This window comes from Populus trichocarpa, chromosome 11, assembly GCF_000002775.5.
Source record: "Populus trichocarpa isolate Nisqually-1 chromosome 11, P.trichocarpa_v4.1, whole genome shotgun sequence".
NCBI lineage: Eukaryota > Viridiplantae > Streptophyta > Magnoliopsida > Malpighiales > Salicaceae > Populus > Populus trichocarpa.
In genome coordinates, this window is record NC_037295.2 from 14,725,192 (window position 1) to 14,797,280 (window position 72,089).

The 72,089-nt window shown below is 31.9% G+C and overlaps 6 protein-coding genes and 1 non-coding gene across 9 annotated transcripts; 4 read left to right on the forward strand and 3 right to left on the reverse strand.

The window, feature by feature from the left end:
* The first annotated feature begins 16,697 nt into the window (after nucleotides 1–16,697).
* LOC7462317 (protein RICE SALT SENSITIVE 3) lies at nucleotides 16,698–19,515 on the forward strand. The gene is made up of 7 exons (XM_024580883.2): nucleotides 16,698–16,973; nucleotides 17,107–17,157; nucleotides 17,578–17,706; nucleotides 17,862–17,967; nucleotides 18,143–18,184; nucleotides 18,303–18,359; nucleotides 18,549–19,515. The coding sequence occupies exons 1-7, from the start codon at nucleotides 16,843–16,845 to the stop codon at nucleotides 19,284–19,286; spliced, it is 1,254 nt and encodes a 417-aa protein (XP_024436651.2). The 5' UTR covers nucleotides 16,698–16,842; the 3' UTR covers nucleotides 19,287–19,515.
* Nucleotides 19,516–23,558: 4,043 nt separating this feature from the next.
* On the forward strand, nucleotides 23,559–24,475 carry LOC7460809 (uncharacterized). The gene is made up of 2 exons (XM_024611815.2): nucleotides 23,559–23,766; nucleotides 24,332–24,475. The coding sequence occupies exons 1-2, from the start codon at nucleotides 23,572–23,574 to the stop codon at nucleotides 24,440–24,442; spliced, it is 306 nt and encodes a 101-aa protein (XP_024467583.1). The 5' UTR covers nucleotides 23,559–23,571; the 3' UTR covers nucleotides 24,443–24,475.
* Nucleotides 24,476–28,258: 3,783 nt separating this feature from the next.
* LOC7460810 (uncharacterized) lies at nucleotides 28,259–29,290 on the reverse strand. Its single transcript, XM_002317449.4, has one exon. It carries the CDS (start codon nucleotides 29,138–29,140, stop codon nucleotides 28,391–28,393), a length of 750 nt encoding a protein of 249 aa, XP_002317485.3. The 5' UTR covers nucleotides 29,141–29,290; the 3' UTR covers nucleotides 28,259–28,390.
* Nucleotides 29,291–37,973: 8,683 nt separating this feature from the next.
* LOC7462318 (probable protein phosphatase 2C 39) lies at nucleotides 37,974–40,784 on the forward strand. 3 transcript variants are annotated; one of them, XM_024611773.2, is made up of 5 exons: nucleotides 37,974–38,223; nucleotides 38,769–38,852; nucleotides 39,298–39,574; nucleotides 40,107–40,261; nucleotides 40,393–40,784. In XM_024611773.2, the coding sequence occupies exons 1-5, from the start codon at nucleotides 38,191–38,193 to the stop codon at nucleotides 40,528–40,530; spliced, it is 687 nt and encodes a 228-aa protein (XP_024467541.1). In that variant the 5' UTR covers nucleotides 37,974–38,190; the 3' UTR covers nucleotides 40,531–40,784. The 3 variants fall into 3 exon arrangements, with proteins under 3 accessions (XP_024467541.1, XP_052301129.1, XP_002316888.1); XM_052445169.1 differs by having other exon boundaries at nucleotides 38,769–39,014; nucleotides 40,107–40,279; nucleotides 40,393–40,533; XM_002316852.4 differs by having other exon boundaries at nucleotides 37,976–38,223; nucleotides 38,769–39,014.
* Nucleotides 40,785–41,195: 411 nt separating this feature from the next.
* Nucleotides 41,196–43,608, reverse strand: LOC7460811 (squamosa promoter-binding-like protein 4). The gene is made up of 2 exons (XM_002317450.3): nucleotides 42,742–43,608; nucleotides 41,196–41,712 (listed from the first exon to the last, which is right to left on the reverse strand). Exons 1-2 carry the CDS (start codon nucleotides 43,230–43,232, stop codon nucleotides 41,475–41,477), a joined length of 729 nt encoding a protein of 242 aa, XP_002317486.3. The 5' UTR covers nucleotides 43,233–43,608; the 3' UTR covers nucleotides 41,196–41,474.
* An 8,887-nt stretch (nucleotides 43,609–52,495) lies between these two features.
* On the forward strand, nucleotides 52,496–52,568 carry TRNAF-GAA (transfer RNA phenylalanine (anticodon GAA)). Its single transcript has one exon. It is a non-coding gene; the product is annotated as a tRNA-Phe (tRNA).
* Nucleotides 52,569–60,732: 8,164 nt separating this feature from the next.
* On the reverse strand, nucleotides 60,733–64,586 carry LOC7462319 (phytosulfokine receptor 2). Its single transcript, XM_002317451.4, is given in 2 exon segments — nucleotides 60,733–61,063; nucleotides 61,066–64,586. Coding segments are annotated over 2 exon segments (3,150 nt in total). The 5' UTR covers nucleotides 64,187–64,586; the 3' UTR covers nucleotides 60,733–61,034.
* Nucleotides 64,587–72,089: the final 7,503 nt, after the last annotated feature.

Consider the following 72,089-nt stretch of genomic DNA (forward strand, 5'->3'; position numbering starts at 1 on the left):
AATCAAACAAACAAAAAATTGGTTGAAAAAAATCAAAGAAAAAAAAGTAAAGCAAAGCATTATTCCAATTAATAGTACTTTGTGAGGTGGGGTACAGTAAAACTCCCTCCTCTTTTAGTTTATAGTTAACCAGACCTTCTTGTTTATTTTTTTGAAATGGTCAGCACATGCAGTTTTCTAGAAGAAGAGAAGGGAAAGGAGGGAGGGAAAACCCCCCGGCCAAAGCTCATCCACTTGTCGCCTCGGCACACGCGCCTTGCCACTGTGCTTGGGGTGGCGAGGTGCATTGAATGCCGCCTAAAAATTACCGTCCGGTGCCGTTTTAGCGCCGCACACGCCACCTGATTGGCGCTGGTGGATTTGTATACATAAAAATACTCAATTACCCCTGACTCCACATGATATCTACAAGAAAACTATATTAATATGATGAAAACACCCCTCTATGCAGCCTTATCTTTTTTTGAAATCCAAGGGTAATATCGTATTTTCACTATTTTAAAAAAAATAAAAGGACTGAGAAGCCCCTCAATACATGTGTATTTTTTTCCCTCCCAAGGACATAGCTGTTACTTCACTGTTTAATTTTTTTTTTAATTTACAGTAATATGTGTCTTAATAAAGAGTAAAAAACTGAGTCCTTCTAGGTTTTTTTAATTTTATTTTTGTAATGTGGCATTCAATTCACTATTTTTACTTTCCTCCAACCACTGACGACCTCCAGGTTTGGCTAGGATTCCACTGGGCCAGAGAACCTCAATCCCTCATAATACAAAAATCATAAACCCATTGGGCTGGGCTTGTAACTACGTACTTGTGTCTCATCTGACTGCCAGCTTAGGTTGTCAGCAAACCGATATCTCAGTTCTACCTTTCCAAGCTGATAATTGATGAACTTTTGTAGGACATGCCACCGAAACTGAAGATAAATCCATTTGATTCACAAATATTTAGTTAACATCATCCACTTTTGTTTAAATCACCAGCCAGCTACTTTTATCACCTATTCATCGAAAAGCTTTTATTATTGACATTTTCATCTCCATTCCTTGCTTCTAGCTATATCGATTAGTAATGGGAATTATTTGTACATTTTAGGATATAGAAACCTCAACGGATCAGCCTGCGTTGAGCTTGGGCCAACAGTGTGGAAGTAATCATGTGATCTCTATCATTTGGTTATTATGCGTTTTCGGCACTCCTAGCTCGCTGGTATTCGCCTCCCTGCGTAGCGTAGCGTCCCGGGTTCCAACAAAATAATTTTATTTAGAATATTAAAAACAAATCAGAATAATTTTTGAATTGTATTATGTATGCATGAAACGAAGTGAGAATATAGGATGGAAGAAGAGAGTGTGAGCTTTATATATATATATATATATATATATATATATCAATGAGTTCTTCCTCTTATTTGGTGGTTCAAGAATTTATATATCCTCAAGTGACATACCATGCATGTGAAGATAATCTATTATAGTATTTTATAAGACAATCCAAGGGCCACCTTATCAAAGGCTTAGAGTTGTGTTCTTCTACCTTGTCAAAAATCACTCCTTGAATGAGAGTTTAAACTTTAAAGGCTTATTTTAATTTGCATTGTTAATACTATTTATCTATGGTTTTCATCTAATGAACATGATGCCCCGAGTAGCGTCAAATAGTGGGGGGAATTTGCATTATAAGGAAAGTATTCTCGGTTCATGCAAGAGCCTTTAGAGCCCTAGTGTGTTTTGTCAAGTACGTAAAACCCTTTATTTAACATAAGAATGTGATACAAATAGTAATTTTAAATATAGGAGAGAGATCCTCCCTCAATGTGAGCGGAGGCCAGTTGATTTATAAATATATGGATACTTGAATTGTCACCTATTATACCTGCAAGAGGGCATTCGTACAGTGTGATTATTTTCAGTTCCATTTAATTTTTATCTATAAAAAATAACTAAATCAAAATTTTATAAAATATATATATAAAAATAAAATCGAACCACAACCAGTTCAAACTGACCGGTTTCAGTTTAATTTCAGTTTGGTTTGGTTATTTTATATTAAAAAAAAATTATATTGTTTTTTTGGACTTTTCTAATAGGTTTGGTTCAGTTTTTTCCGGTTTGATTTATTTTTCCGGTTCGGTTTTTCAGTTTCAAGTTTACGAAACCGAAACCGAACCGAACCGAATATTTTTTAAAATATTCTAATTAGTTTTTTTTTATGGTTCGGTTTTCTCAATTATTTTTTTTATTTAATCGGTTTTTTAATTTTTTTATTTATTTTTATTTCATATATATGTTTTGTATCGGGATCAAGTGTAGGAGTGGCATAAGTGTCCTCTATCTCTAGGAGGTGAGCCCAATTAGTTGGGGCAATATTTTTAAAAAAATGTTAGTTGTGCCTTTTTTCAACATGATTATGCTCGTGTATGAGCCATTATTAGGACTTGCAAATTAGGTATTTAATGCATGCATGAGGGGCATATCATGTATGTATGTATGTGGCTGTGGCTTGAAGAAATTACTTGATTTTGTTGGAAGGTAGACAACTTTTAGATAGATAGAAGTCAATCGTTAGATTTTTACTTAATAAGAAACTTTAGTTGCTTCGATTTAGAGAACCACAAAACATATCTGCAGCCTGCAGTTGGGTTTTTGCTTAAAGTGTGTTTGATAATATAGTGTATTGTTTTTTAATTGAAAATATAATAGATTATTATTTTTTACGTTTTTATATTAGCACCATAGAAATCTTAAAGAAACACTTAAAAACATTAGATTAATGTTTTTTTAAATAATAAATAATTAAAAAACATTTTATAAAACATATTGTATTGAATCACAAAACAAGCACTGTTGTAGTTGTTTTGTGTTGTGCTGGTTTTTCAAGGTGGATTTTCTATTTGTTTTTACGTTTTAAAAGCATTTTAAAAAAAATTAAAATTTTTTTTTCTTTAAATTAATATTTTTTTAGTGTTTTCATATTATTTTGATGTGCTGATATCAAAAATAATTTTTAAAAAATAAAAAAATATCATTTTAATGCATTTATAAGTGAAAAGCACTTTAAAAAAGCAATCGTAACCACACTCCCAAAAAACAACGCGAGGAAAGATCAACTTCCTAATCAGCTTACAAATTGTCTAGTGAAATGGCAAGAAATGAAAATCCTTTCATCATAATTCACAGAAGGAATTCTGAAGTACTGAATATATATATATATATATATATATATATATATATATATATATATATATATATATAATCATGTTAATTATTCATAGTTCAAATTTCATAGAGATCGTTCAAAAATAATTTTTCAAATGCACTAGTACGTTTGGATGTAGATAGCTTGCTTAAACTTGATATCAAATTAGAATTTAATTTTAATGTATTAAAATTAATAAAACTGAAGATAATTTACCGTTAGAATAAAAAAATGGTGTTAACTATATAGTTAAAAAAAAAAAACAATATGCTTGTAAATGTTGCATTTGTCACTCGTTTCCTGCATACATTGTAAAATAATAAATTCAAAAAATCAGTTTATAAAATAACAAATTGATAGAGAATTGTAACTGTAAGAAGAGAAAGAATTCTCACCACAAAGAACATAAATCTCTCTTCTTAAAAGTTTTGATATTCAAGTGATGGAACCATATTGTTACCTTCATGATAAGAACTTTCAGAAATTCGATCCATGAGGTAACTCGCTGCGGATGCTTGCTGTGCAGGCATGCACTGTAAAATATTTTAATTTTTTTATTATTTAGTATTTAAATATAAAATATATAATATTTTTTTTATTTTAAATAAATAAATTTTTTAATAATATATCTTTTTATATTAATTTTAACTTCTTCTATCAACTACTACTAGCTCCGCCTCTCCAGGCATGTCAAATAATCATCTCAACCCAATAGTTTAAATTTTTAGGTGAGGTCTCAGGATATGATTTATATTATTCTCTAACACATCCCCTCAAGTGAAAGCCATTTGAGCTTGAAACTTGCACAGACACACATTACATTGTGCTTAATTTTTATCAAATAAATGGGGATGGTGAGATTCGAACTCGAGACCACTTGGTCATCAAGACTCTGATATCATGTCAAAAAATCATCTCAACCCAATATCTTAAACTTTTAGGTGAAGTCCCAGGATATAATTTATATTATTCTCTAACAAGGCATGGTTGGTTTTGCATGCTATTCCTATTAATAAAATATCTATGAGCTTTAACTTAAAAAAAAATAAAAGAAAGTAAAAGAAAAACACAGTGTGCAAATACATAATTTTATTTATATATTGAGCATAACATGCTATCAATCAAATAAAAAGTAAGGACTGAAAACGATAGCCACCCATGCAATTCAAACGTTCAATCGAGTTGGTAGGCATTCTAGGTCGTTCCTTCTTCGTTCTATCCCATTGTACATCAATTCTACAAGCTAGCATTATTTTGAAAACATCATGCAAGGGTTGGCGAGAGAGGCAAGAACTTCCAGCTCATAATTGTGACGTGTTCACCATGTAATGAGTAATTTCGAAAAAAAAGTATAGCACAAAAGTTTGTTGACTAATAATGCTAGACATGACTTCTCGGCAAACTAACAATAAAAATGTAAAATAAAAGTATTGACTTAGTTTTATAGTTTTTACAAACTATAATCTCGTTCTTAATTTGAATTCTGAGTGTTAGTTATGTAATAAAAAAGATGATAATTATTTTATATATTTTATCTAAAATAAACTATAACAAAAAGTTGGTTAGGGTTTCGGGTATCCCACAACTTGAATATCTGATTAGTACCTCGAACTAGAGGTGAAGGGGCATAGAAGGCTTAGGTGGACTGTAGCTCAGGTAAAAAAATAGATCCTAAAAAAACCCAATAACCCACCTTATAAAAACTTTCCCTTCTATCCTTTACAAAAAAAAATACCATGTTTTGCTAGGTGTTAATAAGCTTTTTAAAATGTAAATTCTTTGACCTAAATTTCTATATGTTGTCATGTATCTTTTATTTTGAATTTAAATGTAAAGGAAAACCTACGATCAATTATGTTATAATCTTTATGCATATAGGGTTGGATGAATTCCTAAAAGAACTTAGAGAATTTACAGAGCTTGTGCTATTTACTGCTGGACTTTAAGGTTTGAACCTTTAATTATTACTTCACTATATATTTGGCTTCTATACTTACTTTATTGGCTATTATCTCTTCCCCATTTATTGATAATTTCTCAGTAAGTTTGATATACAATTTTTGCAGGTTATGCCAACCAAATCACTTGCTAACAAAATAGATACAGAGTCTTTATCTGTTTATCGGCCTTTAACATCTAGCATGCAAGTAGAAGTTATTGTGTTCATATTTTTCTGGTCTTTATCACCTTAATTTCTTTTTTCTTTGAATTTGTAAAGTTGTTCAAAATTTAGGATATGTAATTCCTTAGATAAAAAGGCTCATCACAAAGACAAGTTGAAACTTAAGTTCTTTCACAAAAAAAAAAAAAAAAAAACTCATATTCTGTTGGGTGCCTAGAAAGATTTTTGAAACTTAAGTTTTTTTACCAAAGTTTCTATTTTTAGTCTGATCATGCATGTCTAGTAGTATTCAAGAAGTATAACAAGTTCAATTAACATGATGGTTTACCATTTTATCCTTGTGTAGTATGCATTTCATGAATATCCTATTGTGCCATTAGTATTTCTTCATCTTGCACCTGATTCCCCTAATTCCCTGTACTTGAATAGGTTATAAATTATAATGAAAAATCAAGGAAGCAAGAGAGGAAAAATAATGTTTTCATTCTTTAAACCAAGTAAACAAACATCAACTAGTAAAGGACATTCTCCATCCAATGTTGATGTCTCAAATCGTAATGACCAACTCACTTTCAAATCTCAAAAAGTTGAAATTGATGTTAATACTCTTAAACGAGATCTTGGGATATGAATTCCATTATGGCAACATCTTATTAATCAACAAGATGAAATTAGAAGAGCTTATATCAAAATGGGTCCATATCAACCTAAGTTAACAGAGTATCCGAGGACTGAATCAGAGAGACAGTATCGTCGATTTCAATACACTTGTTTTGATCAGTTTTCTTGGTTAGAGTACTCTCTATCAAAGGATGCAGTATTTTGTTATTCATGCTTTCTCTTTGAAAACAAAATGTCTCGTCATCCCACATTCACCGCCAAAGGTTTTAGAAGTTGGAAGAGGGTTAGTAATAGGGTTAAATGTGCACTTTTGATGCATGTAGAAAGTCCCACTTCACCACATAATAATGTTATGAAATCTGCTGAAGATTTAATTAAAGTAAGTAGACATATTGATAAAGTGTTGAATGCAAAAACTGTTGAAGAAGTTCAAAAAAATTGGTTGTGACTTACGACAACAATTGAAAGTGTTTGATGGCTTAGCTTACAAGCATGTGCATTTAGAGGTCATAATGAATCTTTAGCTTCTAATAATCGAGGCAATTTTATGGAGGTGATAAGACTTATAGGGAGATTGAATGTTAACATTGATGATGTTGTCTTAGGAAAAGCTCTGAAAAATGTAAAGTATACCTCACCTACCATTCAAAAAGAGATTTTGCATATTCTCGCGAACAAAGTGAGGAAAAACATTTATGAAGAAGTTAGAGATGCAAAGTTTTGTCTTATGATTGACGAAGTCAAAGATGCATCAAATAAAGAACAAATGGCTATTATGTTGAGATTTGTTGATATTCAGAGGTTTTTTACGAGAGCGCTTTTTTGGTATTGTGCATGTTTCAGATACTACTTCTTCAACACTCAAAAAAGAAATTTGTGATGTGCTCGCTCGATATAACTTGCATATCCTCAATATGCGAGGTCAAAGGTATGATCGTGGTAGCAATATGTGTGGCGCATGGAACGGACTACAAGCTTTATTTCTTAGAGATTGCCCTTATGTATATCATATACATTGCTTTGCTCACCGACTACAACTGGCATTAGTTGCAGCAGCTGGAAATGAGATTTTTATTTGAAAAAAATTTAAATAAAAAATAAGGGTGGAAACCAAAATAAAAAATAAATTTGAGGGCATTTAAGAATTAAATTGTAGGGTTAAATCGAAGAAAAATAATAGTTAACAAAAAAAAATGAAATCAAGAGAATGACAGCTAAATTGAAAAAATAATAATATAAACTTTGATTGAATGATGAAATTGAATACTAATAAAACTTTAACAAAAGATCTAGGGGTAAAAATAACAAATCAAAAGAATAAAGACTGAATTGGTGAAAACAATATATGACATAAAAAAAAACAAAATTGAAAAAATGACAAACAAGTACTTTAACTTGGAAGAGAGAGAAAAGTAGGAAGAAGAAAGAAGAAATGACTATCGGTGACAAACCGCCGAACCACCACCAACACGCTCCACACCAGGAGGAAGAGCACATGATGGCGCTTCCAGTGACACGATGGAAAGCTTTTTTCAGACAAACGATGGCGTCGCACGCACCGTTGAAAGTGCATAGACGCCATTAACACATTGGCGCGTGAAAAACATGCCCCAACAGCTTTTTTAGAATTTAATATTAAAATAGATGCTAAATGACTAAAAAGCCCCCCCATAACCCTAGAAATAACAAATAAACTAATGTGAAAGTATCAAAACATCCTTACATGCATATAAGCTATTTTGTCTTATCTAAGGGAAAAAAAAGTATTTTACTTATTTTAAAGTTTGTACAAAGTAAAAAAAAAAAACCCTTGGTTAGCGGGTTTAAATTTCAATGATCTTGGGGGTAAAAGAATATTTTTACTGTACAAAATAATCTGAAAAGACAATAATACTCATGTTCAATCTTTTAATGACTAATAGGTCAATGTAAAAAGACCGAAGTACCCAGATATTCTAGCCTTTCAACTTTCTCATTAAGCAGCACAAAGGTAAATTCACTATAGCAATCCACAGTGAATTCACCACGCATTTTAGAATTTTGTTCAATATATAGTTTTAAATAGTAGAAAACTGAATTTATTATTGTAATTAATCATTTTGTCAATCTGCTGAACGAATAGGGCATGCTGATCAAACTTCAAATTAGAATTGATAATTACAATACATGATCTTACTTAATTTATGATTTAAAACTATGGTTATTCATAATAGCTACATGGAAAGAAATAAGTTAATAGACATCAAGATCAATTTGATGGTCAAATAGAAGAGTTTCTTTTATCCTATTCAATTGTCACAATTATTAGTGGATGATTAAGTTAGTAAAGTAGATGAGGGCTAAACGATATATTTTTTATATGGTCTCCAATTCAACTCCTTCTGTTAACTAATATTGATGGTCACGGACCACATAGTGTAAGTCTTGTTTTGCAGGTCTTGTTCAAGATATAAGGATCTAATTTAGTGCGTACAAGTTGACCCATGATACCCTATATATATATATATATATATATATCAAATGTATGTAAGATTTTTCAATTGAATCGGCGGGTATTTAATTGGATCAAAGAAATTCTTAACATAATCTTTGAACACAAAATTAGTTGACAATATATATATCAACACACACGAGCGAAATGATGGCTTGGACGTGGCCACAAAAATAGAAAGTAATGAGACGAGAATCAAATATTTCGTATCTATTTTAATTATTGACAAAAAAAAAGTGTGGCGTTTAAATGAGAGAGATAAAATAGCGCGTGGCATTGTTGAAGATGATGTGATGTCGCAGGTAAATACTCCGCAAATCGTGCGCATCGTTTTCTTAAGGCAAGCGATGCACCGACTCACTGCCATGTCACGTGCGCACTTGACCCCTTAAACGCACTCCTCTTGTTTTTCCCTTCTCTGACTCTCTCAACCTTTAAGCGTTACTACTCTCTCTCTCTCTCTCTCTCTCTCTCTCTCTCTCTCTCTATATATATATATATATATATATATTCTCTCTCTCTCTCTCTCTCTCTCTCTCTCTCTCTCTCTCTCTCTCTCTCTCTCTCTCTATATATATATATATATATATATATATATATATATATACACACACTTATATTTTAAAATGATAGTTCCAATCATAAAAAGATTATAAATAAATAAAATTTAATTTTTTTTCTTCATCTTTGTATATTTGATAATATGATTGAAATTTTTTTTTCATATTTTTTAAAAAATATCAAATTAATACTTTTTTTTAGATATTAAAATCAACTATAAAATCTAAAAAAAATATCAATTTAATATATTTTCAACCATTATTTAAAAACTATATTTTAAAAAACACACAACCTTCAATAAATACAATCACGGAAAAACATGTATACATCATGAACTGGGCAATATTTTTGTTCATTTTAGCTGCATTTATTCTTTGCATAACATGTTACAATAGTTAGAGACAAATTAATTCAATTCACACAAGAAATAGCTTTTACATTATCTAATACATCTAAAAGAGATGGGTCTCTTTAATGTTCATAATAGGTGCCTTTTTTATTTTTTACTTTAAAAAAATAGTTGAAAAAAAAAAAGAAAAAGTTATCATAATTGTCTATCTATATTTATTTGTTTTTTAATTTGTCTTCAAAAAAATTTAAAATTTATTTTCTATGAAATTATCATAATCTCAAATAAATATCATGATATTCCGTTTATACTTAATTTTATAAATATTTATTTTTATTATTGTATAATTAAGTAAAAATATTTTTTAAAAAAACAAAGTTCTTAAACTCTCAGTAGAGTCCATCATCCAAATCGAGAATTTGAGGAGTTAAGCCAGGAAACTTTCAATCCAATATATATATATATATATAAAAGGATATTTTAATTTTTTGAAAAAAATTTAACTGGTCTTTCACATTATTTTTAGATTGGTCAAGTCGATTGAATCATGTCAAGAAAATCCCTACACAAATTAATTTTAAACCTGAGTTAGATAAGGAATCAAATTGAAAAAATTTTAGATTGACATAGTGAACTCAATTTAGTAATAATATAAAATAGTTTTTTATAGTATAAAATTATCATTCAAGACACAATTTAAGAATGTTTGAGAGTTTTTCAAATTATATTTTGTTTAGAAATTTATTAAAATAATATTTTTTATTTTTTTTAATTATTTTTTAATACAAACATACAAAATAATTCAAAAATAATTAAAAAATAATTAAAAAAAAAACTATGGGCGACGTTCTAAATGGGGGGCTCAGTCTGATCGTATAAACTAAGTATTGTTGAGAGCAACATGGGCAGTTGCTCACAGGCCGAAAAGCAATTAACAAAAAGAAAGGTAAAGAAGTGCCCACAAACAATGTATAGTCTTTTAACGCCTCCAGCAGCACCATTTTTATAATGATTACCCCCCGAGTTCGTCCTTTACAAAACTGACATTACAACATTATCATAATCCATTAAAATATTAACCCTAATCTAATCTTCAGAGTGCTTCCTAGTTCCTACCACTTTTGACCATTGAAGCTTCTGTTCAGTGCCAACCGTCATTCTTTTTTCTTTTTCTTTTTTTAACCTGGGGTGTCCGGGCTAGCTTACACGCAACACAACTAATCCTCGGATCCACTGAACATCCTACAAACCCAGTAGGCAGATAAGACACCGCGGGGGTGACAGACGTGCACGCTGAGGCTCGAACCCAAATAACTGAGGCAAAGAAACCTTGCCTCTACCGCTGGGCCACAAGCCTCGGTGCCAACCCTCATACTTAAAAAAGGGTGAAACATTGGGTGGTGTTTGGTATTGTTAATTTAGGGGCTGGAGAGTACGATAATAATTATTTTCTCAAGTATTTTTTTGTTTAAAAATATATTAAAATAATATTTTTTATTTTTAAAAAATTATTTTGATATTAATATATTAAAATAATCTAAAAACATAAAAAAAATTAATTTAAAATAAAAAAAATTAATTTTTTTTAAAATATTTTTAAAATAAACACACTCGTAGAGTTTCTTTTCTGCTACCACCGTCATCCCAAGGAATAGGAGTTGAATATGATATAATCACCGAATTATATGTGTGTGTGCAAACATACATATAAGAGATATTCATGTATTCCAATATTTTTTAGTTTCTTCTCACCACCATAGCAATCCTTCCATCTCCTTCACTCGTAGAGTTTTTATATAGAATTTAGCATAATTAGTAATATTTCCTTGTAAAAAAAAAATTATAACCAAAACACTCATCAAAATCTTGTATACATGAAGCCCTAAAGTAAATTTTTCACACCAAAAAATCAAAATATTTAACTTTCATTTAACATTAACAAAACAAAACACTAAAGAAAATGATGAAATTACTATATTCATATCCACAAAACAATATTCACTCAAATAGTGTTTTGTGTTTTTCTATTTTCACCTTTCATTAACCCAATTTTTTCTATTTAATTTTCTTTTTAATTTTATCTTTCAATATTAGATTGATTGTGCTTTGAAATTTTTTATTATTTTTTTTGTTGGATTATATACCGGTTTCATGAATTTAGTTTTTTTTTCTCAATTTCAACTTTCGACATTAAGATTTGTTGGAAGTGGGGCTTTATTTTATTTTTTATTTTCGATTTATTTTCTATGAATTTATCATGATCCCATAACCAAAGTCATGAGTTCAACAAGTTAACTAAAGTATTTTTTTTACTGTTTTTCAAATTGAATTTTTTATTTCATCCTTTAATATTGGACTGGTTGAAAATTAAGCTTCATAATTTTTTTTGATTTGTTATTTATGAGTTATCGTGATATCATAACAAGGGTTAATCCTGTTCATTTTTTTAGTCCGTTTTGAATTGAATATTTCTTAATTGGGCTTTTTTTATGTGTTTTTTATGAGATTATCTCAATCTCATGATCGAGTTATAAGTATGGAAGGTTGATCCAGTTTGACTTAGTTTCGTTTTTCTTGGTTCTTTTTTTTAATTCATTTTTTTTTTAGTTTCATCATTCAATATTAGGTTGTTTAGGAATTGGTTTTTGTTAATTGTTTATATTTTTATGGAGTTATTCCAGTCTCATGAATTTAGTTCTTTTTTCTCAATTTCAACCTTAAACATTGGATTTATTGGAAATAGAGATTCATAATATTTGTATTTATTTTTTATGAAGTTATTTCGGTCATATGTTTCACATCACGACTTTAACAGGTTAGCTTGAGTTGACTTGAGTTATTTTTTAATTAATTTTTTTCTTCTGATTTCATACATCAACATTAGGTTAGTTGAAAATTGGACTTCATATTTTTTTTTTACTTTTTATAGAGTTATCCCGATCTCATGACTTGATTGGCGAGTTTGGCGGGTTAACCCGAGTTGACTCGAGTAGTTTTTTTTTGTCTTTTTTAATTTAATATTTGTTTTTTTAATTTTATCCTTCAATATTGGATTGATTAGAAATTAATCTTCATAATTTTTTTTGATTTGCTTTCTATAGGGTTATCACGATTTCATGACCCAGGTCGTAAATTTGATAAGTTAATCCAAGTTGATTCAATATGTCATCGTCTTAGTATTTAAAGAAAATATCTTTTAATATATCATCATATTAATATTAATAAAAAACATCATCAAATATGTATTGGATTTTAAGTTCATAATTGATTTTTTTTTTAGAAAACATGTTAACATGAATATTTTTTTACATTAAAAAACTGATACAACTCGCAACACAAGAACCAATGATCTAATTGTTAACTAACTTGGATTGGTGCAAAAATTATAATATTTTTTATCAGGTATTTGATTAACCTATTTATGCCTTTAATTTTTCGTACCAAAAAAAGAAAAGCTCTATCACACATCTATACAATGATCATTAAAACATGTTTGAGAACGCGGTGCAAACCGTATTTTTAAAAAATTCAAATTTTTTTATTAAAATTTAATATGGTTTGTACGTTTTGGATCGTTTTAATGTGCTGATGTCAAAAATAATTTTTTTAAAATAAAAAAATATTATTGACATGCATTTCGACATAAAAAAATTATTTGAAAAGCAACTATTATCACACTGTCAATCACCCATGTTCAGATTGTGAAGATCAAATCTTTGTTACAAGTGGTCACGATTTTCATTAATGATCTTGTAAAGAATACAACGTTTGAATGTGCATAATAATAATAATAATAATAATAATAAATGCCGATGGTCTTTCCTAAACACCTTGTTTAAGTGTACTATTAGACGAATCAAGTTTGACATGAAATTACTTCTGTGTCCCAAATGCAGTCTGTAGCAGTAAGAAATCCAACGATGAATGAGAAGCATATTACTGGAAAAACTAATCAGTCATGATTCATGAAACAAGTGAGGAGTCAATTTATGCAAACTCAGCATCTTTTAAGCAATATGTACTACAATATTATTATTATTAAAAAGTTCAAGTATTATTAATGTATTTTCTAATAAAAAAATCAATTATAAACTCAAAATACAATATATATTTGACATATCTTTCTTACTAATGTATTTTCAATGAATAGTATTTTCAAGATGTGATTACCATAGTTTTAAAACTCGGTCTGGCACAGCGGGTCGATCCGAGACCCGACCGATCCGGGGTTGGAACCGGGTCGGGTTGAAGAAAAAACAGGGAAAGAAAAACCCGGTGTGACCCGACGGGCTGACCCGGCGACCTGGTTAAAAACTTGATTGCAACCCATTGACTTTTTTTTTTTACTAAAATAAGGTTATTTTAATTTTTTTAAAAAAAATTGACCCAAACAATCTGGTCAAAACTCGAAACCCAAATCTTACACCAAACCGGATCTTAAAAACTATGTGATTACATTAATTTAACGGAACTCTTTAATGCTTTGTTAATAATTATGTAGCTGTAGTTGACGGCGAGGAGTTGTTGAAGGGTACTAAAAATTAAATAGCAATTGAGGTACAAAATTAACTTCAAGTCCAACGAAAGAGTACCAATTCAACTCTTTAAGATGCGCATAAAAGATTTGAAAAACTAAAAATTCACACACCAAAAGAGAGATTAAAGAATTTCACAGCAATTTTTTTAAAAAATATTTTTTTATTTAAAAATATATTAAAATAATATTTTTTTATAATTTATTTTTAATATAGTACATAAAAACGATTTGAAATTATAAAAAAATTAATTTTAAATAAAAAAATTTAATTTTTTTAAATATTTTGAAAATAAAGAACTAACATAGCAGCCTTATATTTCAAAAAACAATTTCTGATAAAATTAATCTATGTCAGATTAAATTTTGAGAGGTAATTCAATTAATTAGACCTTAAATTTGGTTTTTAATAATCATGAATTTAAATTCTTTCAAAATTATTAAAAATTAATATAATTATTAATTTTAAAACCTATAAAATTAATTAAAATACACTCAAACCGCTGGAATAGCCAGACTAATCTTAAAAATCTATAAGGGCTGTTTGTGTCTGCGTTTCAAAAGCGCTTTTGATAAAATTTGAAATTTTTTTGTTTTTTTATTAACTTCAAATTAATACGTTTTTAGTGTTTTCAAATCATTTTGATGTGCTGATGTCAAAAATGATTTTTAAAAAATAAAAAAATATCATTAACATGCATTTTAGCACGAAAAACTATTTGAAAAGCAACCGCAACCACATTACCAAACAAACCTATGTCAGATTAGATTCATCACATTGTAAATGTTGTAAACTATGCCTGTGTTGACCTTTTCACCTAAACAAGGCCTTTATGAAAAGCGACACCGACAAGAGCAAATAGTATCCTTGGTACCAAACAGAAAGGATAAAATAGCAATTTCTCCTGTAAAAGAGAAATCAAAACATCTCAGTTCCTTCTCGGTGCTTGGCGAGATACAGAGGAAGAGAAGATAACAGTTGTCCTCCCCGCCCCTTTTTCTCGTGGTCTTAGCCTTGGCATCAGAGGACAACAAATCAGATGAATTCACTGTTTTATAGGTCTTCTCGCAAATACTATATATGCATTGTTTACAATGTTTTTATTGTTTTTTTTTTATTTAGCTCTTATTGAATCAAATTATAGGCTATTTTTTACTAATTTATTAGATGAGGGTGAGATGAAAGTGAAAAAAGTTGAGGGAATGGGAGGCTTGTTCAATTTTTTTTGATGAAATATCTATTTTATCCTAAAGAACAAAACCAAGAAACCATGTTATTGGGGCAATTCAGTAACTTTATAATGGTCCATTTGTCATCTCAGAATTTAAAGGTGGCAAATACATCTTTTTGTTTTTATAATACATAGTTAAATGACCCTTATACCCTCATATTCAAATTTTTAAAAAGCTTATATTTAAGGATGTTTTTATTTTTTTATAAACAATTAAATGACTGGCAAGCCCTTTTTTTTTTTGATTTACGTGGGATGTCCGGGTCAGCTTACGCGCACCACGACTATTCCCCACGGCCCACTGGACATCCTGCAAGCCCAGGAGCAAGTAAGGCACCGCGGGGGTGACAGGCGTGCACATAGAGGGTCGAACCCGGGACGGGGGCGGAACAAGTCACACGATTGACCACAGCAGCTAGACCCTCAAGTGCCATCTGGGTTTTTTTAATAATTATCAAGTTGGTTTAGAAACAATTGTGTAATTTAATTTATAAAAAAATATTAAAAAAGATTGTTGCACATGCCAACACATGGAGAACCCTCGCATCATTGAGGTGACACGTTTGCGATTGTTGGATGGTGAAACACTATATTTTACGACGATGTTTAAATTGTCTTGGCGACGTCTCTTCAGGGATGCGACTTTTATTGCCAAAGGCTGTCAAATTTGACAATGACAACCCCCCCTCTCTTATTCTTCTTTCTCCTCCTCGAAATTTATGCTTGTTATTTAAAATTTTAGGATAGTCCCTTTAGTTGAGGACATTTGAGTATCATTTCTTATTTTTTTTATTTGTAATTTATGTCATTGATTTGTTTTCAATTTCATATTTCAATTTAAATTTTTTATTGTTTTGTTTTTTTTAAAAATTTGTCCTGGTTATTTTTTTTCCTTCAATTTTTTCTTTTATCTTTTGTAAACTTTCAATTGTTTTCAATTTCATCATTTAATAAAAAAATTTAATTTGTTGTTTTTTTTTAAAAATTTGGTTCTCAATTCTTTATTTCTTTTATGGAATTCACTTTTCTTTTTAATTTAGACATTAAAAAGAAGTGGACACATGTTATCGTCATTTTTTAACCCTTTTTTTTATTATTATAATTGGACATTATTTCTTTTTATTTGACATTAATTTTCTCTGTTTCTGAACATTTTTTACTAAAAAATGTTTTTACCCGATATGCAGCAGAGCACCTAGATAGTTACAAGTTACTGCTGCTATGGGGACAAACAAAAAGAAGTGGACACACATATCGAGATAGTAATACGTCAAGACAAACAAAAGGGGTCCGTTCACCTTTGTGGTACAAAAGCTTTTATTGAAGAGAATTTACTAAAGAGAGAGTGTAAGACAAAGAAGAAAAAACAATATACAAATAAGCATGCAAATTGCAAACAAGTTTTCTTAACAAGTTTGTTTTTTTTTTTTTTTTTTTAAATAATTTTTTTTAGTTTAGATTATTTTGATATTAAAAACAAAATTTTATTTTTTAAAAAATATTATTTTAATATATATTTTTTTAAAAAATACTTAAAAAAAATACTACATTCTAAAAAAGTGGTGCCAGAAGTTTCACGTTTCAAGCGAAGATAGACAGAAACAAAAACAGGTTCTGCTCGGAAGGCCAACTGTGAAGTGAAAGAGCTAAAAATAAAGAACAAAAAAGAAAGACATTACACGTCTGTATAGAGATATAGAGAGAGACTTTCAGAGAGGGAGCGAGAGAGAAATGGTGGGCTCAGGAGGAGCAGATAGGAGCAAAGAAGCTGTTGGGATGATGGCCCTTCATGAGGCCCTTAGAAGCGTCTGTCTCAACTCAGACTGGACTTACTCTGTCTTCTGGACGATTCGTCCTCGCCCGTGTGTATCGTACCTTTTCTGCGCTAAAGTTTCAAACTTTCTATCTCTATAGTACTGTTCATTCTGTTTCTCTCTCTATAAATTCCTTGCCTTTGAACTGTTTCCTTAAATGGGTAGTCTTTCTTATTTGCAGAAGAGTTAGAAGTGGTAATGGTTGCAAGGTCGGAGATGACAATGGAAGCTTGTGAGTTTTTCCTTCTTTCCTTCTTTTTGATACTAAAACAACAAAGAAAATGGGGAGGACAGTGCACTGTTACTCTAATGAGTCGTGATTCTTTTGTATTTTTTCAAGTCCATGACAAAGTTCTCTCAAGTTATAGTTTTGTTACTTCATTTCTTATTTTTTTTTCCCAAGGTTTTTTCTTAGTAACCAAACAGACCATTACTCATTTGCTTCTTGAAACAGAGTTAAAGAAACATGCAGCACTTGATTGTTGACTTGTGTATTTAAATATGTTTAGTCGGTTTGTAAATGGTAATTACAAATGGGTTTTAGGCAATTACTGACATATAATAATTACATATTTAATCAACCTGTAAGTTAATTCTTGGTCCTTCAATATGATTTTAATTCTTGACTAATCGACTTGTGAGATTTGTGAAGGATGTTAATGTGGGAAGATGGGTTTTGCCGGGGAAGAGTTGGAGACTGTTTGGAAGAAATTGATGGAGAGGATCCTGTCAGGAAATCATTCGGCAAAATGTCCATTCAGCTATATAATTATGGAGAAGGGTGGGTACTGGGTAGGTGATATTATTTTGGTTTAAATTCTCACTCTCCCTCTCTCTGAATGAAAATCTTCATAACATGGTTAGAGTGCAGAAACTAGGAGATGAAAAACATATGTTGTTCATGCGTTTTGATTGATTTTTATTTCGTTGGAGCAGGTTAATGGGAAAGGTTGCTTCAGATAAGTGTCACAAATGGGTCTTCAAAGAACCTACTGAATGTGAACCAAATATTTCCAACTACTGGCAGAGTTCTTTTGATGCTGTATGCAACAATACCATAAATCTGTTTTTTCCTTCCTTTTTTCCTTAATTAGTACCACTAAGAAGTTTGGACTAAAAGTGGTGTTGGGAATTTAATGTCTCCCATTATTATCTAGTTAGATGACACCATATTTAAGATTGATAGTAACCTTCCCTCTTGAATGTTTCAATTGCAGCTTCCTCCGGAATGGACAGATCAATTTGATTCTGGTATTCAGGTCAGCACCAAAAGAGTTTCATTGTACAGTTATTAGGCTCATATAGGTTTTTTTTTTTTTTCAATTAATTTTTCCCATGTCCAGTACTTAGATTTTGTTCCACATGTATGTTGACCAGACCATTGCTGTCATACAAGCTGGCCATGGCCTTCTGCAACTGGGCTCCAGCAAGATTGTGAGTTCTAAAATTTTTCTATTATTAATACTTGTCATCTAATTTCTTTTTTCTTTTTGACAATTAATTTCGAAAATTAATTTTTCTTAAAAATCTTTCTTGATTGCCCTTTTCACATGTGCACAGTAGCTATTATTTACTTTATGGAAAAGTTTGATCTCATGAGGGCATCATCATTCATATGTTCAGATACCTGAAGACCTTCATTTTGTACTAAGAATGAGGCATGCATTTGAATCTCTGGGCTACCAATCTGGTTCTTACCTCTCCCAGCTCTTTTCACCTACCAGAAACACTTCCTCTTCTTCATTACCTACTAAGCAATCTGCAATTCCAACCCGCCCACCACCGCCACTTTTCAACTGGAGTCAAAGGCCACTTCCATCTGCTGCTTCTTTGCTGTCTTCACCGAATTTTCAAAACCATGCAGCTAGACTTGGATTTCCACAAGCCAAAGATGAACCCCATATGTTTACCCTTCCCCATTCATCCGAAACCCGAGTGGAAGAGATTACGGGAGAGCATGAAAATGACATCAAATGGCCTAATGGGCTGTCTTTCTTCAATGCTCTCACTGGAAGGGCAGACAATGCCAAGCTTTTGTTTAGCCCTGAGAGCTTAGGAAACAAAGGAGACCAAAATCACCACCCTCTTATCCTTGAAGGGAAGAGTCCAAATCCAAATTCAGATGCTTCAAATATGAATAATTCTGATGTTATGAACCCCAATGAGTTCTTGAGTTTGGATAGCCATCCAGATAGTGCAAGGAAAATGGAAAACAAGTACAAAAGGAGCTTCACTTTTCCTGCAAGAATGACTTCGTCATCTTCTTCGACATCTATTGATCATCATCAGCACCAAGCTGTGGATTACCGGAACCCTGAACCTGGGGTGTATTCAGACATCATGGAGACTTTCTTGGAGTGAAATCGACAAGACTTGTATTAGATGGACAAAGGATGAGAACTTGTATCTAGGAAAACAAAAGGGCTTTCATGCTCCTTTAGTACTGGGATTTTAGAGTTTGTTTTATTATGCTCTTTTACTCTCTGTTTCTGCTATTTAATTCTCAGAACTTCCCAATCATTTGGCTTGCCATGTTATGTCAAGGCCTAAAGCAAAGTGTTGAACGAGAGTCTCCATCCTCTTAACTAAATCCTCGGGCAGGTTTGGACTGATCAGCTAGCTTAGTTATCCAACTTTCTGGGGAGAGGAGGGCAAATATTTTTGTTGGGTTTGGGTCCTTGGGACTTTAGGAGGTTGCCTTGTGCGAAAGCTTTAGGATTAATTGAACTTGAAATGTACAATAGCAGCATTAAAAAACGAGATGATTTTTTTTGGTTCGGTTTGGTTTTTATTAAAAAAAATAATTAAATTAATTTTTTTTTGTGAAATCAACATGACTCTTTAAGTGATTGAGAAATCCGATAACCTAAAGTTTTATAACCTAAAGTTTTTTAAGCGTATTTGATATTGTGATAGTTTTTGCAGTTATAATTTAAAAAAACAAGTTAAAAAACCAATAAATTATATTTATTTTTATAATTAATATTATTTTATAAAAAAAATACAATGAGACTTATGCAAAATAATAAAACCAAATATTTTCAAAATTATTATCAAAATAAAATACAGTTTCAACCATAGTTTTGAAACCCGGACCGGCCCGGCGGGTCGACCTGGGACTCGACCGACCCGGGCATGGGACCGGTCCGGGTCTAAGCAAAAACCCGTCTGGGAATTGGCCCGGTGAAACCCGGTTGACCCGGCGGGTCAACCCGGGACCCGGTCGACCCGGGTAAACCCGACTGAGACCCGGCCTCCTTTTTTTTTTTAATATGTATAAAGGTCACACGACGTCGTTTTGGCTAAAAGGCCAAAACAACGAGATGAACGATGCACTGAATCAATTAGATATCATAATTTAGCTAATTCACTTATTTTTAAAGCAAGATGTTCATTCAATTCCAATGGAGACTACATCGTCGTTTGGTTCGACTTCTTCTTCGCCTTCGCTTGTGAATTTGCCTCCGATAAGGGTTCACGTGGAGGATGGTGGTGGGGTTAGAGATCAGAAAGTGGTGGGGATCGAGGATCAACTTGCTCAAATGACTGTTGGTGGTGGCCGTGTCGGGCAGAGGCAGGATAAGGGATTTGCGGCTCTGTCATCGCCGCCGCCGATGCCTGTTTGAATTGCGGTGTCGAGTGTGCCTGTTGGCGGTCAAATGGTTGTTGGTGAGTATCAGAATCGGGTTTTCTCTGATGATGAAAGATCCGACCACGGGGTTCCTGTTTGTTATAGAAAGCCGCCGCAGCCACAGCCACAGCCTCAGACGCAGATGCAGACTTTGACTCCCCAGAATCAACAGAGGTCAGGCAGTGGCGGCGGTGCTGCTATTGATTTACCTTCTTCTGATTCAGTTTCAAGGTACTTAATTTGCTACTCTTTTTTATATTATTTTGAGCTTTATTTAATAAATAAATCTGAATGATCGAGAATGTTTTGCTGGTATTTGTTAGATTGTTAGTTTTCATACTTAGATTGTTAGTTTAAATGGGAAGAAAATATTTGATTTTGAATTGGGTTTTGCTGGTATTTGTTGATCGAAAATGTTTTGCTGGTATTTGTTAGATTGTTAGTTTTCAGACTTAGATTATTAGTTTAAATGGGAAGAAAATATTTGATTTTGAATTGGGTTTTGCTGGTATTTGTTGATCGAGAATGTTTTCATTCTCCAAATGATACGCCTGTATTTTTTTTTGTTGACCCAGGTCAACCCATCTGACCCGTAACCCGGTCACTAGACCGAGTCAATGACCGGGTCGGGTTTCAAAACTATGGTTTCAACCACACTAACAACCCTAAATCTTATTAATTCAATTTAACTTATCAACTTCATTAACTTTGATCATTGATTTAGTGAAAATCTAGTTGGATAAAAATTAAAAATTTGACTTTTCAATTTTTTTTTTATAGTCTAATCCATATGTTTTAGTTGGGAGATTGGGCTTAAATTTATGTAATGGGATTTCTTATTTTATTTTATTTTTAATAGGACTTTGGCTCAATTGCTGATTGCGTAGGGTTTTGCTATTTATATTATGTTACATTAGAATGAACTCATCGATGAATGAAAAAAAACACTTACAGAGTTATAATCCTCCTCCTCCTTTTTCTTCTCTCTCCAGCTCCTTTACTTCTTCTTCCCCTTCTATCCTCCCTTTCTCCCCTCTTTTTCTTTCTTCAAATCTATTCTTGTCCCGCATCACCTGCTCAACTCCAAGCCTGCTACACATAGGAGAGGTAACCATGCTTCTTAATTTGAAATCGAAGCACATTAATTGGAAGCCTCTGCTATTCTAGATCATGGCAAGGGAATATAGTAGGGCCTGCTGTTTGCAATTTTATAAAAAATGTTATTGAAGGAAAAGCTGATGTATCTGAGATTAACCAGACATCCTAGTTTTATTTCCAAAGATGTTGAAACCAGAGTATCTGCACCAGTTTCAGCCTATAGGCCTATGTAATGTCAATTTCAAAATCCTAACAAAAATTTTGGTTAATAGCGTTAAATTTCTGATGCCAAAACTGATCTCTATTAATCAGAGTAGGTTTGTGCCTGGAAGACAGATTACTGATAATATAGTGGTGGCTCAGGAAGGAATCCATTCTATGAGAAATCTTAGAGGGAGAAAATGTTATATTGCTATTATAGTGGACCTGGAAAAGGCTTATGATTGTTTGAGACGAGATCTCATAAGAGATACTTTGATGGATGCTAGTTTTCCTACTTAGTTAGTTGATCTTGTGATGAAGTGTATTGAATCGATTCTATGGAATGGAAGCCCATCTCTGAATTTCACTCCCTCAAGAGCGATTAGACAAGGAGCAGATCCTCTCTCCCCATACATATTTGCGTTGTGTTTAGAGAGACTATCTCAGCTTATCAGTAAGGAGGTTGAAGCTGGTTCCTGGAAACCCTTTAAGATCAGTAGAAGAAGCCCTAATATCCATAAGCTATTGAAGTTCAGATGAATTATGTATTACACTATTTGAACTTATTTTGTGATGCTCCGAGGCAGAAAATGAGTGTGGAAATCTACTAATTAACATGTCATTAGCGGGGAGAATCACGCTATTTACTACTAAAAAAAGTTATTAGCATCAGATTTTACCAATGAATAATTTCATTGTTAAATTCAATAACAGATTTATAACGAATTATATATATATATATATATATAAATATTAGCAACATGTTTGGCAATGAAAAATCCGTTGCTAAAAGCAACATAAAATTTACAATAGACTATCCGTTGTTAATTAAAAAAATAATTATTTAAATTTTAATATAAAATTAAAAATTTACAGACCGTTAGATTAACTTTTACGTTATAAAATCTCAACCGTTTATCTCAATTGGTTAATTAATTCTAAACCTGCACCCCCCTTTAATTCTAAACCTGCACCCCCCCCTTTATTTCCACTAGTTAATTAATTCCAAACCTGCACCCCCTCCAACAGAAACATAAACAGGAGCAAAGAAACAAACAGCCGAAAATTAATTAACTAGCAGTGGATCTCTTCATCTTCTTCGTCCCTAATAACATCCATAACTGTAGAAAAATCACTCTCTCTTTATTGATATGATTTTCCTTTATCCCAAACTTTTTATCTACTTCTCATCCGTCTTCAACATCCCTAACTTTTATCTTCATCTTCTTCTCCTTCATCTTAACAGATTCAATCTTTCTCTATAAACCACCAAAAACATAGACCCATGGCAACATTCCACTAGACCCATCATTATCACCATCGAACATCCTGATTTACCCCCTCTTTTTGTATACGGGTTGGGTTTTGCACTCTTTTCTTCAATAATTCAGGTAACAAATATTTTTATCGATACTTTGAATAATGGTTTTAGGCTATTCATTTGAGAAAATAAGGGTTTATGAAATGTTTTTACCATGATTTATAACCTAATTATGCATGTTTAATTGAAAATTTATCAAAACCCCCAATTTAATTTGTAGGGTTACGATTCATAAATTGTTTGAAAATAACATTTCTGGGCATATGACTGTCTTTTTTCTTTCCTTATTCAATGTGAGTTTGTATAAAAATATTAATTGAATGATTTTCATTAACCTTTGAAACCATTTCTAATAAACTTGAAGTCCAGGTTCGTTCTTTTTCTAGATTCGTGATATGCTGGAGAATGAGGAGAATAATGAAAATGCTGCCTTTGTTTCTTTATGTGGGGATATTGACTTAACAGCCTTCAGTGAGAATCCAAATTTGAAAGACACATGGGCTCCTCAGGTTTGTGATATGCTGGAGAATGAGGAGAATAATGAAAATGCTGAATTCGGAGTGAAGGAGGTTGAGTACATTCAAGCAGAGGTAGGTCCCTTTTAAATTCTTTAAGTTCTTATTTTTTGTACATTCTGTTTATTCATCTTTTGTTCTCTCTGTTTCTTCAATTTATTTTAAGCTTGCTTATATTCAGCTGAGGGTGTGTTTATTTGTGTTTAGCTTGAATATATCTAGTTAGTGATGTTGACTTCAAAATTGTTGAAGCAGTGTTAGTCCATCTACAACTTTACTTCCACCATAAAGGACCTGTAATCTTTGTGGAATATTTCAAGGTTATGTGGTTTGTTTGACAAGTGGGTTGTTTGCTAGACATATGTATTCTGTCATACCTTTAATTCTGATGCAATGGTGGACACTGGAGCAAGCTTTTCAATATATTTTTAAATTTTGTTGACTGTGGATTTATTTATTTTCATTTTCAAATTTCTACATATTTCTTTTATCATTTTTTTATTTGTTTTTTGAAGAAGGTTTTCCTGCTGGAATCTTTGTCTAATAGGTGTACCATAAAAATCTCAATAAAAGATTCCTTAATAAGTGATTCTTGACGATAGATTTAACTTTCTTTTTTGGTTTGAATACATATATACAGGTGAAGATAATAAAGTGTCTAGTGGAAAACATTGTGGTAGATATTTCATTTAACCAACTTGGTGGACTGTTCACCCTTTGTTTCCTTGAAAAGGTTAGTGCTTTATCCTAGAAATTGTCTACTCTTTTTGTCCAAATATTATGATCCTTTTTCCGGACACTTCTGCTTTCCCAAATTATCAGTTTGTTATTAGAACATCACTAATCCTGCCATGCCCTATTCATTAAGCAACCTAAATCAAAACCATCTTCTGGACTTAGCAAATTATTTCTTGAGGCTTGTAGTGCGATATATGCTGTTTTACCTGCTGGACAAGATAATCAAGGGCAACCCTTTTTGTCCAAACACTTCAATGTTATTGATCCTTTGCGTATAAACAACAACCTGGGACACAGTGTCAATAAAGATATACAAATAGAACTCTGCTATGTTGTTTGTCATCAAGTTAAATGTCATTTGAATACCTCTGCTTTTTTACGTTCTAAATTTTATCAAGCAAGGAATACAAGCTGGCAACTATTGTATTCCTGTTTTTTCTAGAATTAACTGGTGGTTGTTTCCAGTAGAGTATTGGAGGTTCTTTTTACATTCCAGCAAGAGTCCCATTCCAGGTAGAAAGATATGATTACTTCATGCTGTTTTTATTTTTATGCTTAGCTTCTATCCATGCCTGCTTCTTCCATGATATATATGTACATGTATCAAGAACAAAGGAAACAATTTTGCATTCCTTATTTGATATAATTGTGGAGTTTGGTTGATTTTATATTTTCTCAACTCAATAATTATTGATGATAATGCATATATTTTTTTTTTTCTGGTTTTTAGCATGCCTCAACGACCATATTAGATTTTAGGAGTGACAGGTCCACTTCATCCAAATCATTTCGAAAGGAGATAAAGAAAAAAGAAGAGGAGATAAAGAAAAAAGATGATTTTATTTTTGAAATGAAACGACAGATGGATTCCATGAAAGAATATCTTATGAACAATCTTGGATATCATGGTGGGACATCAAATATTGACCAAGGTATGTCAGCACCTATAGCCCCATCAATGCCGCCACCTATAGCTCCCTAGATAATGACACCTATGGGTCCCACATCTCCACCAATTTATCGACCTTCACCTCAACCACTATATCCTGATTCATCTTACGTCGATCCACAATATCATGGTTCGTCTTCACAACAAGCACCATGATTGCATCTTTTGATTGTATTTCGATTTATTTGCATTAATGCAAGTTTAACTAAATTTTTATACTATGAATTTTATTTTTATTCCATTTATTATTGGTGATAAAGTCATTTTCCATATTAATTTATGTTGTTTATATATATATATTCTACAACTTTTAAAATATCCATAAATAATTAATTAAAAAAATTAAAAGTCATTTGGATAAAAATAAATAAATAAATTTAATAAAAATAATATAGTCAGCAACGGATTTTCCGTTGCTGATTGTAAATAATTCATCAATCAGCAACGGAAAATCCGTTGCTGATATATGAGCAACGGAAAATCCGTTGCTGATATGCAACGGAAATTCCGTTGCTGAAAAATCAGCAACGATAGATCTGCATTCGATATTTTCCGTTGCTGATTCTGATGCTAAATTGTTTTAGTAACGAATTTTAGTTTTATTTGCAATGGATTAGTTAGTTGCTAATTACTATATTTTTTAGTAGTAAATTATCAATGCTTGCAGTAGTACTTTTATACCCTACATAGTCTTCAATACTTCCATAATCTCTATGCTATGAGATTGAAGAAGGTGAAATGTTCATTTTCTAAAATGCATTTAGTAGTAACATTATGATGCAAGGTAATGAGAGTCTCAACAAAAAGGTTATCAAGATTTAACAATATTTATAAAAACCATAAAAATTAATACCAGAACCAATGAAATAATTATGCTTAAACAAATTAAAATTTCTACTACCAAATTTAAAAGAGTATCTAGTAGTATCAAGTTTAGATAAAGAAACTAATTTTCAAGAAAAAAGGAGGTAGATAAAGAGTTTGAAACAAGTCTAAATGATGTCTAGTGTTTAAAATTCAATGGTTTTTTTCTTCTTTATTTTTTCTAGTTTTTTTTTTTCATTTTTATATTTTTATATTGAGTTTGTTAGGAATTGAACTTTGTTATTTATTTTTTATTTTTTTATACGAGGTTATCATTGTCTCGAAAAAAATCCCGACATTGGATTGGTGTTCAGTTTTATGATTATGTACTTTTTTCTATCATATTATTAAATAAAAATGGTCTATCATATTGTTAAATAAAATATGGTTCCGAAAAAAAAATATAATTATTGTGATTTGGCTTCATGATTTATTTTTATTTACTTTTATGGGGTTATTATGATCTTAGAAAAATATACTGGTATTGGGTTGATGCTTGATTTTTTGGGCATCTATTTTTTTTTATCATATTATTAAATAAAAAATAATTCCAGAAAAAATATAATTATTGAGAATTAGATTTCTTGATTTATTTCGATTTATTTTTTATGGGGTTATTATGGTCTCAAAAAAACATCTTGTTATTAAGTTGGTGATCGGTTTTGCAAGAATCTATTTTTTATCATGTAGTTAAATAAAATATATATTTTTAAAAAAACTATTATACATAATGAAATTCACGACCCAGGTTGCGGGTTTGAAAATTTAATCTAAGTTGATCTCGGTTAATCCAATACGTGTCATCTCAAAATTATCTTTTTTTAAATGTCATTTTAACTTTTTTTTAAAGCAAAATTATTTTTTTACTAGTCATTTGAGTTTTTTTTTTAACTTGTTAAGTCAACCGAATTATGCTATAATAATTTATATATAATTTAATTTCATACTCTGAGTTTGGTAAAAAATATGGTAGAAAGGTTTCAGGTTTTACCTATTATAATTGGTTTAATACCATGTTTTAAAAAAAATAAAATTCAGACATTATTTTTTTACGTGTAAAAATATTTTGTTCCTATTGAAGCATAGCGCGAGGAAATATTAGTGTTGGCTAAACCGCTCAAGAAAGCACACAATAAAATTATTCAAGCAATTGAGTGCACGCGCGCCCACACACTGATTTTCTCTAATTTGTTGGAGTATATGAGAAAAAAGAATTTAATATCCGTTTTTTATTTTAATTTATTTTGCCTGTAAGAGGATCATGTGGACATAGAACATGATGGATGCATCTCATATGTGTAACGTACACAAAACTCTCTCTCTCTCTCTCTCTCTCTCTCTCCATCCATAATCATCAGTGTATATTAAAAATACAATGAAGTTAATAGTCAAAATAAAATATAGAAACATAACAAAAAAAAGAAAAAAGAAAAAATAGATTTAGAGAAACAAATAAAAAAATTAATCTATTATAACAAAAACAAAAAGATTACCTCAGATTTTTTATTACACTATAATTTGACGTCAATAAAAAAATCTTAAGAGATTATTTTCTAAATAAATAAAATTTAAATTCAGAATATATAATCCCATAAAAAATAATGAAAATTAATCAAATAAACTCATAATTATTTCTTAGAAACAATATTATTTTTCAACAATTAAATATTCGAAATAGTACCACCGGAGATTACTCTCCAAACTAACCATTAAAATTTGCCTTTCACAGTTCCGACAACTGCATAAAACTTGCAGAAGACATATACAAAACTTAACCACATGCTTTAAGATACTTGCAATGATTGAAGTGTCCATATCATTATTTTGATTATACCTATCATTCTCTTTTCCACAAAATTAAGATGGTTTGGTGATACTATATTAATTAATCTTCTCTATCCTCTTTTTTTTTTTTTTTTTAAATATCATTAATTATAGAAAATGGGTTTAGAAAATATCATTAATTATAGAAAATGGGTTTAGTGGTACTTATTTCCTTTTTTAAAAAAAAATGGGTTTAGAAAAATAAATTATAGAATATCATTAATTATTACACACAATAAAATTACAAGCAAATCTTATGCTAAATCAATACCCCTCTTAAGGGGGAAAAAAAAAACCACATTCGTATTAAATATATATTATAAATCATAACTTGATATTTCCGTCCAATATGTCATCCTTTGTGGATGGTTCCATGGCATGACATTCTCTACAGGCTACCAAAAATGACCTGAAAAATCTCCTCCAAAACCCAGACCTGTCTCTTTTCCCTTTCTTTATTTGTTTCTTGTTGTTGCTCAACCCTTCTTTCACCAAAATCCGGCCACTTTTTCTTCGTGAATCCGCGCGTTTCAAAGCTGCAGCTGGTACAGGCATGATATGTTGCCACCTTTGAGAAGATCCATATAATTGTGCTATAACAGCTTTACTAGCCAAGGGTGTTTGGCTGCTAGTAATATTATACAATCTTCTCCTCTCTGAATTGTCACTTGAGCTTGTTCTCGCACTGCTAACACTGCTTCTACTACTATTAGTGCTATTACTTCTTGATGACATGAGGGAATCCTTGCTGCTGACACTGCTTGCTCTGCTAGGTGCGCGATAAATGTTATCAATAAATAGCATAGTTGCTGGTTGTTGTTGAAGTACAGGAAAAGAATGTGGCAACAGGCGGCCATTGAAGAAAAGATGATCAGCTGGTGAACTCTTGTTTGGATCGCTAGAGGGAGAATCCGGCGTTAGACAACCGAACTCGAAATCAGAATCTTGATCTAGAGTACTTGGGGTGCTAGGAAAGGAGAAGATGTCTTCTCTAGAGCTGGTTTTTTTGTGGTGGTTTTCTTCCATGGGATTATTTCTTGTGGGAGTTTTGGGTGAGACTGTGCTTATATCCATCCCAAGGCGCTGAATATATAATATAATGTGGAGTTGTATATCTTATTACAAATAATAAGAAAGAGATGGGCATGTGATATGCATCAAACAAGAGAAGATTAATATGATAATTAATTAGGTTGGTGGAGTAAATCATGAGTTGATCACTTGCTAACCCAATCTTAAACTAGCTTATATATAGTGGTGTCCTCATAATTTTGTTTAGTGTGGAGTGTTTCATAGACATGTGTGTTAAATGATTGGGATATATAAAATTGAGAGGCTCCTTTCGATATAACACTCACCAAATTCACATCAAAGGTGGTTTATCATAACAATTACCACTAATCCAAATGATTAAAGACTAAATATGAGAACATTACTTGTATATAATAAATTAAAGAGAAGGAACCTAGTTTAGTTTTTCTTCAAGGAGCACGGCTTCCCAAATATACTCTTTGCATATATAAAGCAAAGAGATGTAGAAAAAGAGTGGCTGGTCAAGCAACACAAGCACTAAAAACATAATTGTTATGTCTGGTCTTTAACTGGGCCATGCTATGATGGGATCAACAAAGCTTGTCTTAGTGTTGGTGGAAGCAGAGGCTTTCTGTTGACCAATCTTGAAGGAATAAATCTTCAAGCGTATTAACTAGCATTTCACTGCTTTGATTATTAATATACTTTGGATCGCCCTCCTCTAAATGAGGACAAAGCAGCTCTCGGAAAATTCATTTGTCTCCCATTTGGGTTTCCATGGAAACCTTTTGGGTCCATGGCAGCTCATCATGCCCTAGGGACCAACAGATTTCCCTCCCCACCAGGCAAGCTCTTTTGCTAACACTCTAATTATGTTACGAGCTGGTTTTTCTATTTTTTTGGTTTTTTTATTTTTTTTTGGTTGTTGTTATTTTTTTCATGTATTAGTGTTAAAAATAAATTTTAAAAAATAAAAAAAATATTATTTTGATGCATTTTCAAGTAAAAAACATTTAAAAAACAACTACTATACAAATACCAAATGGGCTTGAAGTGTTTTTGACCTAAATCCAATGATATTTCATTGGGTTTCCCTTGAGGTCTAAACTGAGTTTAGGCAGACCTTAACTGAATTAACCCTTCTCAAGTAACAGAGAAAGTTCATAGCGGGACTCACAGGATTCTCTACAAACCAAGTACTGTAACCATCTAGGTGGTAGTCTAGTGGTAAGAGTTTGGGATCAAGAGGTTTGCTCCCTCTGTGGTCTCAAGTTCGAGCCCTGTGGTTGCTCATATGATGACCACTGGAGGCTTACATGGTCGTTAACTTTAGGGCCCGTGGGATTAGTCGAGGTGCGTGCAAGCTGGCCCGGACACCCACGTTAAACTAAAAAAAATATTGTTTCTTGGTCATAAATAAACATTGAGCTTTGCCTCTCATGTATTTTTATGGACCGATGAAGTGATGGAATGTTCACAGTAATTGGGCTGCGAACAACTTAAAAGAAAGGATTTGGGCTCTGGGCATTTATTTGACTTGATATGGACAGAGCTGTGAGCAATTGTTAATTGTCAAGTTTAGTTGGGCTTAACAATTTGTCTACACTCTAAAGAAAGAAAAACCCAGATTTATCTGTCATTTGTGCCCTCTAATATAGGCCTCGTAATTTATACCCCATCGCCACAATTGTAAACCCACTAGAAACCAAAAAAGCCATAGTTAGTTGTAAAAGCGGGATCGACTCAGAGGGTTGATCTGAAATCGATCTTGGTTCTGATCTTGTCCGATATCAACTTTCAGGTCGGATTTTATAATTATAAAAAAACAATAATATAATTAAAAAAAAGTATGAAAGAGGGAAAGCTGAAGAAATGGAAATTTTGATAATAAAGTATAAGGTTGAAAATTATAGCTTCAATTATATCTCGAGATCTTATTTAAAAGCTTAAACTTTTGGGTTAAGATGATTTTTTGACATGGTATCAGAACTTTAATGATCAAGCGGTCACGAGTTCGAATCTCATCATTCTTATTTATTTGATAAAAATTAAGCACAAGGTAATATGGACCTGTGCAAGTTTCAAGTCCAAAGAACTTTCACTTGAGGGAGTGTGCTAAAGAATAATATAAATCTTATCTTGGAACATTACGTAAAAGTTTAAGCTTTTGAGTTGAGATGGTTCTTTAACATTTTATATTATATAACTAAATTGTGTGAATAGAAACACTTTATTTAATTTTTTGTTATAAAAAATAAGATATTCATTACTTGAATTTGGTGTAGCTATCACTATAGGAAGTGTTATCTATTATAGTATCATCTAAGGTATTTTAGCTCTTGTATAAAACAAATGCTAAATGTTGCTTGATATTGCTGTTGTTTCATTTTTTTCTAGAAAAAAAAAACATGTTTAGTTAAACTATTAATTTTATTTTTTTATGAATAATTTTAAAAATTAAAACAATTTTTTGTTTTTTGTTTTTTTTAAATGCTATGTTATTTATATTACACCACTATGCTATCTCATCCATCATAACCAATACTATACCATCAATATCACACACCACTGTAACTATCATCATATTGATAATGACAACCATCATAGTTATCATGAATCATAACTTTTGTTATTTTTTAATATCATTATTTTTTTTTAACATTACAACTATTATCACTAACTTTACAATATTATCACCGTTATTTTCATAATGCTCGCATTATGACTACCTTTTTCACTATCATATTAATGTAATTACCACTATCATATCATTTACTATAACCATAATAATTTATCAATACCATCAATTGTAGAAATAGAAAATACATAATTCCTTTTCCAGTTTCTTCATTATAGCGGTCATTATAGCAATGACAAATCTATAATTTTGTGCAACTTTTTTTTTGAAATTTTTTTTCTTTACATTTAACCTATATATCATTTTATACTTGGTCTATTTATCATCATTCTTTTTATTTTTATCTTTACTCGTTCATTGTTTTGAATTTTATTTTTATTTTATTTTTTGTATTTTCAAATAATTGTTTTTTACACTTGGCCTATTTATCACCATTTTTTTTGGTTCTTATCTTCATTTATTTTTAAAATAACATTGTGGAGATCTTCTTTTTTTAATTTTTATTTCTCTACCACATTCAAAGAGAAGCGACTCAGTCTAAAGTCAAATACATTATTTCTCTCTTTATTCTTATATTATAAAAGAAACTAAACTAAAAGAGGATGACTCTTTTTACATCATCATCATCAAAGAAACTAAAAGGAAATAGTCTTTCACTTTATTGATTTCTTCATTATAGAAATGACACTCTTGAAATTTTGTGGATGTTTGGGTTTTATGCAATTCTCACCTTTATACTTTAAAAATGATACTGTTTAAATTTTATAGGATTTTAGGGTTTGTGAATCCTTTCAAGAAGCAGTTTTATTTATTGTAGAGATGTTAATGTTGAGATTTTCAATATTTTTTTTGGACACCTAATCTTTTTCTAACACCCTCATGGTAACCTCTGCAAAAAGTTCAAAGATATCAGTTCTTCTCTTTCATAACTTATTCTCTCATCTATCTAATTTGCTTCTCAACAACCCTCTCAAACAATCTTTTTCATCTTTCAAGGTGACCAAAGAATTCCATATCAAACCATTAATACTGTTGATGGGATTGATGAGAAATAAGTTAGATAAAAAAAAGACCTTCCTTCATACTTAGCTAGATCAAACAAAAAGTTCTAGAAAGTGAAATAATTCCTCTTATCTTTATCTCCCTCGAGAATTGAATTGATTTTTGGATTTTGATGGATGATTATGGGAGAGGTGGGGTTTAGTTGATGGGAACTAGAATTTAAAAAAAAATATATTAACATGTTAGTTTTCCAATGAAAAGGTCTAATGTGAGATTTATGCGCTCTGTTACTTCAAAGTTATTGTAATTGTCTTCTCTGTAAAAAGGTAACTCTTTAAGTGTTTCTTGAATTCCTGTCAATTTCTTTGTGGTTTTGTAGGGTTTTCTCTTCTTATGATCAATGCATGTCATGTCTCCTACAATCTTCAAATCACGCTAACCGTCTTCAAGATACGCTTGCTATGAATTGGATTTTACGAGTTTATGACAAGAGACTTAGAATTGGATAGGGCTTGCATTTCTAGCTCTTCTTGGAATTTTTGGGTAACATTAAATTCCTTTAGTTTGTCCTTAATGAACTAGGTATGTCTACTATCAAATGTTTTTTTTTCTAATATTATTTTTTTGCCAAACTCTTTTCTTTTCAATCATATATACTTTTTATTATTGATGTCCTACTGTTTTAAAAATAAAAGGTGTCATTTTCTTCAATTTCATAGCACAACTTGACATGCTTGATGTGAAATTACCTTGAATAGTGGACTTCTTGATTATTGCTTATTTTCTTTGCATTATTAATAACAACTACCTTTATTTATTGGTTTGGTTTGCAGGTGCTTCTCCCTCTTTTATTGTTTTTTAGGTGCTCTTCAACTTGCAGATAGATTAGGTACATTTGCTTTTATTTGGATTGTCAAAATTAAATTTGTGCAATGTTGTAGTCCACAATCGTTTGAATTTTTTTTGTCTTGTTTACATCTTTGATTTGCATTTCAATTTATCATAATCTTTTCCCTTTTGGTATACCTTTTTTTTTTTATTTGTGTTAATCTTTTTCGGTTTGTGTTCGATTAAAAAAAACATTGATTTTTCACATTTTAGATCCACTGCTTAATGTTGTGTTTTTATTCATAGATTGGTTCGTCTTATTTTCTTAAGTTCGTACTAGGATATGGATTAAAAAGAAAGCGAATAAATATTTTTATTGGCATTTCATAAAAGTATTCAACCTTTTAGCTCTTTGCTCTTGCTCTTTTTATTTATTTATTTATATTCTCATTATCAACCCGTAACAACGCTTAGGCATACAAGTAATACAAAAAACTAAAAGAAAATATTTTATCACTGTAGAAATGATAATTTTGTGTTTTTCATCAATTTTTTCATTGTAGCGATGACAAATCTATAATTTTTTGCAACTTTTTTTTTTCTTTATATATATATATGTGTGTGTGTGTGTGTCTTGTCACTTTACACTTGGTCTTTTTGTCTATTTATTATCATTTCTTTATGTGTGTGTGTTATTTGTCACTATTCTTTTTGTTCTTATCTTCATTTATTCATTCATTGTTTTACAAGTTTTATTTATTTATTTTAATTTTAATTTTTTTTTTATATTTACACTTAACCCATTTATCATTATTCTTATTGATCTTATCTCCAACACAGACAATTAAGTCTTATTTTAAAATAATATTTTTGACTTTACACTTAGCTTATTTATTGTTGAAATGACATTGTGAAGATTTTCCCCTCTTTTCCTAGAACCGTCCAAGAGAAAACCATATATTTTAAAGTCAACGGTATTATTTGATGAGTGTGATTTGTCTTGGGTTTTGCTTGGATTAAAATAAATAAAAAATCCTATCTCTAGCACCTTTTAAAGAAACCTTTTACATTACAAATTGCAATTGCATTATAATTGCAATTGTATTCTAGCTTTTCAATCGTTCTCTAGAAATACAGGACATTAGTTATGTGGCTACCTAGGTATCATTTTTTATTTATTTATTGCACTTAAAAGCACATATTTCAAGTACTCTTCTTTTTCTTCTTTTTTCTAAGACCAAATTGTTTTTAATTTTTTATTGTAAAAATATAGTTTTTGTAATTTTGCTAAGTTTTAGGTTTTCTTATTCACCTGTTTTTATTTTTTTTTCCTCTCCAAAAACATCCAATCTCACTTATTCCTTTTCATTTCCTCTCCATAAAAATTCAATCACCTTGAGATATCTTCAAGCCAAGCACCAAGACACATAATCTCTTTGCCATTCATATGAAAAATAAAACACACCAAGCCTTTTTATCTTGTTCTCTCTCTTCCTCTTATTTTCTCACGTTCACCCATAAAAAATTATTTTCCCCTCTCTTACTCCCATTTTTTTTGCTTTTTATCCCCTCTTTTTTTTATCATGTCCTGTACTTTTTGTTGTATGCTGCAAAACCTTTCAATTGGAAAGGGATTTTGGTAGGAACAAATATCCTTAGAGTTAATTTATTATTTTGGCTTGGTTTATATTGTTTGGGAAAAAAATTAGATGATTATGTTTTGGATAGAGGAGTCGATCAAAGACTAGAGATGACCTGCTACAACTACTGAAATTTTAGTTATTGGTTCTACTTATTAGAGGTCAGATCTAAGTTTCGTAAACTTTATTCTTCTAGGGTCTTAAGTCTCTAATTAAGTAGAAAATAATATTTTACTTTGCAGCATCTTGGATTTTTCAGCCTCTACTTCAATTATATGGCCTTTTGTTTTTAGCAGAAATGACACAAACTACTTTTTTTTTTTTTTTTTTATCAATCAAATAGGTTAGAAGTTACATGATTTGTTTTATGTTACTGTAGATACCCAATTTTATCCAAGAAAAATTCAAGATTATACTCGTTTACCTAACATTCGTTTAATATTTTGTCTTCAAATAACTTAGGGGATAAACATAACTTGTCATTTTACATGATCTAAAGATTTGGGTCAAATCTTTCAAAGCATGGCTACAAGGGCTTTTCTATAATTTCAAAAAGATTTTTTCATAAATATTATTTGGGCTCGGGGGTAATGTAGTAATTTGATAAAAAATAGTTGTTAACATGTGCTTTGCATGCGTTGGAACATTGGCCGCTTCGCTGCCTTTAGATGGCGCATGCGGCTGACTATAGTATCAAAACCATTGTTCCACCACATCATTCGATTTATCTCGGCATCTTCATCCTCCCTAGACAACATGTACATGGTGATTCTATTTGGTTTGGTGCCGATTCAATTTATTCCCCTTCATTTCTCTCTCCTCCCTCCACCTCAATTTGCGCGTTGCTCCTAAAAAAATTCACAGTTGAACTTTATTTTTTTTCCTTTAGATTTACTCCCGGTTCTTTTGATTGGAATATTTTTTTTGATAAAATTTTTTCAAATTGGAAATTATTATAAATTTCATCCTTTAATTTTTTCATATCTCAAATTTGGTTTTTATTTTTTTTATTTGAGATGATTTATAAAATTGATTTTTTTGCAATTTCATCCTTTATTTTTTCTATCAGGTTTGATTATTATTCTTTTTATTTCTATTTTTCTACTTTGACAAGTTATTTAGATTGATTTTTTTTTATTTTATCCCTTAATATTAAATTGGTTGAAAATCGAGTTTCTTGATTGAGCCCGAGTTTGAGATTTCATGGGTTATGATTTTGAAAGATTAACTCGGGTTTGCTTATTTTTTCTTGTTATTAAATTATGGTTTCCTTTTTTTATATTATTAAATTAACCAAACTTGCTAAACTTAGTCAACTCGCCTTAACTTTATTCTTTTTATATCCGAAAAATTTATCCTAGCCTTCAACGTTGAGCTGACCACTGATATAGGTTTACTTGAGTCACTTAATTTTGATCCCTTTTTTAAATTGATTTTTTTTTTTGCTTTTGGCCTTTGTTATTTGATTCACTATTACTGGGCTTTTTAATTTGTTTTATTATGAATTCCATGGTTTTATTACAATCTCACAACCTGTATTGCAAGTTTTATAGGTTAACCATTATTAATATAAGTAAATCCATTATGCCTTAATTTTAATTTTTTTTTGTTTTTTAAAATATATCATAATTTAAATATTTTAAAAGGGTTTATACATCAAATTTTTGATGTCCCAACATATTTTTATATATATATTTTTAAAAAGTAATCCCACCCATGACGAAATAACAAGTAATAAAAAAAAAAAAAAAACTAGTTTCAGGTGAACTTTAAAGAATTCCCCCCTATGAGAAAACATCACATCACATAACATCACATCCTTCCATTTCTTTTCTCCTTTTCCAAACCTCATTTCTGTTTAGTAAAATGGCCATAACCCTTACACGGAAAACATAATAATTGTTTTGTTACCATTCAATCTCACCATCAATGCCGGAGTTTTCAATTGTGGCTGTTGCCATCTGAAAGATATATATTGTAATTATAAGCATAGTATTTATCTAAAATGATATATATATATATATATATATATATATATATATATATTATTAAAGATAAAAAACCACTAGATCTATAATTTTTCTTTTAATATTTGTTCCCTAAAATCTTACTAATGTATTTGCATTGTTTGTGTTAAATAGATGTTTAAGGTTTAATTTTATATTAATTAACAGCTAGATGTAAATAATTGTAAGAGGTTAACATGATAGTTAGTTAAAAAGGTATGTTTTAGTTTCTTGAGTTTCAATTTTAAGATTAATAATGTGAGAATACCCTTTAAAATTATTATATAAAAAAACTGTTTTATCTCGATTAATATATAATCTGACTAGAAAATACCTTTTATTATAAAAAAACAGAAGCAAATGTAGAGCCCTGTAGTTGCGGTTGTTTTTCAAAATTCTTTTTACTCGGAAATGGATTAAAATATTTTTTTTAAAAAAATTATTTTTGATATCAACACATTAAAATGATTTAAAAATATTAAAAAATACTAATAATATAAAAAAACCTTTTAAAATTATTATATATAAAAAAACTGTTTTATCTTGATTAATATATCATCTGACTAGAAAATATTTTATATATATATAAAAAAAATAGATGCAAAAGTAGAATCGTCTTAACACAATTGTCCTTCTATTTTCTTTTCTTTTATAGTTTGTTTTTTAAATTTTAATATAATAGTGGGGGAAAAAAAACACGGAGAGAGAGACAAAAGTGAAAGTGGAGCGAAGACCACGTCATAAGTAAATGCAAGAAAGGCGGATGATAAAACTGGGAAGCAAGTGTGTTGTCAACAGCTGCTGGATCCTCATGGACACTTGTCTTTCTCATTTTCTTTGCTTTCTTGTTTTGTCTTCTCTCTTTTATTGGCCACTGTGATTTTCTTTCTTGGTTTTATAAACGACAATTATCCATCCAATTCCCATATATTCTCACATCACATCACATCACATCACACTAGTCATTAGTAGCTAACCATGACTGGCAGAGAAATCCTACACAAGATGAAGGTATGTATACATGTATAATGTACTGTACTCTATGGTTTTGCTCTTGAGCCCTTGATCGATTTTTCTTGCTTTGGTTACAACATTCTTGAAGATTAAGGACATGAATTTTTAGATTTATTCTAAGTAGTATTTGTTTGAGATGATGGGGTTAGAGATAATATTTTTTTTAGTCACGGCCCTTGTGATTAAATTTTGGCGGTTCATGTGTTCATAGGAACCCTTTGAGATGTATTTTGGTATTTGAAATGTATTTTCTTTTCGTTAGAAAAACCAGTTTCTGGTTGTTACCATGTAGTGTTAATTTGTTTACATTGCCTGATGTATTGAGATCACTTCCATGATCATATTTTCGTAATTTGAATTCAGAGATAAGGAATTTCAAACAATTATAATTATCACAACTCTGGAATCTAGTTCAGCTGTTATTAGGGCTTTAATTTGTGGTTTGTTGAGCTGTTTGGCACTGATCACACATGGCCACATGCATTTTTCAATGGAGTACTAGCCGTGAGAGTTAACTACCAGTTTGAATGCACATATTGCAGGAAAAAGTTGGATTAAGTTCGTCTGCAGATTCTGGAAAGGGCAAGAGTAAGATGTCCAGGAACATAACACACGGCTTTCACTTGGTAAAGGCGAAATCACATCATGACATGGAAGATTATGTTGTTGCTCAATTTAAGGAAGTTGATGACAATGAGCTTGGTTTATTTGCTATATTTGATGGTCATCTGAGCCATATTATCCCTGATTATTTGCGTTCTCATTTGTTTGACACTATCTTAAAGGAGGTAAGCATGCACTCTGCATATTGTACTTCATTATTGAACCAGCATTTGTTGAACTACTTGTAGGTTTAAAGTTTTCACTATGGTTAGGGGATTGCGGTCAGGGTTAGTTACTATATGGCCACTCATTTTTAAATGGAGCTGCAAATTGATATTTCAACTTTTACGATGAACGGTTACCAATTCCCCTCCTTAGCTAGTCCTAATTCTGTTTGTAGTTTGCTTTACTAGCTGGATTCGATGAAAATAAATGTCTTTTTCGTGTTTGAATATTCCCTACAAGCAGCCAAACTTCTGGACAGAGCCAGAGAATGCTATGAGGAAAGCATATCGTATAACCGATACTAAAATTTTGGAGAAAGCAGGTGATTTGGGTAGAGGAGGTTCAACGGCTGTCACAGCAATACTGATTAATTGTCAGAAGCTGGTAGTAGCAAATGTTGGTGATTCTCGAGTTGTTATGTGCAAGAATGGTGTGGCCAAACAACTATCAGTTGATCACGAGCCAAGTACTGAAAGGGAGGACATTGAGAACAGAGGTGGCTTTGTATCAACCTTTCCAGGTAAGAGTTTTGCTAAGATTGAAGAGCTATAGATGTTGTTCTACAGGTGTCTGGACTCTACAAAACCATGATAATGATTGTGTTTTAAGAATTGAAGCACTGGAAATTAGATTGTTAGGACAGTATTGCTTTTAATGGCCAAGTCTTTGAGGCTTGAAGTGCATGTTGAAATTTTGAAAATGGGTTGCATTTGATGCTCTCTTTCATAGGGCAAGTGGATACTTTAAATGATATAATTTGCACCGAGTTACTGCACTGATTTGGTGTCCAGTAACCTGTTGATGAATAGACAAGGGCTATCTTTTTAAAATGATGGAATTACACTGTTCCACGAGCAAATACTAACTAATCTTGCGCGTCTTCCTCCTTATATTCTTCTGTTTTTGGACCATCCATTCCGAGTATGAAATCCGTTGCAGTATGATCAGCACTGTGGTTCTTCTTTGTTCCAACTATATCAATACACTATCTCCTTCTTATAGAGATGTTTCAATTCACTGACTGTATTAACATTCCACCTTTATGAATTTAGGGGATGTCCCACGTGTTGATGGACAGTTGGCAGTGGCAAGGGCATTTGGTGACAAGAACTTGAAGGAACATCTGAGTTCAGAACCAGATGTTGCAATGGAGATGATCGATGATGATACAGATTGTATTATCTTGGCGAGCGATGGGTTGTGGAAGGTCTGCTCTACTTGAACAGTACTTGAACACTCTATCTCTAATATATCTTTCAAACAAATCTTTTTTTTGGAAGGATAAATTATTTCTTTGCCTTTACATGGGCTAAGATCTGTTCCTCAATATGATGCCAGGTGATGTCCAACCAAGAAGCTGTGGATACTATCAAGAACATAAAGGATGCTCGGTCCGCAGCAAAACGGCTTACTGAAGAAGCACTTAATAGGAGGAGTTCAGATGACATTTCCTGCGTAGTTGTAAAATTTCAGTGACCCTATCCTTGTGAGAGGGGTATAATTACCCCTGGTGCATTAATGAACTTGATGCACGCTTTCTGCCCACTTCAGTTGCTGGTTGTGATATTTTCTTTTGCAAGAAGAATGAAGCAGACCTTCTTGGTGGCCCTGTGCCTGTAACAATGATGATTGAATGGTTTCCTGCGAAAGGAGGGGTTGACCCAATTAACTAGTGTATCCAGTGGTACCTTGCTACCAATATAAAACATAATAAAAATCCATTCCAATACTCTTTCTGGCTTCAAATTGATGCAAAAACTGTCTTGAACTGGTCATGAACTCGATCGATCAAGGTGCAATGGACACCATGGATATCCCATGGTAAACTATGCTTTAAAGATGCTTGTATAATCATGCTTTTGGGTGAGAGTTTTGAAATTGTATCGTCAGCTAGTAATCTAGGTTCCAGAAGTTGTGTTAGGTATGATGCTAATTTATTTACAGACCCTGGAATCTATTTCTTACTGCCCATCCCAAGCAGGATCAAGCAATGTTGTAGTTTTCCTACCCAGAACGGAAAAATATATAGGAAGTTATCGAGATTGGAGTTTGCAAGGAGAAATATTTAGTGCATTGGAAGTGACCAAGCCTGACGTCGTTTTCTTAATAAGCTGAATCCAACGAAGTTCTTTAATTCGCAGTTAAGCAAGAAGCAGAAGCATAGTCGATGTTATTCTCTTAATAATAGCTTTATGAGTCCATCCAGTTCTGGTAGAACCTTAAAACACCATATTACACAAACTTTTCGAGGCCTAATCCGCATAATACAGCCTCTAGCAAACAGCATCACTACTAGTAGAAGCTAAAGCACTCCTAGAACAGACGATCCCACTAAAGTGTTCACATTTTATATGGTCCCAAACATGGGTAGAAGAAGCTATAAGTTGACAGAAGAGAGGGAGCATGCCGCTGGTATGGTCTTATCTGATCTGGGATCGCTTGTAAGAGGAACTTCCTTGGGATGGGATGCTCATCTGATATCTTCCTCTTTCATCAGCTTGCCTGCACGGGCTTTCTTTCAGTTGAGTACCAACCCCTTTGCGGCTCGAACCTTCTCCATAAGATTCAGCCGTGTTCTTCCGGCGCCGCTCATTGTGTCCTGCCAAACGCCTACGGCAACTCCTCTTTGTTTCATCAAACTCCAGTAGCTCATGGAACCTGCAAAGACTCATGATTGGTATAATATATAGAATGGTGGAAGCAACTTAACCCGAACCATACACATAGCAGGTCACTGAGAGATCTGCAAGGAGAGAAGTCCCACAATGATCTGAATTTGAGTTTCTAGTAAATTTTGTTGAGAGCTTCTCTTGTCGAAGGTTCACTAGATGGAAATGCAGGGAAAGGGAAATCACGAAAACTCATATTTCTCAAGTAATCTTTTAAGTGGAAAGAGAATCGATTTTGCAACTCATATTGATCAACCATCATCGAAAACCAACTCTCCAATAATTTCCCAACATTCCAAAATATTTGGACCATAAATGTTGAGCAGATTAATCAAGAGTCCAGGATTAGCAGAAACCTGTCTCAAGTTATAAACTTTGAAGTCTAATTAGCACCATACCTTTTCATACCATGGAAGTAAATCCTATGATAACACATGCACCATTATAGTCATAACATATAGTCATAACACACCGCTAGTTCTGTCTCACCTTCCTTAGGAGAATCCTGATGAAAATCTATCATTTTTCATCCAACCAAAGCAGATTGCAGAAAATTTAACGTTTAAACAATATTTAAGAAATCTCATTCTTCCTCGGGTTTTTGAGCACAACTTTCTACCAGCAGAAAATTGTACGTGTTTGAGTCTCCAAGTATTCGAAACCTGTAATTCTAACACTTTAGTTGCTTTTAGCTTCAGCTAACCACATGGATTAGTATACTTCTTCACAATGAGCTTACATTGGCTAATTCAGTTAACTAAGCTTGACTTTGAACTCAAAACAAGTTTCTTTAGGGTTAGTAATGTTACAAGTGAAAAAGAAAAAAAGAAAGCACTGTGTTTTATGAAGAAGTCTCTGCCCAAGGGAAAACGAATTTGGTTTGTGTGGATATAGCACATTTCTTCTCAAGTCCCTTTAATTTTCAACTTACATTCCATGTATTCATGCTGGTAAAAGAAAATACGTTCTACCGATAGAAAGATATATAGCTAAATGAAAACGCATGAAACAGCTATACCTGCTGCATTGCTGACAGAACCGCTGCCTGAGGCCAGCAACAACCACAGCTGGTGATTTCGCATGAACCTCGCAAACCTTGTGTCTCCTGTGGTACCTTTTAGCATCAGTCAAGTTAGCTCCACACTTCTCTACTTGGCAAGACGGCGGAGAAGCTCCGCCGCCACCAGTCCCTCTCTTCCCAACTCCTTTCTTCTTTTCATCATCGGTAAAACCAAAACAGCCCCCCCCACCCTCATCCTCTTCCATGTCATCTTCCAAATCATCCTCGATCGGGAAATCATCCTTGTTGATCATTTTCTCTTTCAAATAGTTACGCTTCCCTTCAAGAGTCTTAGCATCCATAATTCTTTCAGGGAGGATATCACACAATTGGGGTATTGCGTGATATCTAGCAAGGTGAGGAGGGATACTTGAAGTGCTAAGATGAAGGTCTGCAGAAGAGTGTGTTGAGGAAAAGGTGAAAAAAGTTGGGAGGACCACAAGCCACATATTCTTGTGTGGTGTCAAGTTGTGAATGATTGATTAGAAATCTTAAGGAGGGAGCGTAAAATTTGTTTGCTATGATTAATTTGCCATGACAGATAGATTTTCTGCCTAATTGCTGTCATCGGTGCTTAAAGTGATACCATACCTTCATTTGACATCGGAGATGTGAGGATCACGCTCAATTATTGCTGCCCTACAGGTGGTCCTCTATATATATACATGGGATTTAACGATACTAGCAAACTATTCAATCATTTTCTGGAAAGGACATTTGTAGACCAAGTCAATTGAGCTAGTAAGCAAATTGGTTTGATTATGGAGTTTCTGTAACAAAGCAGGTGGATTTTATGCCAATCGAACCAGGCTTCTAAGTTTGGTTTCTAGGCATGAAGGAAGGAGTCGGATCGCAATTAGGATTTGATGGTTTTGTCAATGAAAGATGGAAGAAAAAAAGATGGGTGGTTTTGCGTCAAATCGACCACCAGCTTCGCATTTTAAACATTGCTGATTCATTAAATTTGGCCCGAGCTAGGAACATGCGAGACAAATGACTGTGATTAGTCATAAGTTGTATGGATGATAGGACAGGGTTATACCCAATAAAAAAAAGGTTTATGCAGTGTAAAGTGATCGAAAAGATTCACATCTTTCGATATAATCATTGAGTCATGCTCGAATTATAGAAGATTCTGCATGTTTTTGTAATTGGTCGAGGTACGTAAAACCTTCAAATTACGTAAGAAAAATGTGTTATTCGGGCTAGTTTCGTTACATTTTCTTCTTGATTTTCTTAAGTTTTTTTGCTTTTCGAGATTTAGATTTATTAATACTTATAAGTAATAAAACATGGAATCAAGTTTTTGTGATGGAGACACTTCCTAGTAAAATTAATTAGGGTATATTTGTTTTCATAGCTATTTACTTTTAGTGTTGAGATCACTACTACAAACAAAAAATACAACATTATAAATATAAATATAAATATTTTATTTTTACTTTTGTATTTTTTTTATTATGAAGAGTTGTGCCCCACAACAAACACAAACACAAAATCAAAAACATAAACACCCTTATATTTACTATCTTTTTCATGTAATTTCCGTGCATGCGTCAATATAGTTTTCGAAGATAATGCTAGTCTGTAGCATAGATTTGATCACTTGATTTCCCTAAAGAAAAAAAGCAAAACCGCATACAGATGGATTGCATCGTCTTCAACAAAAGACCCCTCATCAACCATTATTTACTGTTTTCTATCACCAGTCTTCAGAACGTTTTCTTGACGCATTATTTTGACATTAATGGTATGGAAACAAAACCAAATTTCCAGTGCTTAGGTGAGAGAGAGAGAGAGAGAGACTGAATTGAGCTCAAAGTAAGAAACATTAGAGGGGATTACGTCTATGTCATAGCGTTGAAAGGACATGTCAAATTTTAGTGCACCCTTTAATGGATTGGTACAGCGCCACTGCTTACACAAGATTCTGCGTCTTTGGGTTGGACAGACAGTGTACTCTAGCAGAGTACCCTATGCATCTTTTCTGTCGAAGTGGACTAATAAATTTTTGGTCTTTTATTCACGCAAAGCTTTATTCCTCCTTTTTCTTTTCTCCTGGTGTTTTTTTATTTGATATAAGACTTACAGGTCCATGTGCAAATCGATTAATTCAAATATTTAGATAATTGCTTTACAACCGAATGCTGGTTTTCTTAGAAATCATGTCCATGTCTTTATTACCGGGGTTGGTTTCTAGTACAAGTCTAGGACTTTTGTGCTCTGAAGTTTGGGACATGGCTGAGTGGCCTTGACACCATGTACATATTACAGTAGCTGGGAAGGCAAAACCTCAGTAATGACATGACCCAACACAGGTTTTCACATGGCTCTTGTACCAGTACAAAATGGAAAACTTTAGCATGTCTATGAAACAGATATACAGCTAAAATCATAGAGGGTGTTACAGCTCGTTAGAATTTGAGTAAAGCTTCTGTTTGTACATCTAATAGTATATGGCTAAGATCGAGCTGAAGTAATTTGGAGGTACAGATTATAGTTTTGTAACAGTGGAAACTGGAAAGGACCACTGCTTATAAGCATCGTTCCTATTCCCGCACATATCTTATATGTTATTCCCTATTCCCTATCACATAAGAATTCCAAATTGGATTTTGTGTTAAAGGGTCACAGCTTCATATATTATATGCGGAAGGCATGCTTAATAATAAGCAGAGAATGTTAGTCGAATCATCCTATATATATCATTCAGATGTTTAAAACCAAACTTATTGAGCATCTTCATCGTCTTTAATCTGTAACGAAAATGGCGGATGGCGAAGTTAAAATTATGTTTATGGTGTCAATTTATCATAGATATTAACAATTAGCATGGGATGTAGCATAATTCCCTTTCAGGGAGAGAAAGGATAGGTCTGGAGGTGTACATCATTGGCATTTACATCAATTTCTTGCTAAAATCTAAATGAAAATCATATAAAGCAAAAGGCACCAACTTCGACAAAGGTAATTTGAGCAATCTTGGAGACTGGCTGAAAGATTAAGAGCGATCATCATTAAGTGAAACTTGTGCGTTGGATGGATTATGATTATGACTCAGAAAATTGCCACAACAAGAACAGGCACAAAGAAACCAAAAAGTTTAAGGAAATCATGTAATAGCAAACATGAACTCTCAAATATCTCAATCCATTTCCACCCACATGTGTAGCTGGATGATTCCATGGTTCTATATCTACCTACCTTTCACCCCTCCACTCTTCCGCGTCTCTCCTTTTCTTTTCTTTTGCTTTTATGATAACACATTAAAGGGAATGGCCTTGTCATATGAATTTGACTAGCATAAAGAGCCCATCACTCTCAGCATTAGAGTTGGAGTTTTGGTCCTATATTGCCCATCACTCTCAGCATTAGAGTTGGAGTTTTGGTCCTATATTCTTTCCAGATTGGTGCATATAAAATGGAGCTGGGGATCACAGATTTTAGTTGGCTGATGAAGGAAAAAACAGAATACAGATGAAATATAGATCATGACTTTTCCTTGGAAAGGAACAATTCAAAGTTCTGCAAAGAGAACCAACCAGCTGTTTGATAAGATGAAGATCTTTCAAGTCTTTGTCAACTAGTCCTGGAACGCAAAAAACAATTGGATCATATCTTTCCAAGAAATTCTTTTTTAGTCTAAACTGTGTTATCATCAAGGTGATGATAAGTCTTGAAATATTGGTTATCTATATTCCCTACCTCCATTACCTTCCGATTAACTTCATAATGGATTTACAGGCAATAGTGACTGAAGTGCTGGTTATATGTATTGCCTATCACCTTTTCTAGCACTCCTTTATGCTTGCCCTTGAAAATGCATTTATCGACTTTGTCCTTGAGTTGCTCTCTGTCACATTTTACCAATCCTTTTCACTTTGGAATTTATTTTGGCGATTTATGGCCAAAGTAAGCAACGTATCAGATTCCCAGTCTATTGTTTTTCCTTTCAACCATGCAACTCGACAAAATTTGGGCACTTTCTGTCGAGGAGATAGAATTCCAGTCAGAAGACAGTGTCCTGTAGCGTAGAGAATGTCATTCATGGTCAGAAACTCAGTTTCAAGTTTTTGCATAATCACCCTAAGAACTACTTTGTACAAAGGAAATGGCCAATGCTCATTTGAGTCGTTGACAAAGGATCATGATCACTTGAAAATTCATTAGTTAATTGTCCACCAGCCTTCCCTTATGAGCCTTAGTCCTGGGCTAATTTGAAGGTTCTCAAGTACTTCAGAGAGGAGCAAGAAACATTCCAAGATTGAGGGCTAGAGCTAAATTCCTGAGCTCAATTTCAATAACCCGACTGAAAACAAAGAAGAACGTAAATGACCTAAGTATACCAAGTCTATATCACATGCATTATTTTCTAATTAAGCTAGCATGATACAAACACTGTAACAGACCATTGTTATGGGTACAAAATACAAGCAAGCTTAAAAAAACCGAGTGCTTTCTCCATCTTCTCTATAGTTTATTGTCTTCAAATCATCAGTACTTCCCTCAATATTTCTCTACTCTTCTGTATCAACTGGTCCATCAATTTTATGAACCTCAACAACCGCGGGATCTTCTGTACTGACTCTTATTATGGTTTTTTCCGCTGACTACTGCATCTCTAATCTTTTGGTCAGCCTCCTTGGTTGCTTCCAATGCACCGTCCATTGTTTTTCTTTGCTGTGTCCCCCTATCGCGTCTGCTACTTGTGTTGCTTTTCTAACCCTTTCTTTAGCTGTGTCAGCCACAAACTGTGTTGCCCCTACTCGGGTCCACGGCTTGTTGCTTGACTTCATGCTGCTTCTTGACTTTAGGGTGCTCATTCAGATATATTGAATATTTGGGTAGGATTCATTTTTTTTGGTTGATATTATAAATATCAACGTTTTTATTGTTAATTTTCATGTATTTATATTTAAAATAGATCTATGATATGAACTATAAGTTACCTCTAATATTAAATTTAATTTTTATATTATACACCATCATTAAATTCTAATTCCCTCTTCCTCCTCCCCTCCACTCCAACAAAGAAATAAATATTTTTTTTTTTTTACATTAAAGGTTAAAGAGATCCAAGATAAAAGCTTAATTTTTAAATTTTTAAATATAAAAATAAAAATAAAATAAAATATACAGATTAACCTGATTGACTGGCTTTAAAAATCTATTAAATATTAATTTTTTAGTTTTTCTGAACAACTATCATCCGTAAATAATACAAATATTACGTATGAATTATTTTTTTGAACACCCTTTCTTGCCTTTGCCTGGTCGGATCATTTGTTTAACCATAAAAAGTTCCTGGTGTCTCATGATCGTGCCGTTTCCTTCTGATCTTCTCGTCTCTGCTGCTATATTGCTACCCTGCAAAATATTTTAGCACAGATCAAAGAGGTAAAATAAAGTGTTGTTGGCCTAGCTTATGAACCGACAACTAGTCCCCCGTCATTGAGATATCTGTAATTCAAAACTAGCTAGACAAGGTAGGGAATTTCAGAGCCATGATTTTCAGTTAATATAGAAAATAAAAAAGATTTATATATCATATTAAGAACGTCTAAAAAACATATAATATTTTTGTTTGCATAGGTATTGAAGATCTAAAACTCAAATATGAAATATAAAAACTATTTTACAAGAGAATAGATAACTAATACAACTTTTCCGGCAATCTACCGATAGTTATTTTGTCTTTCACTTTGATATTCTTTTTTAGTGGAAAAGGGGCGTGAAAATCATAGTTTTAAAACCCGGCCCGATCCAGGACCCGGCCGACCCGGGGCTGGAACCGGGCCGGGTTGAAGAAAAAACAGGGGAAGGAAAAACCCAGTATGACCCAGCGACTCGGTCAAAAACCCGGTTGTAACCCGTTGACTTTTTTTTATACTAAAACAACGTCATTTTGATTTTTTTTTAAAAATTGACATGGGCAACCCGGTGACCTGGTCAAAACCCGGAACCCGGGCCTTGGATCGGGCTGGGTCTAAAAACTATGGTGAAAACTGATTAATTATATGTATGATGATGTTGCAAAAACTTCAAGTAATTCATAACCAAGAATTATCTGCTAGATAATTGGTTAATTCTTGATTTTAATAATTTGATCCATTCTCATAATTGATAGCTAAAACTTGTAAAAGATCTTTTTTTATGGATTTGAGGATTCATTGATACTCAAATAAGTAATTTTTTAGAGAAAATATAACGATATTTTAGAAAAAAACTTTGAAAATAAATATACAATAATAAAGAAAATTATGAATATGTGTTCATTGAAAGATTTATAGAGTTTTTATAGTCCTTAAATCTTATCCTTTTGTAGAGAAAAGGAACTGAAGTGTTATCTTACCCTGATGATATTAACAAGAAAAAATATATCTAACACATGTATTAAAGAGAGATAAATATCTCTTATACATCATTAATGAAGGATAAATAATAGGTCATTTTAAAGATTTTTATACACTAGAGATGTAGAGAAATGAGTACCATTTACCTTAACATTTATGTTAAGGTTCATGAACAAAAACAAACAGAGTCTTGTGACGCAATAAGAGGCCTAGAAAAATCATTAGTTTTATATCTATTTGGGATCAACGAGATGTTGAAACTAGAGATGTCGGGTCTGATAATTTGCTAGACCTATAAGTATTTAGACTCAACATGTAGTTGAATTTAGGGATGTTGAGTCTGACAACTCATTATATCTACATGTACTTGGGTTCAACGCATAGTTGAGTTCAGGAATTGTTAGGTCATCACCCTATATTTGTTTTTTACATGAATTTTAGATAAAAATAACATGTATAAAAAATGTTGAGCAATTAATATAAACCTTTTATTGCAATATAAAAATCTATGAAAGAGTAGACATAAACAAACAATAAGAACCTAAACAAAGAAAACAAAAAATAAAAATAATCATATAGTTTCTAATATAATTATTGTATTTATAAAAATAACTTCATCTTATTTATACTCACTGTTCTTTTTCTATCACAAAACTTGAATTAAGTTTATTATTGTAGTTATTATCATTAATTAATTATTAAAAACAGTTTATTTTCAAGTCTTTTTAATTTTTTATATAATTTTTTATCTTTTTATTTAATTTATTTGACTGATTTTTTCCACCTTTGCCAAAAAAAATAATATATTTTTTCTCTAAAATAAAATAAAAATAATCATTTTATTTAATTTCAAGTCGGACCTTTTTCTTAGAGACCCAAATGCATTTAGACTTTTAGGAATATTAGTACTTTTTATGTTAATATTTATAATTATTTTATAAATAATTATACTCTATTATGATATGCATAATTTTTTAAACAATAGAATAATTAATATTCAATAAGAATACAATATTTATTCTATTTTTATAGTATATTTTTATATAATATTCGTATATTTATTATTCTTAGATTTTTTTTATACCGGTTTGTAAAAATAATTGATTAATGATTTTTATTTTTTATGGAAATTTACTTTCACAAGCACATTACTTTTTTATTATAAAAATTTTTTTTTTTGTTATCCAAAACGTAAAAGAAAAAAAAAACATAAACAAGGAAATGGTGTTCTTGATTTAAAAGATTAGTTTGTTGCTCTTCAATTCAAGTCATTAGAATTTTGAAGAATATTTTTTATTGCCATTAGTTTTTGTTCAATAAGTCATGCTACTAATGACTCCTCATTATAAGCCTATTTCCGCTCAGGCCACACTTTTAATGGAAATTAAGTGATTGCGTGCTCATCTAGATTTTTTCCTTTATAATTGTTTGTATTACGTTGCGAGTCCGATTACATTTTTATTAAATAAAAAATATTTCAAGTATTATTAACATGTTTTATAGAAATAAAAAATAAATAAATAAATTATATGAAGGTTGATTTGATATAGCATAGTCGACTTTACAGGTCTAAAAACAATGCAAATGACTGATAAAAATATAGTTTGACTAAAAAAATTAAGAGAATATCTTATTTTTAAAAAATATTGAGACGACAACATATTAGATCTACTTAAATTACTCGGATCAACTCAGATTAACTTGCCAAATATCCAACCCATGTTATGAGACCTTGATAACCATGCAGAAAGCAAATACAAAAATAATATTAAACTCAATTATCAATAAATTCAATATTAAAGAATAAAATTAAAAATAAAGTTCAATTAGAAAAATGAGCCAAGTCAACCTGTGTTAATCTGCTAAACCTTAATCATGAGACCAGGATAATCGCATAGAAAGAAAATTGAAATAAATTATGAAGCTCAATTCCCAGTCAACCTAATGTTGAAGGATAAATTTGAAAAAAAAATCAATTAAAAAAAGACACAAAAAAACCACCCGAGTTAACCGACCAAACTTGTGACCCGAGTCATGAGGCTAGGATAACTTCATAGAAAACAAACCAAAATAAATTATGAAGCCTAATTCTCAATCAACCTAATATTAAAGGATAAAATTAAGATAAAGATTAAAAAAAAACATCGAGGCAACCGGGCTAATCCACGCCTCGGGGTATAAGATTGTGATAACACCATAGAAAACAAATTAAAAAAATGAAGCACAATTCTCAATCAATCCACTGTTAAAGGATTAAATTGAAATAAAATAAAATAAAAAACAAAAACAATATCTCAAGTCAACCCGGATTAACTTGCCAGATTCAAATCATGAGATCGAGGTAATTCTATAGAAATATAATAAAAAAAATATTATGAAGTAAAATTTCTAATTAACTCAATATTAAAGGATAAAATTGAAAAACAAATACTCAATTAAAAAAGGACCCAAAAAAATCCTAAACCAACCCGATTAACCCGTAAAAATTACAACCCGAGTCATGGAACCTTGACAACCCTTTATAAAGCAAATAAATAAAAATATGAAAATAAATTCTCAATCAATACAATGTTGAATAATAAAATTAAGAAAAAAAACTAATTTAAAAAATAACAAGAATCAACTCAGGTTAATTTGCTAAACTCGGATAATAAGAGTAAGATGACTTAATAGAAAGTAAATCAAAATAAATTATGAAGTTAAATATTTTTAAATCTAACAATAAAAAATAATATTGAAAAAAATAATATTGAATAAAAGACCTTGGCATTTTAATGTTGATTGCTTAGTGAAATACCTAGGGTTTTAATAAATGTTAATTAATAATAATTAATTAGTAATGGGACGAGTTACGAAGAACCAGAGCACCCGGTCGTTTAGTCCGGAAGCGAAGTCGCTCGAGACAGATTAGGGCACCTTCTGCGTTGAACAAAAAATTTCAACCTTGATCTGTATAATCGATGTAGTCTTCAATCTTCTTTGTAATGTAAGCTTAAAAAGAATAATCTTTATCTCTGTAATGGATAAAGGGTGTGTTTGGAAATAATATTTAAACCGTATTCCATCAAAATTAAAAAAAAATAAAAAAATATTTTTCTTATATTTTTAAATTATTTTTATATCAAAAATAATTTTTAAAAAATAAAAAAAATATTTTAAACATAATTACTGCCACAATTTCAAATTCTTTCAGAAGCTTTTCCTCGGTTGGTTTATTTTCAAACCAAGTTAGCCAATCAGGAGCCGTACGGAGTTCGACTCCTTTATTTTAGTTAGTGCATGAATTAACAGAATTTTCGACCAACTACACCTTTATTTACTTGAATCTTATTTAATATAAGTGCTAAATGAAGGCAAAAGCGGGGATAGCTCAGTTGGGAGAGCGTCAGACTGAAGATCTGAAGGTCGCGTGTTCGATCCACGCTCACCGCATTTTATATTCCTCTTTTCGTTTTCCTCTTAGGAAATGAAAAAAAAATAAATCCGTCCTTTCTTTTATTGTCTAATTATACACATAGACATTAATATTTAGTTATCTGTAAGAAACTAGTGGGGCAATATTTTTTTAATTTCTTTTTTCTTTTCAATTTTTTTTTGAAAATTAAATAATAAAAAAACTCATTTTACTTCCTATTTTGCGTCCAATTAAATCAAATCTACTTTAATTGTTAACATGATAAATGAAATCAATAAACCACCCTCCTCAACATAAAAAAGTAATAGCTGGTATAGAAAACAAATAATTATCAAAATAAAATCTTTTTTAATGAGAAAAGGAAAAATTAAATTAGGAAAATAATTACTAAATTCAAATTTAATGTTATAATAACTTAAGTGACCAGCTAGACCTTAATTGTTAAAAGACAAAATTGGTTAGGGAGCTCATCTCTTTAATTTTTTTGCTAGCATGGTAAGCTTGATAAAGAAAAAAACTCATTTACCTTAATTAAGAATTTTTGTTAGCATGGCTCATCTCATAGGTTCGGTTTGGGAGGTTATTTGAGGAGGAGTAGCCTTGTCCATTTTGGAGTGACTAGCTCTGTCCAGGGAATTAGTTCCAATCTATTTGGAACAGTACGAATTTAATTCAATTCAATTCAACGAGTTAAATGAATTTTTTATATTTGAAATTTATTTGAGGGTGTTGATTTGAATTTCAAATAGAATTTAATTTATAAAAAAAATGCAAAAATAATATTTCAAAAACACTCACATTAACACAACCTTTATTTTATTTTTTTAGTTTAACGTGGGTGTCCGAGTCAGCTTGCGCGCACCTCGACTAATCCCATGGGCCCTGAAGTTAACGACCATGTAAGCCTCCAGTGGCCATCATATGAGCAACCACAGGGCTTGAACCTGAGATCACAAAGGGAGCAAACATCTTGGTCTCAGGTTCTTACCACTGGGCCACCACCTAGATGGTTACACAACCTTTATTTTTATTATGTCTCTCTCATACACCTGTTTTTGGTAGCATAATATCCTTTCTTTCTCTACTTGGCATCAATCCTCATCAAAATATCTTTGTTTCTAGTAAAATATGTTATTAATCTTTCCTTTTTTTCTTTTTTTTTTTCTGGTTTTTGCTCGAATCTTTCCTTTCCTTTCTTTTTCTTTCTTTTATGTTTTGTTTTACTTAGCCAATTATACGTGGATGATGGGTTTTTTTCGTAATATACATGGATGATGGTTGATTGATGCATGAATGGGTACAAATTAATTTAAAATAAGTAGAGATTAGAAAGTAGTATTTAAAATTATAGCTAGTGTATAGGAACAAAAATGACCTAACAAGTATCAATTCATGTTTTTTAGGTGGAGTGACAATAGGTATTGCCAACTAAAATTATTTCTTGGATTGGTATGGCTTGTAAATTATAATCCTTAACATGTTTAAGAACTACAAGCCCTATTAATACTTTTAATAAAGTATATTGAATTGCAGGTAAAATGAGACAATTTGAAAGAAATACAATATTAGTCATTTTAAATAAATATAAGGGTCTTGTAACAAAATAAATATAATTTATGTAACAAAAATATTTCTAAATTAAGAGCAAAATAGTCAAGATTATCAATTTAATTCATTTCCACAGGTATTCCAAATAGTATAATTAATTGAATTAAATTTTATAGTTTAGTATTCGATTTCAACAATAATTGTAATATATTATCAATTGAATTTAGTTCAACATGTGATTTGGTTCCAAACAATGTATAAAAAAAAAACAAATCAATTTAGGGTGCTTTTTAAATTTTGAAGAATTTATTTAATAATAATAATAATAATAATAATAAGTATTTTATCAAGAGATTTAAACCCTAACCTCCATTCTACCTAAACCTAGCCACCACATATAAAAGATAAAAAAACATCATAACTGGCCTTCTTCAACATCTCCTCCCGTTCTAAGTATCGTGAGACCCATTCTCACTAATTCAAAGCTTCATCCTTATCTTTAGACCATTAAAAAATTAATTTTAATATAAAGATAAAAGAACTTACAAGGGTAGTTAATATTCATAATATTACGATGGATAATATTATATTAGTACTCATTTTAATATAAAGATAAAAAAAATTGTATGAGGTTAATATCCAAAAATATTACGATGAATATTATTTTATTATTACTCATTTTGAGAATAATACAACTCATTCACTTCTAATATAAAAATAAAAAAACACAAGAAATTTTATCTGAAATATTATTTGGAATGATGCGGTAGCTAAATCCAATTTAACCATGAAAAAAACATCAATGATAATTGAGGATAGTTCACCATTGTAGACCAAGTTCTTGACCTAGAAAACTAGGATTTGTTTATCATAACAAACCCGCCATAGTAGATTGATAGAAATAGAAACATCATCAGACTATAGCAAAAAAAAAAAAAAAAACAATGCAGCTTACCTCAAGTAAGACATACTAGGAGTGCTAATACCTTCTCTTTACACAACCAATATATCTTACCTAGAATCTCTAAATGATCAGTTAGGATTTTTAGTAACTATAATACTGGGTGATGACTCCGCTATTCAACCAAAGACCATATCAAGGACACCACCATGAAAGTGTTGCCGCACCCCCGCGAGGAGGGTACTACAAATTACATGGAATCACTCCCCCAAACTAAAATTTTGAAAGAAACATAAAAAAAAATGAAGAAAATAAAGAATAATTTTAAGTTTTCTTCTCTCTCATGATTAGCGGCCTTTCAATGATAAGTGAGGGAGATTTTTATTTTAATTACAACAATATCACTCCTAATTTTCCTTTATGTTATTTCCTATCAATCCAGGACATCGATACTTTTCGCATACCAATACATTATTTCATTTCATCTGAGATTTTAAAGCTAATTTACTAGGAACTTTCATCCCTAATCATAATAATTTCTCCTTTTAATTTAATATTTGTATGTTCAAGATTACATTATTTATCACTGGTTTGTAGATTTTAGGTTAGGGGTTTACATTACGAGTTAGGAAACTAACCCAGTTTTAGGAGATTTGTCTTGGTTAGTTTGGTTTTTTTTTTAAATTTTCAATCTCATGTTTTTTCAATTTCATTCTTCATTATTTATCTAATTGGAGATTGAACTCTATTATTTGCTTTACTTACTTTTTATTGGATTTTTCACTGAATTTTAAATTTAAAAACTCTAATTTGGAGACACAGGGTTTTTTGTATTTTCAACTTGGTTTTTTGTTTATAATCAAGTAGAGTAATGAGTAATTTTGTATTTTGATAAATATTAAATATTATTTTAAAAAATAAAAATGATTGATGTATGCAATGCACATGCCATCATGTAAGAGGCACCAACACCATTCAAACAATACATGTTGCGTCATCTAGTTCTCAAACGGTGGCTTCCAAGGCGATGCTCGAATAGTCTTGGTGGCACCTCCATTCCTATGCAGTGTATGTGTCAAATGGACAAAGCTTTCGGCATCAGTGACCTTTTTTTTCTTTTTTTTTCCTCTTTCCTCCTTGATATCAGATCCCGCCTCTATTTTTTTAAAGCAACCATTCAATTGATTTATCTTTAAGATTTGGTTTGTGTTATTTTAATTATTATTTTTTTATTTAAAATAATTTATAAAAATAATTTTTATTTTTATTTTCATCCTCCTTTAATTTTTTTCATCTGTTAGATTTGCTCCCAATTATTATTATTGCTATTTATTTTATTTGAGATCATTTTTAATATTGAACTTTTTGTTTTATGATTTCATCATTTGGTTTTTTTTCCTATCAAATTTGATCCTCATTCTTTTGATTGCTATTTTTTTACTTTGGAAAATTTTTTAAATTGTTATTTTTTTCGAGTTTTATCCTTCAACATTAATTTAGTTGGGAATTGAGCTTAGGTATAGGATTTTACAGGTTATGAGTTTGGAGATTAACCCAAGTTTAGGAGATTTATCCGAGTTTACTTTTTTTTTTAAGCTCATGTTTTTTAGTCTCATCCTTTAGCATTTATTTAATAAAAGATTGGGCTCCGTTATTTTTTTTATATGATCTCTTGGATTTTTCATGGATTCTTAAAATGGCAAGGTTATCATGCCCTTCAACATTAGGCTGTTTGATAATCAAGCTTCATAATTTTATTTAGTTTTCTTTCAACGGGGTTACCCCGGTGTCACGATCAAGTCGCGTATTTTATGTGTTAACCTGGTTGGGCCCAGGTCGGGTATTTTCAACTTTTTTTCCGTTGTTGATTTTTTTAGTTTATTTATTGTCCTTGTATTTTTTTTATTTATGTTATTAAATTAGCCAAGCTTATTAAACCCAATCAAGTTAATCACTAGAATCTCAATTAAAAAAAAAAATGCTTGCATCGCCTTTGTTTTTTTTACATTAAAAAAAAATTAGTCGACCGTTGTATAACATGTGCCAACTATTTAGGAAAGTACTAATGATGACGGAATGATGGAGAATGTCTAATGAAACTAAAGCAAAGCAATGTGTCAAGCAATGATACAGAATTTAGATATGGACTGTTTGAAAGTGTGGTTGCGATTGCTTTTCAAAGTGTTTTTTATGCCGAAATGCATCAAAATGATGTTTTTTATTTTTAAAAAACTATTTTTGAGATCAGCGCATCAAAACGATCCAAAACATAAAAAAATTAATTTTTAGCAAAAAAAAATGAATTTTTTAAAAACGCGAGCTGGCCTGTGTTTCCAAACACTCTCATGCATGGAATGCCACACGTACATTAAAAACACTAATTACAACTCAATAACCAGCATAAAAAAAAAAGGAACTACAATAAAAATATAGATACAAATTAAAGAGGAAGATTGAAGAGCCTGTATACAAATGCAGGGAGACATAGTAAAGCAAAAGGAGTTTACTGTTAATATCAAATAACTTGTAGCTTAAAGCAAAGCAAAGTCTCAAAATTAACATATGTTCTATGATTTAGATTGTTTTCATCGATATAAATTATGATACTTACCATAATAAACATAATTATAACAGATAAATATTCCAACAAAACAAAGACAACGAAATGAACAGAGAAGAAACCTTAAAAAGATGCCAGCAAAGAAACCTTAAAAAGATCAAATCCTTCAAATACAGGGATGAAAGTAGCAAAACCACTCACGCTAGCTGATTATAATTGAAAGACAAAAAAGGAAAAGACCCAGATGGCTGGTTCCTCTTCGAGAAGGTTGTGGAAAGGAGAGCAAAGATGTGTAGTCTGAGTCATAGACAAAACGAGGATGAACCATGCCTGCTGTAATAGAAAGGTTTAATATTCGCTGGACATGAATTTAAGGTTTGAGGTCCATTACAGCAGACCTAGACCCTAGAAGAAATCTTGACAAAATATCGGTTAAAAACCATCTAGGTGGTGGCCCAATGGTAAGAGTTTGGGACTAAGAGGTTTGCTCTCTCTATGGTCTCAGGTTCGAGCCCTGTGGTTGCTCATATGATGGTCACTAGAGGCTTACATGGTCGTTAACTTCAGAACCCGTAAGATTAATCAAGGTACACATAATCTAGTCCGAACACCCATGTAAACTAAAAAAAAATATCGGTTAAGATTCCTAGCTATTGCGGGTTCTTGCTGGAACACAATACCAGTGCCCAAATCGGAGTGTTTGAGATTTGAGAATGATGGATCCACGATCAGTTGTCTTATCAACCATGACTTTTTCACGCAAAAAGTTGCGCAGCAGAAACCGAAATTCATTTTTCTATCCAATTGAAATGGATTTTAACCCTAAACCTAAGGGGGTTTTTGTCTAACCCTAAACCTAAATCCGTATACCCTAAGAGGCTAAGACAAAAGTAGCCTCCCCCTCCCCTCCACTCTCTATGTCTGTCGTCCTTCTCAGATTTGCCTCCTCCTCATCCATGCTCCACGAGTGTTAAGCTCTATGCTTCACAGTCCTCCCAATCAAAGGCATGCACGTCTTTACTTTTGCTTTTAATTTTTTTTATTATCTTTCTTTCTGTTTCCCACGGGACCTCAAAACATATGGATTCAGGGGGGTATCTTTCTAAAGTAAAAGATTCACTGGAATGAAGGACAACTACTCCTCTATGTTTACCACGAGCTATACCAGGAGTCAAGTTAAGTGCAATAATGAAAATTACAGTGGATAAGAGAAGACCGGAGCTTGTCATTCATGCACTGTTTAGCTTAGTTAGTTTATATCCTTTTTGAGATGAAACGCGGAAAAGTCCTAAGATGTTGTTCTTGTGAGGACCTGGGAACTGGGTTTTTTCCTGTGTTGTAAAATAATTTCCGTTTGAACTGATTTGAAATCGGTTTGAATAATTTTGAGTTCAATTCAACTTAAAATCTTAAAAAGAAATTAATTTTAATTTGATTATTTGTTTTGATTCAAAATAAACTGAATTGAAAATGATGAACACAACTCAGCAGGACTTCACCTAAAAAAATATAAAAGAGAAAAGTTGTAAACAGGACAAATACATAACAGTAAAACAATGCCTCTAATCGAACAATTTATATTAGATTTTAATGCATGTATCAGGTAGGATAGAAGGTAAACTTGTAATGTCATGTCACGTTTCCATATTTTTATTCGACATCCTCCACGAAATAATTTTATCTTTTTATATCAATTATATAAAATTGTATCTCATTCAATCTTATATCAATTATTTTTTATCTTAAGACAACAATTCGTTACGAAGATCAAGCATATAATCGATATATATATATATATATATATATATGAAGAGAAAAAGAAGAGGGAAAAGAAGGAATATATATATATATATATATGAAGAGAAAAAGAAGAGGGAAAAGAAGGAATATATATATATATATATATATATATATATATATATATATATATATATATATATATATATATATAGCTAGCTAGGAAGGTTCAATTTGAAAATTGAAACATGCTACCGCAATTTGCATGGAGAGAGATTTGCGGAGCTTCAAAGCTCGAGGAAGAAGGTGACAGAAAAGGATGTTTACCGAACACCACTCAATTATCAATCTCAATCTACAAACATTTGTTACTGCTGCTTTGAAAGGATCTTACATGTGAAACATAGCAGGAATCAATAATGTTCTACCAACACCGCCTGATGATTCTTGTGATTTCAAGCTTGTCACTACTCAGCACGATACCTAATAACTTTTAGTCTGTCTGATCTCTTTCTCCCTCTCTTTTCATTGTATCAGTCTTCACCTCCCGTATGACATAAGGAATCTCATACTGTTTGTTCACAATTAAAAGCCATTTTCTGGAGTCCAAAATATAATTATAGCCAATTTAAGAAAGCAAAGATTTCAGGGATAAACTAAATTTTGAAGATTGATTAGTGTATTTGACATCACCAATATATGATGCTTTCCAATTTGGGGGGGTTTCTTCAGCAATCTATTCTAACAAAGTCAAAAAACAAAAGGTAGGTAACCTTGTCAAGTTATTGTCTCTCAACCTCTCCTGTCAACTTATCGATATCTACTTGACACCCAAGCAAGAAAAAACACATAAAAAGCTTCTTTATGATTGCATTTTTAAATAAAATAAAATAAAATTAGGCTCTACATCAATCGAGCAAAATTCTAGTCATGCTTTTTTATGGGAAGGGACAGATAAGCCAATCCTTTCTTTCACAAAAGAAATTGCTACAAAGAGTGACCATTTAGCTTGCCTCTTGAAGCTTCTCTATTCGAGAAACTTGGAGGCTACCTAGCCCGAGGGGGTTAACCAAGATCTCTGTTTCTTTTTGCATAAATGCATGTTCTGACTGCATACCAGCAAAAAAGTATTTCCCCTGCTCATGCAGATTTCCAGGATTTGCCTTCCTTTTGAATGGCATGGTGAATGCCAATGAAGGATGTTAAACATTACAATAATGCATAAACCATGAGCAGTTCAAATATGAGAAATTCAGAAAAGGAGTTGCATTTGTTGATAGTGGTTGCTCCATATGAGAACAGACAGGACAAAACAATAGCTAGTTGATGGGCAGTCTCCATTGGCTGCAGAATATTTTCTCATCTTTCCATTTCATCCTTCAATTACTATAATTGGGTTGGTTGACTGAGTTTTACAAGCACAAGGGTCAAGACCTTGTATATCCAGTACAAATGAAAATCAATTATTCAAATTCTAAAAGAAACCAAATAAATTCATTTACATCGAAATGTATAGATCAATGTCAAGGCTTTGATCTTCGCATGGTAGTATAATGCTCCCACTTCAAGTGGAACAAGAAGATAACTACAAAAATCAAGGCATTTTATAGTATGCATATTCCTATCTGAATAATTGCCAAAAGAGCTTATGTATTTTGTATACAGAGCTCATCTTTCATAGTACTAAGGACTGATTTTATGAAACTAAGACCCCGTAACAAAGTACAGTATTATAGCTCATTGTTGAGCACCTTGGAATCCAATACAAGCCACGAAACAACTTCTTCGATAAGGGGTCTCTTCCTTGGATCCGGGTCTAAGCACCTACATGCAATTTCAAGCATTTCAAACAGCTGTTTCTGATGATCTTTGTCCCAAATTGCAGGGTCTATAATCTCTGCCTCCCTTTTCTCGGACTTCATCTGAAACACCCAAGAAACCAAATCCCTGCAGTTTTTTCCTTTGCAAACTTCCACAGGCCTTCTGCCAGTGAGAAGCTCAAGAAGAACAACACCAAAACTGTAAACATCACCCCTGCATGTTGCCATCAATGTTTGGCTATATTCAGGAGGTATATAACCTAATGTGCCAACCAAATCTGTCGTTACATGAGTGTCGTATGGTCGAAGTAGCCTTGAAAGACCAAAATCAGCCAAATGAGCTTCAAAATTTTCATCTAGAAGTATGTTGCTTGATTTCACATCTCGGTGAACTATATGTGGTTCGCAAACTTTGTGCAGATATGCTAACCCACAAGCTGCTCCTTGGGCTATCTTGAGTCTCACCTCCCATTTAAGTACTGAGGTCCCATCAACAGATTCATGCAGCCAGTAATCCAAGCTTCCATTTTCCATGTATGAGTAAATCAATAACCTGTAATTACCATGCCTGCAATAACCTTGAAGAGAAACAAGGTTTTTGTGTTGAGCCCTCGACAGAGCTTCCACTTCAGCTTGAAATTCACGTTCCATCTGGCCACAATCTCCAGAAAGCCTCTTGATTGCAGCTTTTGTATCATTGGGAAAGTTGGCTTTGTAAACTAGGCCGAATCCACCACAACCAATGATGTTTGCTTGGTTGAAGTTATTTGTTGATTTCAACAAATCTGCTACTGAGAGTTCTTTGCAATCTGAATTCTGAAAAAGCACCAACTTGGAGGACCTGAGAGCTTCAGATAACCTGTGTGGCAGACTTCCTTCCTCCTCCAAATCACCAATGGGATCCCCCACGTTCCTCCTTGACATCTTATGCAAAACAATAGCAAGGACCAGCGCAAGCCCAACTCCTATAGTGATTGTTATGCTGAGAATATTGCTTCGACCAAACCTCCTCTCTGAACCAGATGGAATACCCGGCTTCAAGGTATTAGTAATGGCATTACAAGGAGAAATTATTACCCCACAGAGTCCTGGATTACCCTCAAAGCTTGAGCAAGGAAAGCTATAGAACTGCCCTCCAGTGGGAATTTGTCCCCTCAAGTGATTATTAGCCACACTAAACTTTGACAAGAATGTCAGCTTCTCGAGTGAAGGGGGGATTGACCCATGCAGATTGTTGGATGAAAAATCTAAAATTTCCAAGTTTTCCATTTGCGAAAAGGAGTTGGGTATAGTGCCAGTTATGTTGTTCCTGCTCAAATCTAAGACATGGAGGTCTTTCAACCTTCCAACTTCAGGTGGAATTGTCCCATTTATTCTATTGTTGCTCAACAATATTGAAGGTGGGAAGCTTGACGCCTGCTTGTATGGCAAACCACTAGCACTCTGGTTTCGCTTTACATATAGAGGAATGCCAGCAGAAGCAGTAAGATGGGGAGAACTGCTGTTTGCAGAGATGAGGCTCTTTAGGTCAGTCAAACTTTTCGGGATCTCTCCAGTGAGGGAGTTATTTGAGAGGTCCAGGTAAAACAAATTCTCCATCTGGCCAATCCATGAAGGAATATTTCCATCCAAATGATTCCACGACAAATCAAGAACTTCTAACTTCCTGCAACTCAACAGCCAAACGGGGATATGGCCTTTGAGAGCACAATTTCCAAATGCTAAGACCATTAAATTCTGAAAACCACTTACATTCCTGGGAATTTCCTCACCAACGAAGTTCTTTGTGAGGATAAGAGTAGAGAGATTTTGGCAATGCTGTAGCACGGTTAGTGCCCCAGATAAGTCCACTAAACTATTGTTCGACAATGAGAGAAACAAAAGGGATGAGAGCTTAGCAAAACTCACAGGGATTTTGCCCGTTAATTCATTCTTAGCCAGGCTCAAAATTTCCAATTCACGGCAATCAGATAAAGAATTTGGAAGCGGCCCAGAAAAGTGATTAGCGGCAAGATCAAGCGTACAGAGACTAGGCATTCCGGCGAAATTAAGATCGACTGGACCAGTTAAAGAATTGTTTCTAAGGTCAAGAATGTGAAGTTTTGAGCAGAATGACAGTGTTGAAGGCAATGGTCCAGACAACATATTTGAATGTGCAACAAAATGTTCTAGATGTGTAAGGTTGCCAAATGCATTTGGAATATGGCCTGAAAACCGGTTACCATAAATAACCAGGGTTTTAAGGCTAGAGAGCTTACTCACTTCCTTGCTTAACTGGCCAGAGAAATTGTTGTTGGAGATTGAGAAGTGCTCCAAAGCTAACGTTGAGTATATAAAGTCTGGGAGAGAGCCTGAAAGTGAGTTGGAGTCCAAATGCAGTTGCTGGAGGGATTTGCTGCAATTGTACAAGCCTGCGAGATTGCCAACAAGATGGTTCATCGATAAATCAACAATCTGAATCCCCTTAGAGGAGCTGCAAATTTGAGAAGTGACTGGACCAGTGAATGAATTGTTGCTTATGTTGAATACAACAAGATTTGGATATCCTCCAAGCTCAAACAAGTCTTCCCTGAACAGATTGCTAGAAATATTCAGTGACTGAATGGATATTAAACCAGAAAGCACCCCTGAAACTTGCCCTGATAGCAAGTTGTGGCTCAAATCAAGAACCTCCATCTGCTTCAAGCTTGAGAGCTCCAAAGGCAATCCACCTTGAAGATGATTGCAAGAGAGATCAAGTGATTTCAGCTGGTCTAAATGGCCGATAGAGCGTGGAATTAACCCTTGAAGACCCTTTCTGGAAAGAATCAGCATGGTCACTCTCCTGTGAATTGAGCCATTGATATTGCTCCCACATACAACCCCATCCCATTGACAGCAGTCAGCCTTGTTGGACCATGATGTTATGATGGACCCATTTGTGAGGTTTCCAGCAAATTCCTTCAGGGCCAGAGAATCATTTGGATCACAAGATTGAGCTATAGTTTTGAGACCCCAAGATGAACAAAGAAAGCAAGCGAAGAACGCACATCTGAGGAAAATCATTGGAGCAGACTCCACCACCACCATTACTAAAATCAAATCTTAGCCCCAGCTCAAATCAAGGCAAAGACTCCCACGTTGAAGCTGATGATTTTCTTGGCATAAACTGCTTTTAAAGAGAATAAGCCCAAATAAAGTAACTTGCATATCAAATCCCAAAAGGCCTCCAGAAAGAAAGTAGATTGAAATTTCCAAATTGCAAATGAAGCAACAAGAGGTAAAATCAAGAGAAATAACCACTCCCCACTTGAAATCAAATCCCTAGAACTTTAAGAAACCAAGACCCTAGTTGATTAAGTGTTGCCTATTAGAGAAAAGAAAAGGATCACCCAATTTGAAAAAACTCCCAATGCAATACACCTTGGTAAGGATCAAGTTACAACTTGAAAGTGAAGCAATAATACAGGCCATTAAACAAGAAAAAAAACAAAAAAAAAAAAAAAAAAAAAAAATATATATATATATATATATATATATATATATATATATATATATATAGTGAGGCCAGTCAAACAAACAGAGATCTCTGACCCCACTTGAAACCAAAACCCTTGACAAAAAAAAAATCAACTAATCCCCAAAACCCTGTACTGTTGAACAACCAATACCCCTTAGTGGGATTGTGAGAGCAAGAAAGTCATTCCAATGAAGCAACTTCAAACACACATCCCAATGCACTATAAACCAACATTTAGCAAATTAAGCAACAATTAACAGTTAAATGAGATCCCAAAATCAAAGCTTTGAAGAAGTTTTAGTAAGGTCGTAAGAAAGAAAGAAAGAAACTTTACCAGTCCAAACCTAAGATAAGAAACCACCCCAAAGGTTTGAGCAAGGCATTAAACAGCACTTGCAAGTACAGTAAAGCACTCTTGGAACCCAGTTGCCCACAGTGGTCAACTTTTCCACAAATGCCTTCAGTCAGACCGATTTCAAAATTTGACACGTTGTCTCTCTTTAAAGCTAAAGTGGAATTAGGTAACGTAATTTTTATAATGATTTTTACTTAAAAAATATATTAAAATAATATTTTTTAAAATTATTTTTAATATCATTATATTATTAAAATATTCTAAAAATATTAAGTTAAAAAAATTCACATTTAAAGAAAAAAACGGTTATTGGACTGCGGAGACAAACTATAAGAGAAAGCAACAAGTGGCAGAATCCAGAGAAAGAAAAAGACATTAAAAGTACAAAAAAAAAAAAAAAACAGAAGCGAATCTATTATTTATTGGAAAAAAAAAATACACACAGATACATTTGTGAGAAATAGTAGTGTGTATGTGACTTGGAATGAAGACAGAAGAGCTGACCTTCGGAACATGAATGATTTTTATTTTATGACTTTGCTTTTGTTTTGTTTTACTTGCCAGTTTTGTCATACCCAATATTTGTCTCATGCTGAGAAAAATAAATGAAATAATTTTGGTTGGCAAGTTTGATACTTTGATTTGATGAGGTTGGCTTGGCTGTTGGCTGCTTCAATGAAATATGCGTTTGGAACCGAACACCACCATGTCTCAATCATATTGGAAAATTTTTCAATTTGTTGAGTGTTAGGTAATGAAGTTAAAATCGTGTTTTATTTTATTTTTTTGAAAATTTTATTTAAAAATAATTTTTTATATTCTTGGATTGTTTTGATGTGCTAATATTAAAAATAATTTTTTAAAATAAAAAATATTTTTTTTATGAATTTTCAAACAAAAACATTTTAAAAAGTAATTGTTAATATATTCTCAAACATTTATTTAAAATTCTACTTGAAAAAAGATTTTTAATAGACCAATTTTTCCAACGTATACATTTCCTTTTAATTTTTGTAAAGTTTTGCCGTTCAATATATATTTCACTTGCAATTAGGACAAGGAATTTTATTTATTTATTTTACACTTAATAATGTAACATTTCAATTATAATCCAACAATCCTAGATCATGTAATGCTAATACTTATTTTATATATATAAAAAAAATCCATCAAAGTTCCCCCTGCATAGTAATATACCAAGTTATTAACATTTTCACTTCCATCCACTATTTTAAATTATCCAATCTCAATTTTGATTCAACCATCTAAGGATCATGTCCCATATAACCTCAACCAAAATTTTCAAACATGAGTTTAAAATACAATGAAATATTGGAATCTAACATTACACGCATATTACATACAAAATATTTACTTTTCATAATATGTTATCATATACTACATCTGAGTTCCTAATTAAATGCCATTAAAGATTAAATACAATCCCTAAAATGATAATATCATAACTACTTGTCTCAAAATACTATACTATTATATTTTAGTCATTCATTTACAAGAATTATAATGTAGCATGCTATACTAATAGCTACAACTTCGATCGGAATTGTGAGGGATCTAAAATTAAATATTTAATACATCAGATTAATTTCCAATATTCTAATAAAGAAAGTTAATTACTATAGTTTATACTATTCATTTCCAATGTGTTCAAAGTGTCAACACAATTAATTTAACTATAAATTATCAATAAATAATTTGGCAATCCAATTGATGTCATTACATTGGTAACCCCTCCTAGTTATCCATAATTCTGTCAATCCATATGATTACCAATAATCCAATAACCCTTCACAATTACCAATACATCTAACAATTCATCTGATTTTCATTTATTTGGTAACCCCTCATGGTTACCACTAAATCCAACAATTCCTATGATTGCTAATAATCTAGTAACCTCTTATAGTTACTCATAAATCTAGTAATCAATCTAATTTTCAATAATCTGATGACCCCTCACAGCTACACATAAATCCATTAATATTTCTATCCTCTTGATTTTTTTTTCTTTTTTTATAAGACATATACATCCAATGACCGAATAAATTGAAAATACAATTATAAACATAAAGTCTAAATTTCAAATGAGGTGAAAACACATACCTATTGTATATGATGCCGCAACTCTACCTGTATTTGGTCTTCCTCTCACATTCTCCCCTGACAAGAGAATTTCATTCATGTTATTAGTCATCAATCCGTTTCACCATGAATTTAAAGCACATAAATATCTAATATTTTGTCTATTTCTATTTTTCCATCAATGTCAAGAATTCGACAATGTTAATTTTTCATCATTGATCACTATCTAGCATTTTATCAAATATATGGTAAGCATTTATTTCACCTATCAATTTCATAATAATTTCACATATCCATGTTCCCAAACACATAAACACAAGTTTCTCCATAATCATTTCCATATTCTAATTCCATTAAAACCAAATATGCAGCTTTTATTTAATGTTATTTGTCACAATCATCACTACAACATTAACATTGGTATCCCTCAACCATATTTATTTCCAACACACAACAATATACAATTTCCATTATACGTAAAGTTTCTCAAAATTACATAATAAATCCTCATACTTGTTCTATTCAAGTCAAAACACATAATTCAACATGTTTTTACATTAACTACACATATGAGATCACTTTTCAATTCCCCTCCTTTTTGGTCGGCCCTACATCATTCACTTTACCAAAATTTTCACTTCAATTTCTATGAAATTTCTTATGTTCTCTACTCATTTCTTAATCTTTTACAACAATTTCCAACTAATTTAAGGTTTCCCTAATTTTCTCTAGAACCCTAATTCCCACAACTTGGAAATTCAAACATAAATCAAATAATTATCACAAAAAACTTGCTTAAATAGGTTTAGAACACCTTACCCAATAAGAATTTAGGCTTGAAATCCTTCTAGACCAAGAAGTCACCAATTCTTCCGTTTTTTTCCTTTATTGTCGTCCTATCTCTATCTCTTCCCCTTCCCCTCACTTGATTTTCTTCTAAATTTTTTGTGTTTAAGTGTTTAATTCCACACTTTGTAAGAATTTCCTTTCAAATTTCTAGTGTTTTCTATGATTTCTAAGCTTTTTCTCTCTAATTTCTTCTACTTCCCCTTTTTCTTTTTGTGTAATGGTTGGCCATAAGGCCTTTTTATAGGGAACAATTCCAAAAATTCCCATTATATCCCTTTTTTTGACCTTTCAACTTTCTGAGTAAATTTTTCCTTGGTGTCAATGTATGTTTATTTCAAAACAAAGATGAGCAAATTTGAATTTCATGAAATTATGTTCCACTACATTTTTTTCTAGTTTTCCTTCATTCATCAGGTTTTTATTTGCATTTTATTCTTTTTTATTTTTCAGGTATTTTTTGTATCTGATTTTTTAAAATTCCTAAATATCATTTCTACGTCCAGTTTTCAATTATAACAAAATCCTCTTAGTACAAATACTCTTTTTACCCATCTAATATAATATTTATTTTACCAAAGCTATGGTTTTTGTTTTGAGATTTATATTATATATATATATCTCATCCTAACAGTCAATTTTAGCACAAGGCCTTCCTAAAATTTGATCGCTTTTTAGTTTTAACCCTAGGTAGAAAAGCATATCAAGAGAATCCACATAAAGTTTTAGCCTCAATCGATGCTCAGTTCGAGAGTTAAGTTCAATATTGTAAAATTAATCGCTTTGTGATTTCATGTCAAAAATCTGAATTTCTTATTCCATACTTGTATAAATCATATTAACCCACCCACTAAATTTCTTGGGGCCATTTATTTATTCTAAACATATATTTTGCTTCATTTACATCATCTATGTTATTTTATTCGTAGGTTTTTCTTTCCTAATAAATTATTTTCATTTGGATTTTATTTGCATTCTAGACTTTTTTATATAAAAAAACCTCTTTCACACTAATTTTAGTTCAATTTCTCTTATCAATAATCGTTCCCACATGGTAATTATTCATTCTTGTCATTTAACATATTATTTCTTTAATTTTATAAGTTTCTTCACTCGGGATTTTACATTCTCCCCCTTTATAAATTTTATCCTCGAAATTTAAATTCATACCTCTGTGAGCAAACAATTTTGGATATTTTCTCTTCATTTCATATTCTTTTTCTCAAGTTTCTTCTTCAATATGGGAGTTTCTCCATAATATTTTCACTAAAAGGACCTTTTATTTTGCAATTCCTTCTCGTTTTTGTCTAAAATACTTATTGGCTTTACCTCTAGCGTTAAGTCTTCCTTGATCTCTATTGGCACTTGTTGAAAAAATTATGTAGGATCCACTTTAGCTTTTCAAAGTAGCGAGACATGAAATACATTATAGATCTTTGCCATTTGTGGAGGAAACATTAAACGATAAGCAACACGTAGGATTCTTTAACTAACTTCAAAGGGCCCAATACATCTAGGTGTTAACTTGCCCTTCATTCCAAATCGGATAATTCTTTTCCAAGGTGCAACCTTTAAAAAAACCTTGTCTCTCACCATGAGTTTCAATGGTCTTCTATGATTATCAACATAACCTTTTTGTTTGTTTTGTGCTTCTTTCATCCTTTCCCATATTAGATTCACTTTATCAATAGTTATTTATATTAACTCTGGCCCCAACAACTTCCTTTCATCAACTTTTTCCAAACATATAAGAGTGCAACACTTTCTCTCATACAAAGCTTCATAATGTATCATGCCAATGGTGGCCTAATAACTATTATTATAAGCAAATTCCATCAGTGGTAACTGATCTTCCCATTGCCCCTCAAACTCTAGTATACAAGATCTCAATAAATCCTTCAATGTCTGAATTGTCCTTTCAGACTAACCATCCATCTACGGATGAAAAGCAATGCTTTAAATTTTATGTTTAAAGCATGTTGTATACTCGACCACAATCTTGAAGTGAACCATGACTCTCTATCAGGAACTATAGATATTGGAATTCCATGAAGTCTAACCACCTCATTCACATGTAATGTGACCAATTAATCCATATAATCAATTATTTTCATCAGTAGAAATAGAGCAGATTTGGTTAATCTATCTATAATCACCTAGATTGTATTATTATTATTTTTGCTTCTTGGTAACTTGAATACAAAATCCATAGTAATAAGTTCTCATTTCCACTATGGAATCAGAAGAGGTTGTAATGGCCTTGCAGGTCGCTGATGTTCCGCCTTTGCTTATTGGTATATTGCATATTTTGTCACATATTCCACTATTTCTCTCTTCATCCTAGGCCATCAATAGTATTCCTTCAAATTTCTATACATCTTGGTGTTTCTAGGATGAACGATAATTCTTGATTCATGTGCCCTATTAAGGACTTCATCTTTTAAAGCCTTATTACCTAGTAGACAAATTCTTTTTCTCATCATCAAAATCCTATTTTTCAATATGCTAAAAGAGGAATTCAACTTTGTCTTCATTTTCTTCCTTATCTTTTCCATTTCAACATCCATTTTCTAGGCTTCTAGAATTCAGCCCTTCAAAACTTGTTGTACCATTAACTTTGCCAACACTGATCCATTTGTTCCCAAGCCAAAATCTTTCTTTAAACTAGCTAGCTTTAATAGTCTCTCTGGCCTCCTACTAGTAGTTACCCGATAACTACCTTATTTTTATGACTTAATACATCTACCACCACATTAGCTTTTCTTGAATGATAATCGATGATGCAACAATTTCCAACTAATTTAAGGTTTTTTCAATTTGCTTTAGAACCCTAATTCACACAACTTGAAAATTTAAACATAAATCAAATAATTATCACAAAAACTTGCTTAAATAGGTTTAGAGCACCTTACCCAATAAGAATTTAGGCTTGAAATCCTTCTAGACCAATAAGTCACCAATTCTTCCTCTCTTTTTTTATTTCTTGTCATCCTATCTCTCTATCTCTTCCCCTCCCCCTCACTTGATTTTCTTTCAAATTTTGTGTTTAAGTGTTTAATTCCACACTTTGTAAGAATCCTTTCAAATTTCTAGTGTTTTCTATGATTTTCTAAGCTTCCTCTCTCTAATTTCTTCTTCTTCCCCTCTTTTTCTTGTGTAATGGCCGGCCATAAGGTCTTTTTATAGGGAACAATTCCAAAAATTACTATTATGTCCCTCTTTTTTATCTTTCGACTTTCCGGATAAATTTTTCCTCCGCATCAATGTATGTTTACGTCAAAACAAAGCTGAGTGAATTTGAATTTCATGAAATTATGTTCCATTATATTTCTTTCTAATTTTCCTTCCTTCATCAGGTTTTTATTCCCATTCAATCTTTTTATTTTTCAGGTATTTTTCGTATCTGATTTTTTTAAAATTCCTACATAACCTTTTTAAATCCAATTTCAATTCTAACAGCATCCTCATAGTGCAAATACTCTTTGTACCCATTTAATATAATATTTATTTTCCCCTTGTTGTGAATTTGTGTTCAGAGATTTATATTCTATTTATATCTCAGCCCAACAGTCGATTTTATTGCAAGACCTTCTCGAACTTTAATCACCTTTTAGTTGTAACCCTGGGTAGAAAAGCATATCATGAGAAATCAATGTAAAATTTTAGCCTTCATCGATGCTCTGTTTGAGAGTTATGTTCAATATTGTAAAACTAATCGGTATATGATTTCATGTCAAAAATCTGAATTTCTTGTTCCATACTTGTATAAATCATATCAACCCACTCACTAATTTTTTTGGGGCGATTTCTTTATTCTAAATATATATTTTGCTTCATTTACATCATCTATGTTATTTTATTCCCAGAATTTGTTTTCTAATAAATTATTTTTATCTAGATTTTATTCGCATTATGGACTTTTTAAAAAACAAACATCCCTTTTCACACTAATTTTAGTTTAATTTCTCCTATCAATAATCTTTCCCATAGTGTAATTATTCATTCTCGTTATTTAACATATTTTCCCCTTAATTTTATAAGTTTATGTTAAACACACATTATAAAATATTAACTTCAATTAAACAATATTATCTATCATATGAGTATATTTGGCATTGTATATAAACACCAATTGAAAGGATATTATGATCACTAAGAAATCATTTAAA

Bases quoted from the DNA above. Each gene is read 5' to 3' on its own strand.
- LOC7460811 (XM_002317450.3), bottom strand. From the start codon at position 43,232: ATGTGGCTTGTGGTCCTCCCAACTTTTTTCACCTTTTCCTCAACACAC. The intron at 41,713-42,741 runs GTATAGCTGTTT...GAGTCTTTGCAG, and splicing joins TTCTGTCAGCAATGCAGCAG to GTTCCATGAGCTACTGGAGT.
- LOC7460810 (XM_002317449.4), bottom strand. From the start codon at position 29,140: ATGGATATAAGCACAGTCTCACCCAAAACTCCCACAAGAAATAATCCC.
- LOC7460809 (XM_024611815.2), top strand. From the start codon at position 23,572: ATGCTGGAGAATGAGGAGAATAATGAAAATGCTGCCTTTGTTTCTTTA. The intron at 23,767-24,331 runs GTAGGTCCCTTT...ACATATATACAG, and splicing joins TTGAGTACATTCAAGCAGAG to GTGAAGATAATAAAGTGTCT.
- LOC7462317 (XM_024580883.2), top strand. From the start codon at position 16,843: ATGGTGGGCTCAGGAGGAGCAGATAGGAGCAAAGAAGCTGTTGGGATG. The intron at 17,968-18,142 runs GTATGCAACAAT...TTTCAATTGCAG, and splicing joins GGCAGAGTTCTTTTGATGCT to CTTCCTCCGGAATGGACAGA. The intron at 18,360-18,548 runs GTGAGTTCTAAA...TCATATGTTCAG, and splicing joins AACTGGGCTCCAGCAAGATT to ATACCTGAAGACCTTCATTT.
- LOC7462318 (XM_002316852.4), top strand. From the start codon at position 38,191: ATGACTGGCAGAGAAATCCTACACAAGATGAAG. The intron at 38,224-38,768 runs GTATGTATACAT...CACATATTGCAG, and splicing joins AAATCCTACACAAGATGAAG to GAAAAAGTTGGATTAAGTTC. The intron at 40,262-40,392 runs GTCTGCTCTACT...ATATGATGCCAG, and splicing joins CGAGCGATGGGTTGTGGAAG to GTGATGTCCAACCAAGAAGC.